The sequence below is a fragment of the Cydia splendana genome, chromosome 17, assembly GCF_910591565.1.
Source record: "Cydia splendana chromosome 17, ilCydSple1.2, whole genome shotgun sequence".
Classification (NCBI taxonomy): domain Eukaryota; kingdom Metazoa; phylum Arthropoda; class Insecta; order Lepidoptera; family Tortricidae; genus Cydia; species Cydia splendana.
This window is the reverse complement of record NC_085976.1, coordinates 2,025,572-2,086,519: the sequence shown is the minus strand read 5'-3', so window position 1 is coordinate 2,086,519 and position 60,948 is coordinate 2,025,572. Positions and strand designations below refer to the sequence as shown.

Here is a 60,948-nt window from a genome sequence, read left to right as displayed (position 1 = left end):
TATAAAGTATGTTTTTATCTATATAAGTATGTATATCGTCGCCTAGCACCCATAATGCAAGCTTTGCTTAGTTTGGGGCTAGGTTGATCTGTGTAAGATGTCCCCTAATATTTATGTTTGCCTTTTCTACTTATGTATATTTTAAACGTTTATTATTTAACGCTTTTTTACAAATCGCATCACAAGTAAAGGCGTAAATTATTATAGAATATAAATTCGTTACCTCTAAAATAAATTAATAAAATTATTGAAATTGTATATTTTGTACATAAAACTTCTTAAATCCACAGGCATACTTTAATTAATGCATTCCTAATATTTATTTTAATTAAACTAAAAATACATTTATAAAATCTTAAACATTTTTTCAGTCGCTCTTAGTGGTTGGTTGAAAATCATACCCGCTTGCGACTCTGCTTTGCTCTGAAACAAGGGAAATGCCATTATGGTACGTCACTATACTACTTTAATTCTAGCATTAGAATAAGTTTATGGTAAAAAAATCATTTTTGGTTCTAGCTTTTATCGCTGAGTGTACTTTTCTTTCCACAGGCAACTATTATACTCATAGAGACAATTCTAAAAATCCCAAACACAATTAGGTTGCGTTGTTTTATCAGTGTTCCTATGGCCACCTTCTGTCTCATCAGATCAGCTCGATGGTACCATAATTTGCATTGTCACCCGACTTACTCATGTGTGCAAATTTTCAGCTTCATCGGAAATTGGGAAGTGGGTCAAATCTGGGGGCACGCCAGTGCCCCCGCCAAGTCGAGCAAAACAAAGACGCGCGGCCGTACCATCCTTTTCCCGAATTTAATTTTCAAGATTTGATTACAGGTCCACAATTCCACACACAGACAAGGGGCCAGGTGAAACTAAATAAAAGCTTGTAAAAAGGATAAACAATCTTGTCTTGTATTAAAAACAAATTTTGAAAAATAAGCCACAGGAAATATGTAACAATTATATAGCCTATTACTATGTAGACTCGATTGTCTAGGTAATAAAGCTGGTAGCTAAACCTTACCGTTTCATTCCCTGGTACAGTCCCGTGTAATACCCGCTCTTATACCAGCTCATCAGCATGGATGAGACGGCTTGCTCTTCAGGATCGGGGCGCTCCGTTGGGCTCGAGACCTACAGAACCGAGCTGTAAGAGAAGAGACTCTATTGCCTATTGTCTAGGTTAGGTTGGTAGCTAAGCCTTACCGTTTCATTCCCTGGTACAGCCCCGTGTAATACCCGCTCATGTACCAGCTCATCAGCATGGAAGATACGGCCTGTTCGGTTCGGCCGGTTCGGCTGTACGGTGACACAGCTCAGGTAAGAAAGCACATCAAATTTTATGAAGGCATCGCATAACAATCAGTCAGATTCATATAATATGTATTCTCATTTCTTTTCTCTCTCTAGTCGTCTTCTTCATTGCTGAAGGTCGTGTCCGTCTTGAAATTTTCTGATGACCTCTGTCACCAATCGCTTCCATCCCACCCTACTCTCGGCCTTCTTCATGGCGGTTGCTATTGTGGGGCCTGTAAGGGTAGAGACCTGATCCGACCACCGAGCAGGAGATCTGCCACGTCGCCGCTTGCCATCTACTTTCCCAACAACTACAAGTTTCTCCAAGTTGTCAGGTTCTCAGCGGGCTATGTGTCCAAAATAGCTAAGAATCCTTTTAAAACAGGTGGTGGATAGCCTTGTCTGGATCCCAAGCTGCTGGAGGATAGAGACGTTTGTCTTGTCTGTCCATGGGATACGTAGCATCCGTCTCCAGCACCACATTTCAAAGGCCTCTATTTTCTTGCGTTCTGCTGACCGGATTGTCCATGATTCCGAGACGTAGAGAAAAATGGAGAAGACCAGCGTTCTTATGATTTTCATCTTGGTGTTGTTCGAGATTTTTCGATCCTGCCATATTCGTGTCATCTTACTCATGGCAGATTTGGCCATTTGAGTCCTCCTTCGAATTTCTCTCTCGCTTCCTCCTTCGTTAGTAAGTAGTGACCCCAGGTATACAAATTCACCAACGAACTGTAAGTCAGAGAGTTCTCCTGTATGTTCGTGTGAGTTGTCTCATTTCTTTTATTGACTTTATTTTATTTTCCTTTTGTAAGAATTTGATATGTTTTCTGAAAAAGCTACGTATTTGTATGATGCCATGTACATATGTTTTTGAAGTTAAAACTTCTTTAGCGGCGCTGAGCACTTTTTGAGGTGGGGAAAAAATGATAAACTCGATTCAGCGTAACGCGTAACGTAACGCTGACGTCATGTGTCACGGACAATGTTATTCACTAAAGAACTTTAGTCATAACGTATCATAATCAGGTCAATTATTTAAAACTGGACTTTTATATTAAGCAATAAAGCTCAATGTTCTAGAATCTTGTACGGGCTGAAATACGAGGATCTCACAGTTACATTCTAACTTTATATAACTCCAATATAATTCAATAAATCGCTAATGAAATCGCTAATAAAAGTGAACTCTAGTACTGGTGAATAAAACTCAAAATATCATGACCAAAACTATTTAGATGCGAGGTCTGCAAGGTAACTTTACAATACCTATTCGAATTTTAAACAATTAACGCTAATTTCGGAACTAAAGTTTTTCAATAGAAAGGAGGATGGGTCAATTATACATAGTGCTGCAGACATTTTGGACTAGTCATTGAGTTTTCACTTCTGTCGGCACTCCCGGAGTGCAACCCGTTGTTTTTTTTTTATCAAATTTCTATAAAGTAATATACCTACTGTGTATAATTGCATGAATTATATAATAATTTTTTTTTTTTCCCTAGCCTACTTTGGTGTCCCACTGCTGGGCAAAGGCCTCCCCTCGTTTTTTCCACTCGACCCTGTCATCGGCATAATAATAATTTAAATTGTATTTTTCTTATTTACTCGTAATGCATGTTAATTATAAGATGTAATAATGTTTTGAAAAGATGTGTCCCGCCGAGTTTGTTGCCGGTCCCATATTGGGATACCCTCTTACAATTGAGGGGGGATTTAAATCTTCTCGAGGCAGAGGCGTAGGGTTGGAGCCGGTATAGCTTTATTTGACGTTCATAAGCGCATTGTAATCAGATTGTAATATGCCTACTTGAATGAACTATTTTTTATCTTATCTTTATCTTATCTGTTCTTCATGATCGGGGCGCTGCGTTGGGCTCGAGACCTACAGAACCGAGCTGTAAGAGAAGAGACTCTATTGCCTAGGTAATAAAGCTGGTAGCTAAACCTTACCGTTTCATTCCCTGGTACAGTCCCGTGTAATACCCGCTCTTATACCAGCTCATCAGCATGGAGGAGACGGCTTGCTCTTCAGGATCGGGGCGCTCTGTTGGGATCAAGACCTACAGAACCGGGCTGTAAGAGAAGAGACTCTATTGTCTAGGTAATAAAGCTGGTAGCTAAACCTTACCGTTTCATTCCCTGGTACAGTCCCGTGTAATACCCGCTCTTATACCAGCTCATCAGCATGGAAGATACGGCCCGTTCTTCATGATCGGGGCGCTCCGTTGGGCTCGAGACCTACAGAACCGAGCTGTAAGAGAAGAGACTCTATTGCCTAGGTTAGGTTGGTAACTAAACCTTACCGTTTCATTCCCTGGTACAGTCCCGTGTAATACCCGCTCATATACCAGCTCATCAGCATGGAAGATACCGCTTGCTCCTCTGGGTCGGGGCGCTCCGTTGGGATCGAGATTGGCGGCGGGGGTAACGGCATCTCTAGGGAACCGAGCTGCAAGAGAAAATGCGTATTGATTTGTATATACAAATAAATATTTGACCTGTATAATAATCCAATGTTATTATGGAATAATATTAAGATCAATAAATTGCTCTGATAATTATCATGGTTTCTGCCCGTATCGTTCCACAGTGTCTAACTTGCTATCTTGCCTCTCTGCCTGGAGTAATAGTTTTAACAAGAGAGACCCTACTGATGTCATTTACCTTGACTATGAAAAAGCCTTCGACAAAGTTCCCACAGAAGTGAAGTAGCCTCCTTCACAAATTGGAACATTTGGGAATCCGTGGGAAACTATTATTATGGATAAGGGCCTTCCTAAAGCGTAGAACCTTTAAAGTTCGAGTTGGTGAAACCAAGTCACGGCAACGAGAGATTCACAGTGGAGTGCCACAGGGTTCAGTTTTGGGCCCCGTGCTTTACATATTGTATACAGTTGACCTTCCGCGTCGCCTAAAATGCAGTATTAGTGCATTTACGGATGACACCAAGTTATTTGCTAACCCACTCGTAGATTACAGCCATCTACAAGATGATCTGAATGCATTAACAAGCTGGTCTAAAGAATGGCTAATCAATCTGAATTCTGCCAAATGTACTATACTTCACATAGGAAATCGGAACCCCCGCCTAACTTACAACTTGGATGGCACTCCACTAACGGCTGTAAGAACACAAACTGACCTAGGCGTTAAGATCTCGGAGGATCTAAAGTGGGAAGAGCATATCTCTACAATGGTAAAGAAAGCCAGAAGCTTGATTTACCTTATTAGAAAAGCTTTTAAAACCTTGACACCAGAAATGATGTTAAAAATTTACAAAACGTACGTCAGACCCATACTGGAGTATGCTTTTCAAGCCTGGAGTCCTTACTTTGCCTAGGACATAGATATGCTGGAGAAGGTTCAACGGAGTTTCACGAAACTACCAAGGCAACTTAGGAACAAGCCATATGAGGAGAGACAGAAGGAACTGAAGCTCACTACTCTTAAGCACCGCAGAGAACGTGGAGACCTAATAGAAACATATAAAATACTGTCTGGGCACTATGACCTCAAGGATTTTCATGAGATGTTCAAGCGCAACAACAACACCCGTCTGAGAGGTCATCACTTAAAGTTAGAAAGGCATAGGTCCCACAGTAACCCATACAAACACTTTTTGAGCAACCGAGTAGTGAGGGCTTGGAACAAACTCCCCGAAGATGTGGTTTCTGCACAAAATGTGAATCAATTTAAATATAAATTAGACAAGCACATCTATACATCTACTTGACAACGATAACTATTAATGATTACTGGATACAGGCAATATCAGTTGTCACAACTGCCTGCCTGCTTAAAGAATAATAATAAAAAATAAATTAGATTAAGATAATATGTACCTAATAACTATTCATAAGTGGTTGTTCCTAGGTGAGGTTCCTACATGAATAAAGTATATTACTTACTACTTACTTACTTAGTACTTTGACTTTAAAAAACATAATCTTTTCATTTCGTATAGAACATATTCCTAAATAACAATTTATACAAGAATTTATTACCAAGGTGTGTGAAAGTCCGTACGCAAAGGGTGAAAATAGGACCCTATTACTAAGACTCCGCTGTCCATCTATCTGTGCGTCCGTCTGGCTGTCACCAGGCTGTATTTCATGAATCGTTATAGCTAGACAAATGAAATTTTCACAGATGATGTATTTCTGTTGACACTATAATAACAACAAATACTAAAACCAAAATAAAATAAATATTTAAGTGGGGCTCCCATGTAGATTTTTTTTGTCGTTTTTTGCATAGGGGAGACCGAGGTGAGTTGTAACAGAGGAGAGTTGTGACATCGTTGATTTTTTGGAATCTATTAACTAAAAACAAGGTCGCAATAGCGCGCGTTTGTTAGTTCAAGTTACGAGCTAACAAACGCACACTGTTGTGAGCCTGCTAACAGTCATTAGATTCCAAAAAATCAACAATGTCACAACAGTTGTGTTTACTCTCCTCTGTCAAAACTCACCTCGGTCTCCCCTAATGGTACGGAACCCTTCGTGCGCAAGTCCGACTCGCACTTGGCCGGTTTTTTCTTAAAGTTCACACATCTTATACAATCAAAGCGCAATTTTTATTTAAATAACAAACTACTTAATTTAAATTTAAACATTTGTCTTTCATGAGCATATTGCCCGACTTAAATAAGCGAAACGGCTGAAAAGTTAACACTTTCACTCACATTTGCCATCATGTTTCGCATCTGCATACTCGGCATACTCGGCATTGGGAACGGCATATCAGGAAACTCGAAATTTGGTTTCTGATTTTTCTTCTTTTTAGGCGACTTCTGTTTTCTTCCGTATGAATAGTCTGGAATAGGAAAATTCATTTTTTTATGTGATAGTCAGCATCGAGCAGACGAGCCGCTTGATGTGAAGCGGTCATCGTCGCCCATGGACATAAGCAACATCACAGGAGCCACTTAAGCGTTGCCGACCCTTGAGAACCCTGAATACCCGCTTCTTGAAGAATCCCATGGCGTAGCGCAAAGGAAATACCTCAGGAGGCAACTCATTGCATATTCTGCACATGCGGAACTTAAATTAGATTTAGGGTCGGTTGCACCGAACTGTTCGTATCGTTAAAGAGTTCGCTAAGTTTTTATGTATGGAAACTTTCATAGTAAAGTGCCGGGGCGCAACGGCTGACGTTGATCAGTCTGTCAAATGTGGTTGGTGCAACTGGCCCTTAAACGTTAAAATTTTCCTAAGTATATCTCGGCGTTTTTGCCACGGCGCGCTTATGGAGCCTAAGGTCCGCTAGGTAACATAATACCAGTCATTGGCAAAGGCACTAGTTTTATTACTGCTATCTGAGTCTAGATTCCTCATGATGTTTTCCAAGAAGCTCATTGGTACAATCCAAGGCAACGCAAAGGAACGTCATGTTGTGTCAACCCTAATATTTGCTCAGAGCAATGCAAAGCCGAACAGAGCAGAGTTTGCCCGAAGGGAGAAGTTTCGCACCCCTGCTTTTACTCTATGAAAATAGTTTTAACGGTGTGATGTGTATTACCTGTACTTCCAGGGCTCATAGCTCTATCACTCTCGCATTCCCTCCATTCCAAGTTTGGCTGATCATTCGCCTGTTCCTTTTGCTTCTTACCCATAGTTCTATCACTCTCACACTCTCTCCACTCGAAATTGGAATAATCTTCCTTCTCAAGCGCAGCTTGTTCTATTTGCTTTTGACGCTCTTTCTTGCCAAGGCTGGGTGTTAGGCTCTCTATTGGCACCATTTCGCAATTTTCGTATCCTGTAATAATTAATGTAATCAACTAATCAACCCTATGGAAGGTACTAGACTATTATGGGTATTAGAATATCATCATCATCGTCATCATAATTTTTATAGCTGATAATTTTTATTTTTTTTATTTTTATAGCTGTTGGTTTTCCATGTATGGGGTTGTGCACAAATCACGCGAGGTGTTTTCGGCTTCTTTTGGACCCCCCTCCCTCTTGGTGATATTTGATGAGGTTTTAGGCTACCCCCCTCCCCCCACACAACCTCACGTGTATTTTTTTGAAATTTTTTCATTCGACCTAATTTTAAGAGAAATAGTATTTTATATAGAAAATCTTGTTTATTTTTCTATTTCGTTAAATAGACTCGCTATTTTGAAGTGGAGACTGAAGATTTATGTTTAACGCAACCGAAAAAAAGTATGTACTCATGTGGTAGGATTTTTTCTTAGTTTCGTTCACTGTAGAAAAATACACGTGAGGTTTCCTTATACCCCCTCCCCCAACGTGATCTATCGTGATTTTTTTCGTGACCCCCCCCTCCCCCTGTAGAACCTCGCGTGATTTGTGCACAAGCCCTATGTAATAAAAATAAATAAATATAAAATTTACTAGGTTTGGGCTAGTTTTAACAACTTCCATGAGATACAGACTTGTCTGTATCTGCTGCCAAATCAACATGTTGGGCTAAATGAGTGAAATAAAATTTACTTGGTACTCTAAAGCAGCGGTCGGCAACAAGCGGCCCGCGGGCCGCATGCGGCCCGCGAGCCTCCCTGGCTATTTTGTATGTAATATTGACAAACGACAATGTCTGCTAAAATCACAAATATTACCAAAGTGCGGCCCGCGTCAACTTCGTTAACTACTATGTGGCCCTTGGCTGCTAAAAGGTTGCCGACCGCTGCTCTAAAGTACCATCATTGGACCAGTTTCTTTTATTCATCGCTGCTTTTGAATAGTGTGAGAAGGGCCAATTATTGGATGGAGTCCAAAATAACATAATTTACCAAACAAAAGCTTTTCAAAATAAAAAGAAATACCGTAAAATCAGGCAACTATAGTCCTTAGGTACAATGGAACAAATTATGGTCTAGTTTTTAAATGATTTGTACTTGTTACATTTATTTTGGAGCTTAAATACACTTATGCTCTTTCTATATAATATACTCAAGATAATTTGTAAAATACTTATACATATTTTACTGGAACTTGACTTTGGACCATAGTTGTAAGTTGTGGAGTGGTGAAGTTACAGTACTGGAAAATATTTCTCACCTAAGAATCTAACTACGCAATGGTGATCATCAACTACTCGGAGCACGAACGCCTCATACTCAAGCCCGTCGTCATCATAAACCGCTCTGCATGCCATGCCTGCTTTCCATTCTTTCTTGGTCTTTGATGAGCTGGCCACTGGCTGTTTAGCTTTTGCAGCCTTTTTGGATTGTTTTGAGTCTATAAAGAAGCAACAGAAGGGTTTATTAAAACATTTTGGAAAGTACCATCACCATCACGCTCTGCGATTGTTGCGCCATTTAGGGTCCTAGCTAAATTGGTTGTTTAATACTTACGCTATAGAATTTCCAATTTAGCAAGAACCCTAAATGGCATAACAATCCCGTGTGGTGACTGTACAGTCAGCTGCAGAGAAAAGGTGCATACAACGTGTATGTAACAAAAACCATTAATGTGTCAAGAGTAACAAGTGTATCTGTGTGTGTGTGTGTGTGTGACTGTGTGTGAGACTGTGTGTGTGTGTGTGTGACTGAGTGTGTGTGTGTGTGTGTGTGTGTGACTTGTGACAGATGACAAGACAAGATGTCATCATCCACCTTATTTGCACAGTACTAAATTAAAAAGAAATGGGTAACGTATCTTGAATAAAACTAGCTACTTCTATCAAATTTAGCTATGTATGTATTTATGTATTATATGTACATAACTACATATAATCTCAACCTGGATAAGGTCTCAAGGTCTGGATAAGGGAGACTAACAACCGCTCAAAATGGAGAGAGATTGGAGAGGCGTATGCCCAATGGTGGGCGAACACACGCTGAAGAAGGAGAGAACTACATATAATACAAAGGATATCAAAGTAGTAGTAGTATCAAAAAGCACTCTTACCCATGTTGGGAGTACAATAAATGTGTAAAGAAATAGTTATGGGAGGTCCAATGTATGTTAACCTCAAGTTAACAAACACGCCTTAACCAGTAGTGAAATTATTCCAAGTAAAACTTTACCATCGCGGTCCTCTGGTTGTGTGTTTGTAGACATAGCCACTCGTTTCGCGACCTCAGCCTTAGCTATTTTCATCGCTGAGTCGTACGCGGAGTTGAGCGAGGTATCGTCCCAGTCGTTGCCTTCCACCCCTTCATATTGTTCAGATTGAGACTGAAAAGTAAATGTAATAAGTTATTAAGAAAAATGTGATTATAAATGGACACTAGGAGAAATGTTTAGACACTCACAGCATTACGTACACCTCTCTCAAACAAAATTTTGTTTGCAGACATATTACTGCAATTTAAAAAGGATTGTTTTATACAGTTTTGTTTAAATTATGTTTATTTTTTTATATTTTCAACACGCTCAATAAGAAGCGGTTATATTTTTTTTCTTTGTTTTGACTGACATTGACAGCATGACAGCTGGCTTAAGGCGTTTCTAGACGTTCAAGTCTGTTCACTAACTTTTAAACTTGGCTGTACGCTACGCTACACACACTCAGCTTTTGTATTTGTGCAATAATTACTACGTTTCTTTCTTTTATGATATTAATAAACAAGATGCAAGACAAATAAGGCGAAATATGTTGTGGAGTGGAGACATGAACATTTATCGTTTTAGTTTTTAGTAAATGTAGCATCACTATTATTTGTTCCATATATTTTTTTGCTGTTTACAATACAATACAAAAACCCCACATTTATTTTTATAAAATCTTGTTCGTTAAAGAACGAAACGCACACAACGTACGTCAACATTGTCAACAACGAAAATGGTAGCGTCTTGGCGTCTTGTGTAAAATTAGACATTCTTGCATTCTGTTATTTCTGTTGATAATAAGACATAATCCATATTTGTAGCTTTATTTACCTCTATTACATATTATATTGTAATAATGTAACTAGTTTTCAGCATGACAAGGAACTCTACTGTAGTATTTTAGTTCTCAATCATGTTTTGTATTGAGAGAGTTCTAATATTTTATAACTCTATCATACCGCGAACTACAAAGTATTTGTAAATGATGTTTTGATTATTTTATGAATAAAATATATTATTCACCGCGATGGAAGACGTGAAAGTTTGCCGAATATGCCTTGTTATGGGAGTAAAGATGTACAACTTGCATACGTACCCATTATATGGTTACTTTGAATCACTTATTGGGATTAATGTAAGTACAAGTTTTATACACTATTTCTATTATTTTTATATAGTTTGAGAAATCTCAAATTTGGTCTTAGAAAATACTATTTATATATACTCAAAGTTTTCCAACTTTTGAACAAAAAAAGTTTCACAAATATTATTTTTCTTGTAACTTTATTTACTCAAAAATAAATCCCTTAATATTCAAGATCTGAGAAAAAACTGTGAAATATTTTTTAAATAAGAAACTGTATAAAATTATTATGACTGGATTAAACTATTAAGTTAAGCATAATAAAAACTTCTAAATCTATAAGGGCCACTTGCACCATCCCACTAACCCGGAGTTAAGCAGTTAAGCCGTTAACCCAGTGTCAAATTGTACTGGTAACCATGGTAACTCCAGGTTTAACTGGTAAATCCCGGGTTAGTGGAATGGTGCAAGTGGCGCTAAATGTGTCTGTGGTACAATCAGAGAATTTAATTTCCATACCATTTCATACCTAGTAATAGTGATATTCAATATGAAAGTTGCAAGGGAACTCATACTAATTGTCACTGTGATAAATGGTACCTACTTGAAGAAGCAGGAGCGACTTCTACTTACGGGCGGTGGACTTAGGTGGAGAAATAATGCAGGAGTTTCCAAATTTTTACTTTTAATGACAAAAAAGAACTACAGAGTAGATAAGTACTAGATGAACGTATGTGTCACTGGTTAGTTGAAGAGTGGGGCACCCGCGCCCACGCTTCTGTTGCTGTGGCTGTGTGAGTATGTGTCTCATGCATGGCACACATACACTAGGCGTTAACAGTACCGAAATTAAATTCCTTGACCATACCAAAGATACTAGCATCATTTGTTTGCTAGATTATTACATAGTTGGAAAGTAAGTCAGTACACTGTAGCTTAACCTTTTAACAAGATTTAAAAAATGCATTGCCTCCTTTAAGTCCAAAAAAATCTGCATAAGAAAAAATACAAAAAGATAATGTAGATGCAGAAGATTTAATTTCAAGTGACATTATTTAATTCTAATGTAATTTAGTTATAAGTTTTATGGATTTTACTGTCCAAAATAAATGATATTAATTTGATTTTATTTTTTAATGTTTTTGGGTGCTCATTTTTGCCATACAATATCTAAAGTAACCCTATTAAGGGTTATAGTTTTCAAAATATTTAAAAATAAATACTTTTCCAGCCTCTAAGCATGATGGAGCTCCCTCCGTACGGGTGTTTTGAATGCGCTGCGCTGATGAAGAAGCTGTATAACTTTAAGGAGCGATGTCTCATCGGTCAGGCTGAGCTGTACGCTGTGTTGCAGGCAACTGGCAAGGTATTGCCCTAGAATTAACTTCTTAAATATTTTTTCTTTGAAAAATCCGTTCAAGTATGTACAAACAGCAATACTCTTAACTGTCCATCGTTGGACCTTATGCCTTTTATAATAAGGTTTACAATCTGTCAGTTAACAGTGTGGGCGATGGTACTTACTAGGTTTTAATTCTTTTTTATCTGCTTCTCTATAATTTAAATTAAATTAGAGAGGCAGATAATAAAATTTGTATTTTCGTTGTATCAATAGAAATAGAAATAGAAAATATTTATTGGCGTAAAAAAAAACATACATTTGGTAAGTACAACATAAAGTTAAATAGAGAAACATACACCAAATAGGATGCCGCTCAGCATAAGCAATAGTAAGTAAAGGACCATCTTTTATTCAACTAACTTCTATTAACTTTAATGAGTACCAATTAAAAAAGTTCGGAGTGTTCCCCTCCACGGAAATCTTTAGTAAAAAGCGCTGGAAGGTTTTAGAGGAGGCCTATGTCAGTGGACAAGCTAGAAATAATTAAAAAATAGAGGAAATAACATAAAACCTGTAACTATACATAATATCTAGCAATAAAGGCTATCTTTATCTTTTTATCTTTAATTAAAAAAGTGGTATTTTGTGACAATTCCAAGAAGACCTCTCTCCTTTGATCTGCAAACCGCAGCTCGTGAGAGCCGCATGCGGCTCTTTGAAGGCACAATTGCGGCTCTTTAAACCACAGAAAAAAATAACACAGACAGCTGAAAACAACACTTCTGGCTCTTTTGGCTACTTATTCTTGCTACTTTTGGACGAGTTTCCCTCTTTTCCTAAAAAGTTTGCCGACCCCTGCGTTAACATAACACATTCAATGTGATAGTGGGTCGAAGACACTACCTATCCACAAAGAAGGTGATAACTGGACACATTCACATCTTACGAAAATATCTTCCATATTTTTGCTTTCAGATTACAGCCGAAGCGTTAAACAGTATAGACCGCCGGCAACTCAAATTGATCTCCAATCTATCCATCACCCATGAAAATAATATAATATCCTATGAACATGACGATAATGTTCAAGTGAAAATAGAATCTCCCAAACCGAGTGATGATTATCTCATTGAAATAGATACAATTAAGCAAGAAGATTATGATGATTTCCTAATGACTAATGTGTCAAGTGACGATGAGCCTCTTTCGTTACAAAAGAGTGTGAAAGAGAAAAAGAAGGTTAAGAAAAAAGATAAGAGGGGACGGAAGAAAAAAGAAAAAGTTGGTTTAGAATGTAATGGAGAGTTACAGGATATTGAGGTAATTGAGCATATATTCTTATTCATGTGTGTAGTTTGTAACTTTTACTACTCCAGCACTTCTATTTGTCAATTAAATGACTACCAGTCATACTGAATCAACTTCATTAGAAGCACGGCATGTTGTGGGGTGAGCCAGCGCGTGTCTATATAGTCCTGTAGCGCTGGCTATATTTTGAGCCCTAACTTAAAGTAATATTAAAGTCAATTATTTTTTCGCTTACGAATAGTGTTTTAAGATGTTAATCTTACATTTTGTTTTGTGTCACAGATATTATTTGCTTTTTAAGTAATTTAACAATTTGTGGTAATTATTTTTATTTTGAATTATTTTGAAGAAAAGAATATTCTAGAGAAAACATGTAACTGTATCGCATTTAGGATAGTTTTTTTAATGTGAAAACATAGTTTGTGTCAATTACGTCCATTGCAATCGGATACTATGCCATACTATCCAAAATTACTCAAAAAATAATTAAAGTATAAAAAAATTGCTGACATCGCATTTAATCGTGTCAAAATGTACATTACATGTTTTTGTGTCTTATTAAGGCATAGCTTCATAAGATTTTTGATAATTTTGTTCTAACAGGCTATTACCATAACAAAAGAATATTAAAGTTACTAGAGTTCACATCTTATTAATTTAAAAGGCGGGATAAATAAGAAATATGAATTCGTGTCAGTTTCATCCATTGCATAAACAAATAATACAAAAATAATGTTTGCGTTCATACGACGCTAGCGGGTGGCTCTAAACGGGCAACGCGGGCCGTGCAGGGGGGGGGGCGGGCGCGGCGGACGCGGCGCGACCTTGGCGTGGCGGCGGGTAAGGGCCTCTCTCTAAAAACCACACGTTGCGTACGCAGCGCATGTTTACTTCGCCTGTGCGCCAAATGAATATTACTTCTTGAACTTAATTTATATTAATGTTATTAATATTTTTATTTCTATATCTAATATCTAATCAAGTCTAACTTCAATTTGTCTTAATTATATGGACTAATAAATTTTAATATAAACATGTATTTTTTTTTTCCTTATAAATAGCATAAACCAGTCTTTCCATACTTAACGTAAATTATGCACATTATTTTTATATATTTTTTTTTGTTCTTAGCATTTTTTTATAATAGGTATTATTAATTTCACGTATTGAGGTTATTTAATGCCTGTTTATTCTGATGTTTTGAATACATTTACCTTAAATAATAATTACCAACACTTTTGATAGTTCAAGCTTCTTGGATAATAATTTACCTTTGGGTTCAATTGGCGTAAAGGACGTTTTGGCGAAAATGAGTTATATCCACTACCGTAGGCTCAAAGGGCTTAACTGATAAAACGCAATTTTTCAGGAGAGTCAACAAACAGTTTTGTTTTGAGAAACGAAATCAGACCTTTTTTGTTTGCTTGAATTAACTGATGCCTGTATGCGGCTTATTCCTAACTTTTTGAGGTCTTTTAAACTGATTTCTTGAACTTATAATACAATGCTTATTTACGAAAATAGCATGTTTGTTTATCTTATTAGAAAAAGGGCGTAATGTACTAAAAATTAAACTGTTTTAGTACCATTTGGCGTAAATCCAACAATTATGTTGCAATATTGACCACTTGCATTTAGTGAACACTATACTTCTATTCTAAGTACACACAACAAGTACACACTTCTAAGTATTCACATTTTTTTCCGAAAAATTATAGAGATGTATTCACTGTTAAGTTTTTTCCCATTTTTGTTATTTTGGATACTTAAACATCGAAAAGGTCGTTTTCTTAGCCACAAAAACAATGGTTTTTTTTCATTTGTTTATATTATTTCATGGGCGAGGGGCCTCTCGCGCATGAGAGGAGGCCTGTGCTCAGCAGTGGGACGTATATAGGCCGAAATGATGATGATGATGATGATGATATTATTTCAACAGAATCACTGCTGTCCCGCCATTTATGTATACTGATATACTTACAACAATTTGTAACAAATTAATTTTACTATAGAAAGTATTACGCGTTATTTCTGTTTGTAATGTTAATTGGATTATAAATTTTACTTTTACATACTAAAATATTATTAGGTACAATAGTAGTTTTGAAATTTCGTATATCTATTCAGTAAAACTTAATGAATATGATCGCATATTTATGACATAAATGACATTACATTAGAGTAGAAAAAGGCATACGGCCAGGCTTACGTACTTCTATGGATTTAAAAGCAAACGTTATACCTAGACAGTAACTTTCATAAGGTTAATCCTGTAAATTAGTGTTTAAACAAAAAAGTATTAATATTATAATCAATATTACCAATAACCCAGTCACAAACAAAACTAATAGTATTAGCCATAATTATCATTTGAATATAGTCATGTCTAATCATTTTCCTAAAACTGATGAAAAAGTACCCACTAGTTCAGTTTAAATTATCAAAATTTAGTAACCCTATAAATAAAGCAATGAGCACATGAGCAGGTAATGCAAGTACCTACTTAATGAAAAAATTGACAAGGTCATCCCACTTAAACACAAAAAAGGAACAATTATAAACCCGAAATTATACATAGTATGGAGCCGTATCTCTTACATTGAATTATCTAACACTCGTATAAATATCCATTAGTTGTGGGCGTAACGTACATTTAGCACTCAAAAAGCTACTGCAAAGAGGCGTAACGTACAAAAAATTACCACATATTTAATCAAATTTCCGATGCAAAAGGGCGTATCGCACATAAAGTTGGGAGTTACGCAGTTGAATTCGCAGATCCGGCCAAATGCGTTGGAAAATTGTGTTCAAGCATTGATTTTTCATAGGGCTTAAAATATTTTTTTCAAGTTATCGAGATTTTAAATATATTATTCGATAGAGAAAAAAATACTGAGTATAACTGCATTTTCGCAATTTTGTCCCTTACGCCCTTTGAGCCTACGGTAGTCGTTATATACAGTTTTGTTCAGAATTCCAAGCGCTTTCGTTCTGTATTTTGAAAATTTCGATATCTCTTAAAAAGTTGCCTTTATGACCCAATTTTTGCACTATGAGCTTGCAACAACAGCTTATCACAAGGGGCGTAAATGACCAGGTATAAATTAGAAATTCATAGATATTATCGTAAAGGTTACCGCTAAATATAAATATTGTTGTAAATGACTTACATGTCTTTTGTCGTCCGACTACGGCAACGCAAAAGGAGGGTTATGATTTTGACCGGTATGTATGTGGGTATATAATTATGTATGTTCATCTGTTCGCTCATAACTTCTAAAGTACTCATTATAATTTGATAAACGATATGTCATTCGAATCGTCTTAATCGTCCGCTGGTTATAGGCTATATGACGTCACAAAAAATGAACACTGCGCCCTCTAGAGGTCATAAAGTCACGAACCAAAAAAATAAATAAAAACTTTTTACAAAAAAAGCAAACCGACTTCAAAAAGGATGAAATAAAATATTATCCTTTTTGAAGTCTATGCGTTACCAACTGATATGTTTGAAGTCGGTGCCAAGCCAATTTTTAAGCATACCATGACTTTGGTGCAATTCGATAAGGATTTACCTACGTTGGATTGCCTTACACGACGACAATGAACGTACTTTCTGTAGGTACAGTCGACGTTAAAAATATGTTTACACTTTTCGCCTTATTACAAAGGAGTAAGGTGCAAAAGTGTAAACATATCATTGACGTCGACTGGACCTAAGAACACACCTCAGAACACACGATCAAACCTTCTTGGCGCAGTCTGTACCATGTTTGTCGGCACATTAGTGTAAATATAAATGCATTTTTTTGCCGTCGTATTTTTTAAAGAGCATTTCTTACTAATGCTCGAACAGTCTATAGCACGCAAGTGTGGGATTGGGACTGAGTTATTTCCCGTCCCTTATCCAGAGGACTACATTTGAAACAATAAAAAAATTCAAGGAATTTACCTTCTTGCCAAATTTCACCTAAGGCGGTTCAGTTATTTAGCCACGAAAAGGCGACAAAGAGGCAGTCAGAATTCTTTACACATTTATAATAGTTATTAGTACAGTTCTAATGGGATTTATAGCCATAAAGCTGATTATTTTTGTCTGGTATTGTTACTACTTGGCTTGGCACCGACTTCAAACATATCAGTTGGTAACGCATAGACTTCAAAAAGGATAATATTTTATTTCATCCTTTTTGAAGTCGGTTTGCTTTTTTTGTAAAAAGTTTTTATTTTTCCATTTTTAGTTTTAACGCATTGTTAAGAGCGCGACGCATGAATGAAAAACAAGATCATGTTTAACACTAAATTCGTGTAAGTACCTATTACTTTAGTAAATAGAAATCAGGAATTTTCTCGAGTCCGTCTGGGAAATTATAATTCCTGTCAACTAAATCCATCCGCCCGCCCCGCCACTGACCCAATCTCTCAGCCCCCCGATCACTCAACCTCACAGCACATCAACCCCTGATCCAGGAATCCCTCGATCCTGAACTATCAACCCTTCAACCGCCATTCCCCGACCCCTTAATCCCTGACCCCTTAACTCCTAACCCCCGATCAGTAGCCTTACCAGCTTACCACGAGTTTGACATTGATATATTCGCTAGCATGTGTGTAACTTACTTCCTATGCATCTCGCTTGTACTAACCTTAATGTGAGCGAGATGCATAAAAAGTTACATTTAGATGCATAAGACTTTAGCGAATATGTCAATGTCAAACTCGTGGTAAGGCTACAGTTGCAGTACATCAAATTGGTGGTTTTCGGAAGAAAATGCTCGAGTTACTTTAGAAAACCCCGAAATTACTTAACACGTGCCTTTAAAAATTGAGGAGTTCCCTCAATTCCTCATGGATTCCATCATCAGACCAGAACCAAAAATAATACGGAAACACCTTGGAGGTAACTTCTTCCAAACAAAAAAAAGAATTACTCAAATCGGATCACAGGTGCCGGAGTAATCGCTTAACATACTTACATTTAAAGAAATCATCATCATTATCATCAAAATAATCATCATCATCAGGTCTACTTCATCAAATTGGTAGTTTACGGGAGAAAATGCTCGAGTTGCTTAAGAAAACGCCCAAAACACCATGCATGTGCCTTTTAAAATTGAGGAGTTCCCTCAATTCCTAATGGATCCCATCATCAGAACAGAACCAAATTAAAATGGGACCAACTCGGAGGTAGCTCCTTTCAAACAAAAAAAGAATTACTCAAATCGGACTACGGATGTCGGAGTAATCGGTGAACGTACATAGAAAAAAAAAAAAAAAAAAGATAGCCACAACCGAATACAGAACCTCCTCCTTCTATGAAATTGAAGTCGGTTAAAAATAAGTAATGATGACGTGTTGTATATCGTTTGAAAGAGCTCAATTAGCACATTTCAAATATATAAATATTGTTAGCTTTTGCTTTCAAAGCATTTACGCTAAAAGTTTTTTCGGCAGTTATCTTTGTTCATGGGCGTAAAGGTCTAGAATGCCTAATAAATAAATAGTTTAATGGGTCCTTTATTACTAAAATGTAATGTTTGGTCTTCAAATTAAAAACCTCAGCTCGGTGTTTTTCAACAACTATCATCGTTTTACTCGCAGTGGAATTTCTTATAGTATATTATACATATAATTTCTTATATTCTATAATATCGTTGTTTATCGACTAAGTGCCAGTTGCACCAACCACATTTGACAGACTGATCAACATCAGCCGGCGCGCCCCGGCGCTTTATTATGAAACTTTCCATCGTATGGCCAAGGCAAGCTGCTGGTGAATAATTCTGGCTACGAGATTATGTCTGTGCAAGTACTCGCCGTTAGCAAGATGAAAACAACCGGAAATAATATGCCTGTGTTTTTTTTATTATCACTATATTATCAAAAATATAACCTAGATATACCTGGCATAATCAACTACCGTTTGATACATTTTTAAGCTTCGTAACAGTAAATTATGCTGAGAAGAGTTAACATGTGTACCGTGACTGGTAACTAATACACCCCGAATGTGGTATAAAATAGTCTGATAACGTAACTTACGACCCCCTAATAAACAAGATTCACTAAATTATCAATAATTTCATGGGCGTAAAGAGGCGAAAACAGGTTAACGAGACTAACATTTTGAGTACTATTCCAATACACATCAAAAACATTGCTCGATAAACAACAAAAATATATTATAAACATTTAAAAAAAAAAACAGTTTTTCGCGTCTCCTGAAAAGTAGCATTTTGTCCTTTACGCCAATGGAACCAAAAGGTATCGTATAATCGTAATAATATATATTACTAAAATTAATAAAATCAGTCTTTGTATTGTGTATCAACAAGGTACATATTATAGTTGCACATGTAAGTGCAAATATTTTCATTGCATTCAATTCATGCTATGTTGTGGGGGGCGTGGCTAACGATAATCGCAAGCCAACATTCTTTCTCATGATTATACCAACCCGGTGGAGGCCGTATCACCAAAATAATTAAAACAATTATTCTGCTCCTCAAACGAACATTTTTTTTTTCAATAACTTTTTTTATTTATGAAGTCTTGTACCTATTCAATGTACACCATCATCATTGTAATTGACGTTGCTTGCCACGCTTTATACATCACAAAATTAGCAATACATTGCATCTTAAAATAATCTTAAAAAGTGTACTAAATATCGAATATAAGTTATTTTTAAAAGTCGCTGATGTGACATTCTCATTCAAAAGGTAGGGACCACTTTGTCGTTTACCATAAAGACGAAATTTTATTGTATCTTTATACAAATAGCCTGTCAGAGAGTCCTTATGGCAAGGATAAAGTGCTACATTTTGATTGCGAACGTCACGAATGTTGGTCAGTATGAGGAGCCTACATTATATTTTTAAATATACTTACAACATACTTACTCCCACACTATGAAAAGATTGAATGTAATTATGCCTCCGAATGAAATAAATACACTGTAATGGCTCATCTATACGATAGGCCAACGCCGGCCACTCCAAGGGACGCATTTATGCGTTAGAGGGAGCAAGTGATATTGCTATCTCATTCTACCGCATGGTTGCGTCCTTTGGAGTGGCCGGCGTTGGCCCATCGTGTAAAGGGGCCATAATGTTCATCTAACAAGCACCTTACCCGCGTAGGTAGCCTTCCCCGCGTACGCCGTTCATGCAAAGTTTTATTTAGCCAAATAGTAAAAAACCGTTGTTGAAAATGACCCAAATTATGAATGTTGTCTTGATGTGGCATTATAATAATGTAGACGTAAACTTAATAACATGATTTTTTTTTGTGGCAGATACATGATGTTTATAAGAAAAAAAAATATTAAAAATAAAACCGGTGGATGAATTTGACACACATTTGATGGAATAACATATTATAATATCCTGTGAAGTACAACACTTCACTTACCGACTATAATTTTATTTTAGGCATTTTAGGGTCACTATTAGGTATTTATTAAATGTCATTATACCCGTGGATACGTGTGTACGTCGGAAGCCACTTTGCTTTTACAGGGAAACAAAGAATTTCATCTCGAATATTTTTTTTTACCAAATGCTGTTTAAAAAAAGAAATACCTAAATTTCTACCTAAGCAAATACCTAGGATGACACAAATTATTATTATTAGGTTTGGTATGTGGTCTGGAAACTATATGTAAAAAACAAGCAACATTAATAATCTTATAACTTCAAAAGTTATTGCTACCGGACTAATAGGATCATAACAGCAGTATTATTATGAATATTCATACAGTATAGTACAACTCTGTACTTAGGTACTTTATGACAAAGTTCTACAAACCTATCACAAATATCTGAACACGCTACTATTGTGAAGGCGATAGAGTGCGTGTTCAGATATTTTGAGCACCTCGGCCGCTCGATATATCTGATGGCGACGGTACTTATAGGTATTCACTATGATTTTAGGTGTTTGCTGCTGTCTTAGAAAAAATATTTATTTTATTTTATTTTATTTTATTTTATTTATTTAAGGATCACCAACGGATAATACATCTACACAATTACATAGAAACAAGGACATTTAACAATAACAGATGCTTAGCCACTTATAGGTGACCACAGCTCACAATAACAGATGCTTAGCCAGCCATATTGAACATCAAACAGTATGTATAGTGTGTAGCTTTCAAATAGAGCTCGACGGCTAATCATATTGTCTATTGTTAAGTAAAACCGCTCGTGCCACGTGCCAAAACCATCTGCATAAAAAATACGTACTTACCGAAGTACTTACTGAGTGCCGGCGAGTCGAATGCTACAGAACCAGTCCAAAATGTGTCATCGAGATGCGTAACAAAGGCGCGTTATCGGAGAGCGCGCCTACACTGGTTTTTTGAGCGTTGGACTAGCCCGCGCTCAGGTGCCAAATAGAATAATTAAGACCCTTTTTTGCAGGTAAGTAGCACGTGCGGGTTTACTTAACAATAGACAATAGGATTAGCCATCGAGCTCTATTTGAAAGCTACACACTATACATAATTAGGTCTTGAAATTCTCTAATTTTTTAACTTCGAAACTTTGTAAATTTTGTTATCATAGTAACAACAGTACATTTGATGCTCCATTACGACACCCTGTGCTACAATTTAGCACATTACGTAACTACGTTGAAAATTTAAAGGGCCCTATGTACTTCCTGTAAAACGTTGTACGATACACGTGCGAATAGGTAACTCGCAACTCGTGTCGATTTAAAATTCGCCACTCTTTGCGAATATCCTATTTTTCGCACTTGTATCGTAAATTACTATTACTACTACTATTACTTATTTAAGTATTGCATTGCATACCCGAAATGGGTAATTGTTGAAACTAATTGTATCATGATTACCATCCACAAATGTACACAGTACTGCAATAAATCATTCTTATTCTTATTCTTACTTTTGGACCAGACTTTTAGTTGTACAAGAAACGAAAAATAAAATGTCATTATAAAAATGCTTACTATCTATTACAGGCAAAAACCGACATACAAATGACCCTGGATTCCGAAGCCCCAGAGGCCGCAGATGCCTCAGAAGCCCAAGAGGCCTCAGAGCTCCCAGAGGCCCCTAAAAAGAAACGAGGCCGGCCTCGGCTGTCGGAGGCCAAGAAAGAAGCGAAGCCAAAATCCCGACGGACTCGCAATACTGGTGGTGTGGGCGTGGATGATATAGATCTTGAGGAGTATGTCACGGTTGTTAAGTTGACTGTAAGTATATGGTTAATATGTACACAAAATCTACGTTCCGCCGAAACGAATTGCAGGCCTATAATGCTCGTTGATATCTTTTGTTCTATTTTTTTGTTTTGTCTTGCGATGACGTGACTGGTCTAATTCATTATTAGTCTACTGAAATGTTGTATAATGAACTCATTATAGTTGAGTTAAAAGCTTCATTGAAAAATGCGATTATAGTTTAGTTCAGACTACAGATTCTTAATTCAAACATTATAATATTTATCGGAGCGACCAAGGAGTTCACAATGGGGTTGGCAACTGTCAAAGGTTTGCATAGATGGCGCCATCATAGCTTGCCCCTTTTTCTATGAGATTTGGCTTAAAGGACTGGCATCCAGGGTATTAAAAAAACAAAAATTTTACACAATTCTAGGGATTGACAGGGCAAGCTATGATGGCGCCATCTGCTAAAAACTTCCACCGGCCAACCCCATTAACTGAACAAAACAAAGCCTCTACTGTTAAAACATTAAAGTGCACGTTCAGATATTTTTGACCATTTTGGCCCTCCGATATATCTGATGGCGACTGTACATGCTCAATCCAGGCGGGTTTCCCTCTTCGGACCATGTTTTACTAATTATTTACTTTCTTGACAGCCGGAAGAGCAACTAGAGGAGATAACCAAACGCCAGCAGTCCTCAAACTATCTTAATGCTCCGTTCCAGTGCAATCTCTGTTATAAAGGCTTTATAGACGCGTTGGCTTGGAAACATCACGTGGGAAAACATGATCCAGTTAGTATTTAACATAAAAAGCGGCCAAGTGCGAGTCGGGCTCGCGCACGAAGGGTTCCGTACCATTATGCAAAAAACGGCAAAAATGACGTTTGTTGTATGGGAGCCCCACTTAAATATTTATTTGTTTGTTATAGCGGTAACAGAAATACATCATCTGTGAAAATTTCAACTGTCTAGGTTCATGAGTTACAGCCTGGTGACAGACAGACGGACGGACGGACAGACGGACAGCGGAGTCTTAGTAATAGTGTCCCGTTTTTAGGGTTCCGTACCCAAAGGGTAAAACGGGACCCTATTACTAAGACTTCGCTGTCCGTCCGTCCGTCCGTCCGTCCGTCCGTCCGTCCGTCCGTCCGTCTGTCACCAGGCTGTATCTCACGAACCGTGATAGCTAGACAGTTGAAATTTTCACAGATGATGTATTTCTGTTGCCGCTATAACAACCAATACTAAAAACAGAATAAAATAAAGATTTAAATGGGGCTCCCATACAACAAACGTGATTTTTGACCAAAGTTAAGCAACGTCGGGAGTGGTCAGTACTTGGATGGGTGACCGTTTCTTTTTTGCTTTTTTTTTGTTTTTTTTTTTTGCATTATGGTACGGAACCCTTCGTGCGCGAGTCCGACTCGCACTTGCCCGGTTTTTTTTTTATTTAGGGTCCCGTAAAAAGTCCCAAATGAGAATTACCTACTTAGAAATTTAGAACTTGGTTAACCTTTTCGACGCCGTGTCAAACACTAAAGCTGTCACTCGGACGCCACGCCACCGAAGTGTCAAAATTGAAATTGAACTTTATGCGCATATGCACGTAGGTCTATGTTGCTCTGTGGTCTGTGACCGATTAATCGGTCTTTGGCGTTGAACCTGCGGTGCGGATATATCGGTCATTGGCGTCCAAAAGGTTAAAAGGATTCCCTATTATTGAAGTCAATTAATTACTAACAGCATTTTTTTTTGCATCTACAGAGCGCAGGGGAAGTGGAGTGCAAAATTTGCAAGTTCCGTTTCCGGTCCCGGCGCGCGCTGCAGAAGCACGCCGCCAACCACGAGAAGAAATACGCCTGCCGCTCCTGCCCATATATCTCCAAAACCACGTGCGTATCTTAATTTCTATCTCTATCTCTCTCTCTTTAGCCCTTATCTACCCTTCGGGTGTAGGCCTCCTTCATTTTACGCCATTCGTCAAGGTTCTGTGCGACCAGGAGCCACTTCTTCCCCGTAGTCCATTTGATGTCGTCGTCCCAACCCCAAAGCATTTTGGGTCTACTTTGGGGACGCTCCTTCCCCCATGGTCGCCACTCGAGTAGTGGTTTACTCCACGATTCGGTCTTTCGTGCTATATCGTACGTACCTTACTTATAAACAAAGATATATGTGACTCCGTATAAGATAAGTAAAGTCTAAATAAAAAAACCGGACAAGTGCGAGTCGGATTCTCCCACTTCCGTACTTTTTAGTATTTGTTGTTATAGCGGCAACAGAAATACATCATCTGTGAAAATTTCCACTGTCTAGCTATCATAGTTCATGAGATACAGCCTGGTGACAGACAGACAGACGGATAGACAGACAGACAGACGGACGGACAGTGGAGTCTTAATAAATAGGGTCCCGTTTTTATCCTTTGGGTAGGGAACCCTAAAATACGTGCCTGGGATCAAGAAAAAGTTATTCTCGATTAGATGGCGCTACACTAGCCTAGCATATACAGTGAAACCTGGTTAAGTGGGACCTGGATAAGTGAGAAACCTCTATAGCTGGGACTCATTGTGCGGTCCCGACACTTTAGCATTGAATTACCTCTGTTAGTGAGATAAAACGAACCTCTATAACTGGTATTAGTTGTTGTGATTTTATAGTCACATTTACCTCTATAATTGAGACAGAGAGTGTATTTTACCTCTTTTACTGAGACTATATTTATAAGATTACATTTTCCTAATTGTTTTTTAGAATTTTATAGGAATTGCCTCTGTATCTGAAATAACGTCAATCTATGACCTCTCTAACTTGGACTTTATTGATCAATTTCCGTATTCTCACTAACTCTTAGTCTATCCACAAATTCCGCATTAGCTTAATTATGTCTAAACGACTTCCAAGTTTGATTTAGTTACTTTATGTAGTTAAGACTATCGAAACGAAAGCTGAAATCTTGATAAGTAACACGAATAAACAAATTTTCATTTAATAAATTTCTAAGACGCAATTAAGTCCATATCAAATTTAATTTTATTTTAAAATGTCTATTCTTTGGAGAATCATTCAAAATAAATTCAAATAAATATTTAAACGGACTTAAAATATATTTAGGGAAAAGGATTATTTTACTTTATTTATTTTTAAAGATAATTACAAAATACCTTATTAACCACCTCTATAACTGAAATATACTCTATTCTCACCTCTATTAATAGAACCCTCTGTAAATGAGACAGAAATTTATTTGTACCTGGCTAACTGAGAGACAAATCTGCTCGTCCCTTGAAGTCTCACTTATCCAGGTTTCACTGTACTCGGGTAGATGGCGTTGGCGACACCGTTTGATATTTAACAATTTTAACACATATCAGTGAAAGAACATGGGTCAAAGTCATATATTCTAAAAGTTCTAAAAAAAAAATCATTTCTCCATTAAATATTTCTTTTTATGTTTTCATAATTTTGCGGCCTTCGAAGAGTAACATATTATTGCAGGTGACTGTACTAGATGTTTTGTGTTGCAGAACGCAAGCGAAGCAACATCAGCGATGGCATAAAGGAGTTACATACAAGTGCCAGTACTGCGACGAGATATCGACGTAAGTCTTTTAATTACCTACTGAATTTGAAAAAGCGCTGATAATTTCATCTGTCTCTCTCTACACTGTTATCGGGGCGCTTCTTGCATCTCTTTCCTCAATATGTCAAACGAAAGTGACGCAGCGACGCAACACAATAACAGACCACGAAGTGGCTGTATAATAGTGTGTGGATAAGGGTGGTATTCCACCTGTCCGCGACGCAAATACACATTATTGGACAGATGGAATACCATCCTAACCATGGTATGATATGAATGTGTTAGTTGGTGAATGTGGTTCTTTAATGTGCGTTAAAAACCGACAGAATTTTAAAAAACACTTCGTCAGACTTATATCTACCGGGATACGGACTGTGATTACCTTTTGTATTGTTTTCTAGCTCCAGATATTTCGACGCAGTTACATGCATGGGGCTATTCATAAATTACGTCTTTTAAATTAGGGGGGGGGGGGGGGGTTGGACATCGGATGACGGTAGCATGAAGTAGGAGGAAATTTGAAGCATGATTTTTGGATGATTATAGGGGGGGGGGGGGGGTCAAAAATCGATGACGTAAATTATGGACAGCTCTTTCCTTCCCCTTATATAGCAAACAAAATGTCACACTATACTCTTTAATTCTCAACAATCATGGTCATTACAGGACCTAATTAATAAACATAAAACCTCTTTAACCGTAATGGCATTTTGATTACGAAGAAAATAAACTGTCAAACTCACTGAAATATGAAACCTATGGAAGTGAAACGTCAACGAATAATGCGTGCCACTGTGACGTCATCTTAGGACTAAACATGGCGGTTTTAGTGCTGCCCAGAAGATTTTTACTGTTACTAGGTTTTATCGATACATCGATACCTTTTTAACGTTCTCGGCTCATTTTATTTAAAATACTAAGTATGTATTATTTGTGCAGTTTATGTTTTAATAGGAAGTAAGTAAATAAATAAAAATTCTTTATTAGTATATTGTTATGTGAAAAGATACTTTGATTGAGTAAGATGTGTGGAGTCTAGGACAATTTCGTGCTTCAAATTTGACAGGTAAACGAGATGACGCTGTACTACTCAATACATATTGCGATTTTTGCGGTAACACTGATTTTCAAAAGTTGACGTTTGACAACTTAGTGACCGCAAAACACATGGCGCAGTACAGCGCCATCTGTTTTGGATGTCAGAATAAGTGAACGTGTTTTTCTTGGACTTTACCTCTCTATTACAATCAATTTTGTTGTGTTGCTAACCCTGAAGTCTGTAACACACTACCGCACTGCACCTCGACCTTGGTGCGCCGTATCTATAGCTGGTCAAGCAAATCTTGTCAGTAAAAAAAGGCGCGAAATTCAAATTTTTTTATGGGACGATATCCCGTCGCGCCTACATTTTTTAAATTTGCCGCCTTTTTCTACTGACAAGATCTGCTTGACCAAGTATATAAGTGAGAGCGATACAAAATTCAAGCTTATTAAGCGACGGGTGAAAAAAAAACAAAACACCTTCAGAACATTTTTTTATTACAAAAATAAGGAATGACTTCCGCTCTTCAACTTCTTCTACATTTATTCAGCAAATAGGCCACAAGGGCATTTTTATACGTCAACATTGAACTTACATACAAGCAAAAATAATAACAATACATTAACCATTTTATAAATTACAACTATATGTATATGGTCTCTTAATGTCGAATTATATAAAAAAACTTTAATAATGATAAAAAAGGCCCGCAGGGCAGCTTGTGGAGTAACGACCCCACGGACCCGAGTGCTCCCGAGAGTCGGTCAGGGTCTCCATCTCCAGCTCTTTCTTTTTATGTTCATTTCTTGGTAAGCTATAAAAATGATTTAATTATTAAATTAAGATAATTTAGTTGGTTTGAAGCGGGGTAGCATGATAAAATAAGAAAATATAAATAGGCAATCATAATATATCGATATCAAAGTCGATAAATAAAGTACAACCCTAGCTGAAATGTTTACATTATTTAAGCGTAAAAATATAGTTAAATAAATCCAATCACTTCATGATCTATAACTGCACAGAAGAACCTTGCTATTTATAATGTGAAACATCCTTAAATTTCCCAGGAACATTAACAATAACCAATATTTTTCATGTAAATTATAGCGTACCTGTGTATGGTTAAAGATGGCTGATTTGGTGGTTTTCTTATGCCGCACCCTAATACACTACACACTGGCATATTCGCGACGTAATTATTCACATTTGGCTTCAATTATTTTCAATCACAAGCAAAATATTGAAAGATAATTAATAATTTTAATTTTCACCACGACTTTTTGACAGGACAAGTACCGGCTGAACTGACAGACAATGACATTTGGGTGACTAAACATGGCGGATTTTCGGCCGCATTAGGTATTTACGTATTTTCATGGAACACTTTATGTCCGTACTGAAATACTGTCACCTTTTTTTGCTATGGGTTACAGTACTGAGTACATGATGACATTCAATTTGACACAGAATATCGGTAGTTTAGTATTCTAATTTTAGGGTGACCATGCATGTCGTGAAAAAATTAATAACTTTTTTTTTCAACACGACTAGAAAATTAACGTTAACCTCACTAATACTGATACGAAACAGTTGCTTATAATTAACGATATGCGCAGTGTTAGTCCTGCTCACGTCTCCTGAATCAACCTGTATAACGCTATGTGTATTTCCAGTAAATGGACGTCGTACCTAAGCCACGTGCGAATCAAGCACCCCTCAGAGTTCATATGCGGCGTGTGTGGATACTCTTACGTCAGCAAGCTCGGGCTCGCCATGCATAAGACCATGATGCATAAGGACTATGTTGTAAGTACTTTCATTTAAGTAGCAGCATGGATGAATAAAAAAAAACGACACTGACTTCACAAAATCTCGTTCCTCCAGTATTCAGGTTATTGTAATATTGGCAGATGGCGTAACTGGGCCATTTTATTTAAAGTCGTTCCCTACACTTTTTTTTCAAAATTGGGACATTTATGTTATTTCTACTCAGAATCATGATCTCTTTTGATCCTAATAAGAGAAAAAAAGTGTTCCAAGATTTCCATACATTTTTCGATCTTTCCATTCCGAAACCGCCATACAAAGTCTATGAAAAAATGGTAACGGAATGGGGAAAAAACCTTGGGACACTTTTTTTCTCCTATTAGGATAGAAAGAGCTCGTGATTCTGAGTAGAAATAACATAAAAAATCCCAATTTTGAAAGAAAAGTGTAGGAAACAACTTTAAATAAAATGGCCCAACTAACGCAGCAGGTCTGAGTTCCAACTATTTTAAATAAATAAAACCTTTATTCAGAAAAACATAGTCATACATTTAACATTAGGTTAATAATATCTTATAAAGTAAGACTTTTTAATGACTTCCACCTGAACTAGGAAAATCCTGTATCTCAGGTAGAAAAAATAATAATAAATGAATTCCATAAAGGCTAACTTAGCGCCACTTGCACCATTCCACTAACCCGGGGTTAACCGGTTAAACCTGGAGTAACCATGGTTACCAGTACAATTTGACGCTGGGTTAACGGTTTAACCGCTTAACCCCGGGTTAGTGGGATGGTGCAAGTGGCCCTTATGAGTTAAATTTGTGTTCATTTAGGTAGGTATCAGTTTGATATGTTTACATTCTAGAATTATGGCTAAATAATGATTATGTGCTTACTATAAAAACAAACCATATAATTATATAATTAAGTACATTTTGTTCATGTTCAGCGCTTAGACCTCTGGTTTGGGGTTCGAATTGCGCAGCGTGTAGACACTGTCAGTCTTGATTTTGATAATCTGTGATGTTTTCGGCTTACTTAGGCCCACTTGCACCATCTCACTAACCCGGGGTTAAGCCGTTAAACCGTTAACCTAGTGTCAAATTGTACTGGTAACCATGGCAACTTCAGGTTTAACCGGTTAAACCCGGGTTAGTAGAATGGTGTAAGTGGGCCTTACTGAATTGCTTTTTATCCCAGGAAAAGACTGAACCGGATGCCGATGCAGAGCCGGGCCCGTATTGCCAGGAGTGCGACGTACAGTTCGTCACAGAGGAGGCGTGGAAGCGACACATGGTCACCTCCGCCAAGCATGCACCCTCTAACGACTTCAAGTTAGTATACTAGACATTATTGCAAACACATAAGGTACTTTGTGGTATAGTATAGGGAGACAGATTGTTGAGTTAGTAGTTTAGTAGTAAACGGACCATTAGATAGAGCGCATGTGTTTAATTTAATAACCCCTCTACTCCTCTCGTCACCTCATGGCGACCGTGACACGTTTTGCTTACTAAGACTTTTTACTACTCGCGGACAATGGCTAGTCACCTTCGGAAACCGCTCGTGCCCACGCGCAGTCACGTTACGGACAGCAAAATTAAATATCGTAAACATGGGGAAACAATGTTCCAAGTGTGTTTGTGAGCAGAAGAACGAGGAGGCCGTAATAAATCAACACGGCGACGGCGGCCGCGCGGATTTAGACGCCGAGACCCACCATTACAACATAAATATTATGGTGGCCACGCTACTGGCCATCTGCGTCGCGACCGTCGTCATCCTCGGGATTCGACAATACTTCAAGTACCACCGTGGGATGGTACAGCGGGAGCTGCCCAGGTTCAATCGCATGCGACAACGAGCATCGTTGGTCCGACGTCTCCGGGGCCAGCAGCCAGCCGATGAGCAGCAGGAGCAGCCGGCGGAGCCAGCACCCATCTGAAGGCCATGTCGTAAGAAGACATCGATTTTAATTTAGATTAACATAAAAAGGTCCGTATATTTTACGTTTTTATTATACCAGATAATTACAGATAATTAAGTAATTTTCTTTTGTACGAATGAATTTTATAGATGTCAACTGACCTTCAGTCCATATATGAGCGATTGGAAAATATAAGAATTTCACTAAGAAAATTAGGTAAGCGAAGGGAAAAGTACCAAGAAAATGTTCACGTAAAGTTTCAACGCGCTACTGAATTATATGAATGTTACAAATCGATTATATTAAATGAAAATGAATGTTCTGAAGAATATTGTTTAGGTTATATATTAGATATTTTAGTATATAGGATCGAAGAATCCTATGAGAAAATTAAGACTTATTGTAAGTTAGATACGAACATATCGGGCAAAAAGCCCACTATTTCTGAAACTACTTGTAAACAAACTAGAACAATGGAGAAATTTGACTTAAAAACGGCGGCAAATTTGGTTCCTGTTATGGACGGAAAAGAAGAGACAGTAGAAAAAATTATAGATAGTGTCGAATTATATAAGGATTGTCTCAAGGACTCGGCATGTAAAAAATTATTGGTTAGTTTTGTTCTTAAGACTAGGTTGACTAAATCAGCGAAACAAGTTAAAACAGGAGTATAGCTCGTGTGATGATTTAATTAAGGACATGAAAGTGTTTTTGCTAACAAAAAAGTCGCCAAATGCGTTACTCACGCAAATAAACAACATTTCCCAAAGTGATATGTCCATTGCGCAATATGGCGCTAAGCTAGAGTCACTCTTTGTTGACCTTACAATTTCGCAGGCCGACGCAAACGATAAAGCTTACGAAATTTTAAGGCCACTTAATGAAAATATGGCTATCAAAAAATTTGCAGACGGGCTAAGGAATAGGCGTTTCAGCACTATCATATCAGCACGTAATTACACAGAGCTTAAGGACGCTATTCGAGCAGCAGAGGACGAAGAGACGTCCCAACCCCAACCATCGACTTCTAACTCGTCTCGTGATGCACATGCGAGGTAAGTCGTATCGACAACCGGCTCGAGGGCGTGCAAGTTACTCGAATAGGGGTTTCAGGGGTAACCAACATTACAATTATAAACCTTTTGCGCATTATAACAAGACGTACAATAATTACCGCGGCAACCAAAATTATCGTGGTACCCAATTTCGAGGCACTTACACACAATCGAGTCGCGGGCGAGCTGCCCATGGTAGGGGATATTATCATAGCAATAATATTCACATGGCTCAACAGGGAGAGGCACCCGTAGTGCCACCCACAGACAACAATACATCCAGCCGAAATAAGTTTTTTCGAGACTAAAGGATACATTTTAACGGTTGATTTAAATAAAGCTAATTATACCTTCTTATATATAGGCAATAACAAGTGTTCCCATCTCTTAGATACCGGTGCATCGTTGTCAGCAATTTGTACACGTGCACTTCCGAGAAATACACCCGTATATACGGATCGGATTGTTATAAATGGAATAGGTGGTAAAATATATTCTGAGGGATATGTTTACATTACATTAGAGGCTCCAAATGGGTTTCAACTCAATCATAAATTTTATATCTTCGATTCTTTACCTTGTAAATCTGATGGAATTCTGGGACAAGATTTCTTTTATAAATTCAAAACTGTGACTTTTGACTTAGAAAATTCGATTTTGATTTTGAAAAATGACTTAATTTCATACCAACTCAGTATGATACATACACCTTCTGTAAGTGAGGATTTCTTGAAAATACCAGCACGTAGCGAATCTATACATTATATTAAATACGAAAATTTAACCGAAGATAGTGTTATTTTCCCGCAGGAAATTCAGGAAAATATATTTTTAGGCAGTACTATAGTATCGCCAAGGGAAAACATCATACCAATTAGAATACTTAATACTAGCGAAAACGATGTAGGCATTCCAATTTTTAAACCTAAATTAGAATCATTAAATAATTATACAGCTTGTACATTTAATAAATGCGACTCAACTTCTAGTCGAGCTGATGTGTTGTTATCGCAACTGAAATTGGATCACTTGCATTCTGAGGAACGCCGGACGATAGAGTCTATATGCACTAAATATGCTGACATCTTTCATTTGCCTGGGGACATGTTGACAACAACAAAGATATATGAACAGTCTATTAATTTAAAACAGAATGCTAAGCCTGTATACACTAAGCCGTATCGTATTCCACATTGTCATAAAACAGAGGTAGAAAAACAAATTAAGGATATGTTAAAAAATGATATCATAGAAGAGGCTCAAAGTGAGTGGTCGAGCCCTATTTTGCTAGTACCAAAAAAATCTGATGAGTCTGGAAATAAATCGTGGAGATTAGTTATCGATTATAGAAAGGTCAACGACACAATACAGATGATAAATTTCCTTTGCCTAATATAAATAAAATTTTAGACTCGTTATCAGGAGCTATTTATTATACACATTTAGATCTTAGCCAATCATACTATCAAGTAAAATTAGCTCCGGAAAGCCGAAAACTAACTGCTTTTACGACTAGCACTGGGCAATGGCAAATGAAACGCCTCCCTCAAGGGATGAAAATTTCACCTAGTGCGTTTTCACGTGTTATGACTGTGGCAATGTCAGGACTCAATTATGAGAAATGCTTCATTGATTTAGATGACCTCGTTATATTTGGAAGAAATTTAGATACTCACAACAAAAATGTACTATCCGTATTTGATAGATTGCGAAAAGTTAACTTAAAATTAAACCCGAGTAAATGCCAATTTTTGAAAAAAGAACTTTTGTATTTAGGTCATATTGTTACCAAAGACGGGATAGCCCCCGACCCAAATAAAATAAAAGCTATTCAAAATTACCCGACCCCCACTGATGCTGATGCCGTTCGCAGATTTGTAGCGTTTTGCAACTATTATAGAAAATTTATTAAGAATTTTGCTAGCATAACATGTCCATTAAATAAACTTTGTAGAAAAAATGAACCTTTTGAATGGACTACGGAGTGTGATCAATCATTTAATTTATTAAAATCAAAATTAATGTCACCCCCAATCTTGCAATAACCAGATTTTTCAGAAAACAATAAATTCGTTCTACAATGTGACGCTTCCGGTTTAGCCGTAGGCGCGGTTTTGTGTAATTCAGATTTAAGACCCGTTGCTTACGCCAGCAGACCTTTAAATAAGGCAGAAAAACAATATCCGACTATTCAGAAAGAATTGACAGCTATGGAGTGACAGTATGGAGTGTAAAATACTTTAGACCGTATTTATTCGGGAAGACATTCACTATAATGACTGATCACAAACCACTGATTTATTTGTTTGGTTATATATATATTATTATATATTATTATTAAAATTTCGGTTGACTCTTGAAGAATACAATTTTGATATAACATACGTAAAGGGTTCAGAAAATGTCATCGCGGATGCATTATCTAGAGTAACAATAACATCAGAGGAATTGAAAGAGATGAATGAAAAGCTTTTCACGGTGATGACAAGAGCGAAGAGAAGGAAGGAAGAGGAGAGTAAGGTAAAGACTGACAGTATCCCTAATAGTGCCAAAGATAAGCGGCTTGATCAACCGCGAATCGTGGAAATATTAAGGATACCGAATGATTCCGTGGAGATGGTTTTGTCAGATGAGTATAAAATTAACCAATTACGAAATAAAAGAGAGATAGATGCAGAATGGGAGTGTTTTGCATTTACGAATAATAAAAAAATATTATATATAAATCTCAGTTATTCAACACAATTCACGCGAGCCGTATTTGTGGAAAAATTGAGTAAATTTAGTAAAACAATTAATGTCGACAAAATATGTATGATAATTAAAAGAAGTGATAATGAAGAATTCATGAAACAATTGTTAAATGAAATAGAATGTAAAAATAAATATGAAGGGCCCAAGATTTTAGTGTTGAGAGGAGTTACGAGAGTAGAGAGTGAAAGAGATATTAAACATATACTAAATGACTATCATCTTTTGCCTACCAGCGGCCATGCTGGGGTGCGAAGAATAGGGTATTATACTGTATTTGAAATAAATTATTTTACACCATGCATGAAATTAAGCACCAGATAATTATTAGAAAAACACAGATAGGAGTTATTTTAAAACACAAGTTCTATTTAATAAATCGGATAGAAATGTAATAAGTAGGTGAGTTGACCGTGACGTCACGATGTAATGTTTCATATAAATTCCATATTAGCAAATCGTTTTGACAGTTCTAAAAAAGTAACTGATTTGACTAGTAGGAAAATACCCTATGACAAATAATATTAAACGGAAATTTTACTGGCCAGGAATAGATAGAGACGTAACAGAGTTTGTTCGAACATGTGAAAAATGTCAAAAAATGAAACATTCAAGGCACACAAAAGAGCCTATGGTGGTGACGACCACCGCAACTTATGCCTTAGAGAAAATATTTTTAGATATAGTTGGTCCTGTCGATAGGGACGATAGCGGTAATAACTATATACTTACATTACAATGTGAGTTAAGTAAATTCGTGGAAGCGTATCCATTAGCGAATAAGGAGACTAAAACAGTAGCTAGAGCATTAGTTAATAATTTTATTTTAAGGTTTGGAATTCCAAAATGCATAACAACAGATAGGGGTTCAGAATTTATTTCATCGACCATGACAGAAGTATGTAAATTACTAGAAATTGAAAAATTAAATTCCACAGAATACCATCACGAAACAATAGGAGCATTAGAAAATTCACATAAAAATTTAGGTTCATTTTTACGCATACAATGCGACCAACATCCTGAGACATGGAGTCATTGGCTTCCTTTTTGGTGTTTTTGTTACAACAATACAGTTCACACAGCAACCAAATATGCCCCTTACGAACTAGTGTTCGGAAAACCTTGTGAAATTCCAAGTGGATTAAGTAATTTTGTAGAACCATTGTATAATGTTGATAACTATAGTTTAGAATTAAAGTACCGTTTACAAGTGGCGCATAAAGATGCGCGCGAAAACCTGTTAAAAGTGAAAATGGACCGTAAAAGTGCATACGACTAAAAACTTAATCCAGTGACATATAAGTGTGGTGATAAAGTGTTAGTGCGTAACGAAACCGGTGGAAAACTTAACTGTTTGTACGACGGCCCTTACTTTGTTTTAGAAGATAAGGAACCTAATGTCATCATACAAAAATGTAACAAACATGAAACTGTTCACAAAAATAGAACTAAACTTTTTGTACCTAGCATTTAAGGTGTTAATTTTACTTAATTGTAATTGTACTGTAATTGTACGTAACTTCAAAGAAAAATGTTATTGTCAAACATTTTTCTTTGCCAACTACCCCTGTAATGTGGTATAGTATAGGGAGACAGATTGTTGAGTTAGTAGTTTAGTAGTAAACGGACCATTAGATAGATAGCGCATGTGTTTAATTTAATAACCCCTCTACTCCTCTCGTCACCTCAACTTAATGCTTTGCGTAGATGTGCTAATTACAATGATAATATCTGGGAGACCGAGCTTTGCTCGGAAAACATATAAAAACTCAAAAAACCGGGCAAGTGCGAGTCGGACTCGCGCACGAAGGGTTCCGTACCATAATGCAAAAAAACAAAAACAAAAAAAAAGCAAAAAAAAAAACGGTCACCCATCCAAATACTGACCACTCCCGACGTTGCTTAACTTTGGTCAAAAATCACGTTTGTTGTATGGGAGCCCCATTTAAATCTTTATTTTATTCTGTTTTTAGTATTTGCTGTTATAGCGGCAACAAAAATACATCATCTGTGAAAATTTCAACTGTCTAGCTATCACGGTTCGTGAGATACAGCCTGGTGACAGACGGACGGACGGACGGACGGACGGACGGACGGACAGCGAAGTCTTAGTAATAGGGTCCCGTTTTACCCTTTGGGTACGGAACCCTAAAAATGCGCGTTTTCCTAGAGATAAGACCTAGCTAGATCGATTTATCGCCCCCGAAAACCCTCATATAGCAAATTTCATCGAAACCCTCGGTGGGCGAGTCCGACTCACACTTGTCCGGTTTTTTTTATATGTGTTTATTTATTTGTTTATAAATGTATGTATGTGTAGGAACGGGTGCCGGTCGTGCGGCAGCGTGTTCTCGAGCGGCGAGGAGCTGCGCGTGCACCACCGCGCCGCGCACGCGCGCCGCCGCCCCAAGAACTACGGCAAGAAGCGCGACCACGCCTGGCCCGCGCCCTGCGAACACGTTAGTACCGCAGTGACGGCCATTCTATCCTCCAAGCTCCGGTCCGTGGTGACCCTATCTTACTACTTACTTACTAGTGGTCTTTATTCGTACCGCTAGCAAGTTGAACAGCCAACTGTAAGATAGACCTCATATACCAAAAAGTTTCTTCAAGGTCTTTATTTTTGAAGTGAAAACTTCTTTAGCGGCGCTGTGCACTTTTTGTGATTGGGAAAAAATGTTAAACTCGCGACAGGTAAGATTCGTAAGACGTGACGTCACGTGTCCGTCACACGTGACCTGATCGAAAAACTGTTACAATGTCATTGAGTTTTTCTTTATTCATTTAAATGCCATCTAGTGAATTTCCCTCTAACTGGTACTAATATAACTCGAGTACTAACAGTGATGTGCTTAGGGGTTTCAAGTAATGCGACGAAATAACGCTAGATGGCGTTAACCTCGATTATACATAGTGCTGCAGACATTTTGCACTAGATGGCGCTGTTATTAATATTTTGACGTAAAACGTAAGACGCTTCGTAAGACGGACACGTGACCTGATCGAAAAACTGTTAAAATGTCATTTGAGTTTTCACTTCTGCCGGCACTCCCGGAGTGCAACCCGTTGTTTTTTTTTAGCTTAATATCGTGCGCTCAACTCACATTCACTCACTTGCGAATAGTACTCTGTGTAGCTGTGTGTGTAATCATTACCCTCAACTCTTCTGCCGATACCTATATTGTCTTACATTTCCACAGTGTTCGGAAGAGATCCCGAACGCGCGGGAGTACTGGACTCACTTCCGTCGCGCGCACCCGGACAAACCGTATCCCATACAGAAGAACTACATCTGTGATATTTGCGGCAAGAGCTTTAGGGTGAGTCGTAGTTGAACCTTGTCTCTTTACAATAAGGTTTAATGTCGGTTGACGATGGTCTCAGTGTTAGGAAGATATCCCGAACGCGCGGGAGTACTGGACGCACTTCCGTCGCGCGCACCCGGACAAACCGTACCCCATACAGAAGAACTACATCTGCGATATTTGCGGCAAGAGCTTTAGGGTGAGTAGTAGTTGAACCTTGTCTCTTTACAATAAGGTTTAATGTCGGTTGACAATGGTCTCAGTGTTAGGAAGAGATCCCGAACGCGCGGGAGTACTGGACGCACTTCCGTCGCGCGCACCCGGACAAACCGTACCCCATACAGAAGAACTACATCTGTGATATTTGCGGCAAGAGCTTTAGGGTGAGTCGTAGTTAAACCTTGTCTCTTTACAATAAGGTTTAATGTTAGTTGACGATGATCTCAGTGTTAGGAAGAGATCCCGAACGCGCGGGAGTACTGGACGCACTTCCGTCGCGCGCAACCGGACAAACCGTACCCCATACAGAAGAACTACATCTGCGATATTTGCGGCAAGAGCTTTTGGGTGAGTCGTAGTTGAACTTTATGTCTTTGCAATTAGGTTTAATGTCGGTTGACGATGATCCCAGTGTTAGGAAGAGATCCCGAACGCGCGGGAGTACTGGACGCACTTCCGTCGCGCGCACCCGGACAAGCCTTATCCTATACAGAAGAACTACATCTGTGATATTTGTGGCGAGAGTTTCAGGGTGAGTAGAACACACTGTATAAATAATTACTAGAGTTAGACCAAGGAAAGTCTGCAACGATTTTGATAGCACACGCAGTGCCCGTGTTAATTGAAACGTCAAACTTGAAATTATGATGTATAAATAACACGTGTGCTAGTATCAAAATCGTTGCAAATTTATCTTGGTCTAACAGCAAAACTCTGAACATAGTTGGAAAGAGACAAGGATAGTTGAACGCATCACGCTTTATCGCCATCGTATGGTTGTTCTCTGTTTATAAGATTCTCTGTGAAGACGGTTATTTCACTTTGTAAGTTTCTTTGCGAAAATTCAGAAGACTTGTAATGGTTGTAAATTATTAAATTGCAGAAAGATCTTATAAATTAACACATTCACTGCCACGAACGCGTATGTGTGTTCATTTTGTATTGGAAACGGGGCGCCTGGCACTGAAAGTGTTAACGCGTATTATTTTTATACAGGGCAACGCGTTCCTCGTCTACCACAAACGCACCCATTTCGAAGAGCGCGCGTACAAATGCGCCGTCTGCCCCAAAGCGTTCCACAACCGAACCAACCTGCAGATGCACGAGAAGACGCATTCAGACGCGCGGCCCTACCCGTGCTCTGTCTGCTTTAAGGCTTTCAAGTGTAAGGGGGCACTCGACAGGCACTTCAGGGTATGTCTATCTCTACTTTTACTCATAATTTAGACAGAGAAGAAACTTGTAGAAGAAGAGCGTACAAATGCGCCGTCTGCCCCAAAGCGTTCCACAACCGAACCAACCTGCAGATGCACGAGAAGACGCATTCAGACGCGCGGCCCTACCCGTGCTCTGTCTGCTTTAAGGCTTTCAAGTGTAAGGGGGCACTCGACAGGCACTTCAGGGTATGTCTATCTCTACTTTTACTCATAATTTAGACAGAGAAGAAACTTGTAGAAGAAGAGCGTACAAATGCGCCGTCTGCCCCAAAGCGTTCCACAACCGAACCAACCTGCAGATGCACGAGAAGACGCATTCAGACGCGCGGCCCTACCCGTGCTCTGTCTGCTTTAAGGCTTTCAAGTGTAAGGGGGCACTCGACAGGCACTTCAGGGTATGTCTATCTCTATTTTTACTCATAATTTAGACAGAGAAGAAACTTGTAGAAGAAGAGCGTACAAATGCGCCGTCTCCCCCAAAGCGTTCCACAACCGAACCAACCTACAAATGCACGAGAAGACTCATTCAGACGCGCGGCCCTACCCGTGCTGTCTGCTTCAAGGCTTTCAAGTGTAAGGGGGCACTCGACAGGCACTTCAGGGTATGTCTATCTATATTTGTTTATTTTAGGTATACCAGATGTAGTGCTTAATTGTTTTCCATCGTATTTTCTCGGAAACGTTCGTTTTTGTCATGCTACTTCAGTCAACCTCAGTACTTTTTGTACCGTGACTGACTGAAATATCAAGACACGTTCGTACGTTTCCGTGAAAATATGATGGAAAATAATATTACCTATGCTCTACATCTGTACGTGATTTAGACAGAGTACTAAGAAGAGATTTGTGTTGTATTGTATTTTTTTTTTTGTAAAATTTTGATTTTCGCGGTGGGCTCCATTAGAGGAACCCTTACCTGTATTTGTGTCTTAAAAAATATTTAATTTCAGAGTCACACTGGCGTAAAACCATACGAGTGCGAAGTATGCGGCAAGGCGTTCGGGCAGTCCAACAGCCGTAAGCTTCACGTGCGCACCGTGCACTTACGTCAGCCGGCGCCCTACGTCAGTCGCGCGAGGAAACGACGCCCGCTGCTCGAGGCGCCAGCGCTTTGCAACTAGAAGTGAAAAAACCATACACATGCGATATATGTTGGGGATTAGGGTGCCTCACGCGCTTTGCAACTAGGAATGTGAAAACCTTTCTCGTGCTAAATGTGTTCCGGCGAACGTGCAGTTGCGCCAACCCGCGCTGGAGGTGAGCCGAGAGAAGAAACGCTGCTCAAGACACTCGCGCTATGCAACTAAGGGGCTGTCCATAAATTACGTCATCGATGTCATCGGGTACCTCACCCGGGCTTTGCTAACGTGAAAATCATGCTCGGTCGAAATGTGTTGGCGAATATGGGATTACGTTGTGTGTCATTTTATAAATATTTTCGAACATACTATACAGTGAAATTAACATTTTATAATATGACTTACAAGTTATACACTTACTTTATACGAATATCATTCTGTACCCTACAACAACCCAAGCATTTCCGCAGAGCAGCCGGAATGTGGTATTTCAAAGTTAAATACGGGCTTAAATAAATGTTGTCAAACTATGCCCACCTTATAAGGCAAGCATTATATTATGAATAACAGTTTTGAATGATCCACGGTTAGTGTCACTAGACTTATATCGACCGGGCAAACAATACAAAAGGTAATCGCGGTCCTTATCCCGGGCTAGATATCCGGGATAAGGACCGCGATTATGAATGTTGGGACCATAAGGAAACCTATCTATAAGCTGTATGAAATCTTAATGATCTCTGAATCTCATCTTATGACATAATTAATACTATGTGCTTATTTTTCAACAAATAAAATAATAAAACCTTCTTTGAGGCGCAAAATCATGTTTGAATTTGATTTTTTTTTCATTAATAATTTAAGCATGATGATATATTGTATTGAACTATATTTTTATGGAACATAATAAACATCTGTGATAAGGTATCACAATCATAATAATTCTCATCAGTATTTTAGCTAGGTATTATAATTAAAATTATTGTATTCTACAAGGTAGTATTATTATTTAGATTAATTTATTTACACCACATAATAAAATAAGACAATATCTGTAAATATAGCAATAATTTAGGTTTTAAAATAAAAAAAAACATAATATGTAGGTAATGTATTTTTTAATATCACACCTGGTTAATCCAATCCTTTGAGATGGGTCAGTAAGATGAGTAGACCGTGGTGTTGCGGGTGCGACGGTAAATGGGTTATAGTCGTTCGATTTGTAGCTGGCCCCGAACGGCTAATCCTTTGTCTATTAAGTAAAACCGCACGTGCTACTTATGTACCTGCAAAAAGAGCCGTATAATTCTAATTGGCACCTGAGCGCGGGATAGTCCAACGCTCTAAAGTAAAAACCAGTGTAGGCGCGCTCACCGATAACGCGCCTTTGTTATCTCTCGATGACACATTTTAGACTGTATCTTTAGCGTTTGACTAGCCGGCACTCAGTAACCGTAGAGATACACAGCACATAGCCTAGCAAAATATTTATCCATTAGTTAATTTTGAATCTTATTGCGATTTCCATAAGAGTTGTTATTCAATAACCGGTTTAAGTGATCGTACCATTTTTTATGCAGGTAGTACGTGTGGTTTTACTTAACAATAGACAAAGGATTAGCCGTTCGGGGCCAGCTACAAATCGAAGGTATTGTCTTGGGTCGTCCCATTCGTATTTCGTCAAGTTCTTAAATTAGTCCTATTCTGCTTTCGTCACTCATTCTACATTGAAAGCCACCGACGATTGTGACGAATGTATAGTAGAATAGGACTAATTTAAGAACTTGACGAAAAACTAATGGGACGACACAAGACGATACCAAATCGAACGACTATACCATCAGACGATTCGTGTACTCGTTTGCCTCCTAAATCATAAATAAAGCTTTCTCTGTTTTGAAGAGTGTTTTTCAATTGAAATTAATGATAAGCTAAAATTACCTTTATGATAATTATGATCCTTTTATACGCGGTATCCATTTCAAATTACACTTCTTAACAACTCCAAAATAATTATGAAATGGGTAAAGTTATTTCTGAAGTCTAATAATGAGTTTAATCTTTAGATTGAACTTTTTAATTAATGGATTTTGAGTTCAGAGTTTCGATTAATAACTTATTATTAGTAATTAGCGGAAAACCTCGTTAAGATGGTTAGGGTTGGGTGCATATTTGATGTGTTTTGTGTTGTTAGCAATCAAAACGGTCCTTAGTGCTAAATAATGACAAGGCTCCAGGTAACGTAACCATTAACATAATATCTATCAAGGACGGGTCTTACGGGCACTAAGAATGGTGCTAGTTCAGCGGTGTCACTCACGAATTCGAGCCAATCGTGCAGTCTAACGCAACTAGTTGCGACCAATCGCGCGCGTGCTGTGAACTCATCAACCAATCGTGTTGTGGCGTTAGACTGCATGATTGGCTCGCATTCGTGTGCGTGACACCGCTGTACTGGCCCCATTAATTATTATTGCCCGTAAGGCCCGTCCTTGATATACGTGCAAACAAAAACGGGACTAGGTACAGTCGCCATCTGATATATCGGAGCGGCCGGCGGTTTGAGTTAATCGTATCTTCAGTGATCGCTTTCAATTGTTCACAGTCCAGTACAAAGTGGTTTCACTTAGATCCCAATCATTAGATCTAAACAGTAAGCCTAATGACTACCCAGATTTATAATGGAGCCTATCTAACACCCTGTCAGACCCTAACATTAACCGCAGGAGTTCTAATTGTTTATTGAGCATGGCATGGGCGTGTCTAACCGTAACCAGTGTCTAGCGCACTGTAAAAAAGACGTAGTATAAGGCAGCTGTCCCAAAATCATTTATTTCCTCCGCCTATCCCGCCGCGCCTGTCTGTTTGAGTGTTTGTGTGTTTATATGTTCGCGATAAACTCAAAAACTACTGAACGGATTATCATACGGGTTTCACCTATCGTTAGAGTGATTATTGATGAAGGTTTATGTATAATGTGTTAACCCGTGCGAAGCCGGGACGAGTGGCTAGTATAAAAAAAAACCTTAAGGCGTTTTTATTAACACTTAGGTACAAGCGCCTTAAACGATGATTTTCTGGATCGATAAACAACTTTACATATTTTTAGAAGAATTAAAATCGCAACTATAAATGACCTAATGAACTAGGTGCGCTGAGATTGGTTGAGTGTCAACCAATCAGTGAATGGAAAGTAAAAGAGGTAGTATAGGTACAATAACCTAGTACCTACACTAAAACATTGTTGGACTGTTAGTTCAGGTCTACAACTATAAGCGCTACTTTCTAGTCAAAATTTAGACCATTATTGCCACATTTCCGAGCAGTGGCGTGAAAATAAGTATGGTTATAATGTGGTTAAGTATATAAAATAAAACTGCACAACCCTGTGTTATCCAGTATGAATGTTCTACCACACGTTCGTAATAAAGATCTCATTACGTTTTACTGCCTCTGAGACCATTAACTGATGCCCTGAATATGTTTCCAAGATGGCTTGCTAAATGTTCGACAGGAAACATAAAGTGATAATGTTAGCTCGTAAAAGTAAGCCATACTGGGTTGTTTGCTAACTGGTTTATCGACTTTAAATGGTTTGATATTGCATTTTGGCCGAACAATGGTTTTTATGGTGGGTCACAAGCCACCTAATAGTAAAGATCTAAAGGTTTTGTAATACATATAATTATAATTCGTGGTAGGATAATTCGCCAGTAACTGGCCACCGGCCAATAACTAGCCACCCTAAACTACAAATGAATTATATTCACCTATAAACAGAATTCATTTTAGTTTAAGGTTTCAATAACGGCTAGCCTTCAATAAACTAGCCACCTTATACTAAAATGAATTGTTTATAGGTGAATAGAATTAATTTTTAGTTTAGGGTGGCCAGTTACTAACAGGTGGCCAGTTACTGGCGAATTACCCTAGTTAAAAAAAACACTAGTTTCTAGCACTTATTGCGGTAACTGTAGTTTTACATGTGGGATCCTGACCGAAGTTTTAGTCATCTTTTTAAATGCATAATTTTCGAGAATGTTTTTTCTGCTCTATATGTACAGCACAACCGAGGTATGAACCCACGATTTTTGACCACACAGGTAGGTTACCTATGAGTTTAATAAACAAACATCAAGATCATTGATAAGGTAAATCGACTTGGTGAGACTTGAACCTCGGTCTTTATTCTCGGTCCCAATTAGTTCGGATGAGGTTCTAATGTAGCTGTAGACAGACGATTTAGGTACTTTAGGAGATAAAATTTGGTAGGTGAAAAGAGATCTCTGCTAAGAACAATTGAAGACAGAAGGGGAAACATGTTGGGGCACCTGATTTTGACGTCACGATACTTACATAAAGTCTATAATTGAAGGCATCAGAATAGAAAAACAGAGAGGCAGAAGGAAAACCGAGACGTGCATAATGACCAGGCCAAAGAGAAAATTAACGTAGTAACGTATCAGGAGCTCAAAACAGTGGCAGAGAGAAGAACGGAATGGCGATTACTCCACCGACAAGAGCTAGGCTCTTAAGAATAATGATGATGATGATGAGGAGATAAAATACTTTGGGGCAAGGATGTCTAAGAAGAGATCTTGATCGTAGACATCGTAGTGTTTATTTATACATGTAGCCGACGTGTCCGTCCACTACATAATATAGCATTAGAATATATATATGTATAGAATAATGCTACATAATATGTAGTACCTATTACCAAAACCACCAAAACGGACAATATTAATTCTCCGACTCCTCCTTCAATCACGATCGAGATAAATTGAGTCACGATTTATGACAAATCTTTCATTTAACAAATTGCTGAATAGTGATTTGCAAGAAAAATAAGACACAGTGAAACCTCGGTAACACGAATTAAGGGAAATGCCAAAACGTTTTCATTAGGTATTGACTTTTCGTGTTAATTCAGAAATTTAATTCCTAAATCGTCTACACCCTTTACGATTTAGGACCCACCCACGGCGTTTCTGTCTGCACTAACTTTTGGTAGTAAGAATACCAGTTAGGACGACTGAATTAGGGTGTGTGAAGCGTTTTAGATTTATCCTACAGAATTTCAACTTGAAAATATGAAATTCCGGATTTGTCTTATAACCTGTGAACACATAATTCAACGAGAGGTTCATAGCATTTTTTTATTTCGTGTTTACAAGGATTTTGCTTTATCGAGGTTCTACTTCTACTGTATATTCAGGATTCAGGTAAGTACCGTCTAAAACGAAAAGTAGGTATATTTATCCAGTAACTTTGTCGAATTTTGTATCCTGGCTCTTTTGCGTCAAATCCGGTAGTTCTGATTTTTTGCAGACTTGTTTATGATGTTGGCCCAATGAATAATCCAAGTTTGTGACTTCGAGCGCCGAACGCAACTTTGTCAACCCTGTTTTGGGGGAGGGGGGCGGTACGATCTTGTGGCTACCGGGCCAAATCAGCTTTGATTGACCTTAGAAACAATTGTGCCAACCGGCATCGCCTGAGACAAAAGTGTATACTCACTGCACTTACTTATAGCCTACGAATACAAGTTCGAAAAAATTATACATTTTGAAAGGCTTTATCTCAGAAAATATTAGATGTACACATGATGTACAGAGACAATTCTAGTGTCTTATTGTAGCAAATTTAGTCTACTTTAAAAACGCCCTAGGAAGTTACTATCAAAAACTAGTACTTTAGGGTTATAATCGCCCAAATCTAAAAAAAAATTGCGGTTTATTAGATTTTTGATAGAGTTGCGTTCGGCGCTCGAGGTCACAAACTTGGATTATTCATTGGGCCAACATCATAAACAAGTCTGCAAAAAATCAGAACTACCGGATTTGACGCAAACGCAAAATGTATAATTTTACTGTATTATATGTCACTATAGGTATATTTGCATCATAAGGAGAGGCCAGGAGGGAGGCCACACTGGCACCACAACTGAAACCATATGAAAGTAGGTAAAAGGCCAGTCCAGACAGGAAAAGTTTTTCGCATAATCTGATTAAATTGTCAATATAATTGTGTGATGCGGACGCGAAAATAAAATTCTACAGACATTCAAAGCTTCCAGGCCATAAAATTAGGTCGCCGATCTCACTATTAAAAGCCTTTCATTATTTGTTATGTGGCCTTTCTAAACGTCACCGATGATGAAATTGCCAATTTGATCATAAATTAAATTAGATAGATAGATAGATAGACAGATAGATAGATAAATCATTTATTGCCACAACAAAGGTTATATATAAATTACAATTGGTTTTACACTCTTAAGCTACACTTAACCTAGACAATATAATTATGTATAAATAAGCTCAATTACATCTACGTGAGTTATGTGACAATAGGACAGTCTCAGCTAATGTGCTGGATGCCCCGCCATTAGCAATTTCATTGTCCCGTCTGGAATGCCCTTAAGAGCGATAAAAATACTAGAGATGCACCGGATATACGGTTACTATCTGGTATCCGGCCGGATACCGGATAGTGCCCTATTATCCGGCCGGATACCGGATAGTAACTTTGCTTGATTTCGGAGTAAACAAAATGGTTTTAAGAAACAGGTCAAACGACGCGATTCGGGAAATGAATTAGACATTCACTAGATATGGAATAGTAACGATATGTGATGTTCCACGGCAAAAGGTACCCTATGGCGGTTGGCGCTTACGCTATTATTAACGCCGCTCCAATATTATTGTGGCCATAAGGTACCTTTTGCCGTGGGACGTGACATGTCGTTACTATTTCATATCTAGATAGTGAATGTCTAATTCATTTCCCGAATCGCGCCGAAAACCTGCACAATGCGCACCTGAAAAACCGAATTGTAGGTATAGTTCCGCCGGCCGAATATTCGGCGGCCGGATACAGAATATTCGGCCGAGGGTCAGGCCGAATATCCGGTATCCGGCCAAACAACTATCCGTTGCAACTCTAAAAAATACGCCTCTGAAACTTCAACGTCAATTGGCTTAAAAGACTCGCATCCAGCCCATTTTTGTAAAAAAAAAAACTTAAACGTCAAAATGAAAACGTCAAACGTCGGCGTAGCGTGTAAAGGATAAAATAATACCGGGGTTGAATTAAGAATTTAGCCAATTTTAATAAGTGAAATCCTTTTTTTTGTAGAACTACATCTTACTTTCTTGATAATCTATAAAGCTCAAGTCTGTTTACTAAGAATTAACTTGTAAAACATGAGTAAAAACAATGGTCAAAATGCAAGTACAAAATCGAATACGAAATGTGACAAAAAGATTAAAACCGAGAAAAAACTGGATAGTATCACTTCAGAGGGATCCAATTTAGATTCAGAAGATCAAGAGGTGGAAAAATTTAATTCGGGAAAGAGAAAGCACGAGATTCTTCCTCTGTTAGTATCAAATTTCCCAGAAAATTATGGTTTGGTAAAGATGACTGATTTCTTGGTGAAAAAGGTAAGTGCTATAATCCTATTACAATTTACAACTACAAATTTAACTGTATGTGAGTTTTAGTTACAATCAAATCCCATTATAAATTTTACAGTTCATTGATACAAGCCATACCTACCCCGCAGGTAGATGTATCCATATTGACTTTACATTCAATCAATCAATTTTTTTTAAATATGGCTCCATCAATACTGTTGATGATTTCGCCAACGTCAAACTGGATCCCACGTGGGATCGAATTTATATTATTTAATATTTTAAACTTTCGTGTTTTGAACACATATTAACTCACATCATATTAATCAAGGTAGTTGAATAAAATTCGCGATAGACCCGTCTATAAATGTGAATTAATATTATTTGTAATAAATAAACTTCAGCCAGTGTACGGTTGATAAAATTATGGCCTCTAGGGCTCTAGCCAGCCACGGTTAGAGGTAGAAATACCAAATGCTCGTAGAGCACGACGTTGTTCAGTAGTTGGGTTTTGAGGCTCTTGTAAGGCGATAGCTGGACGTTACAAGGACCCATGTGGGCTACCCGGCGGTGACGCCAGAATGGTGATTAAACGCGTTTCATGATTAATTTTTCATTATCTGCACACATCCACATCAATTTACTGCATAATACGCTATCAATATTACACTTTAAACAACATGAATGAGCAAAAACAAAGAAATGAATAACATTTACATTTTCTCATTTCATTAATTCTAAGGTTACATTCTCTTCAACTAATTGTTGAGGAAATGTATTTTTTGTAATTTCTTTAACAGTGCGGACCATGTGAAGTCAGCTTATCGGAGAATGGTGACAAGAAGGTAGTCGAGGCAATTTTTGGAAGTGTAGCACTAAGAGAGAAAGCTAAGAAGATCCTGGGTTCGCAGTCTATTGATAAACTCAAAATAAGGGTGGAATCACCAGTAGTACAAGGTAAACCTTAAGTTTTGATTTGCTAAAATTATTCTTATTATATAAGCTCAATGTGGGGAAAAGCCTGTCTAGAAGGAAAGACCGCCTACAAGTTTTATCATTGCGTTTGAATAGATACTCCACTTACTGAGCAGAAGGAGTGAAGTTCTTCCTTTCTGATTGTGTCTGAGCACAGTACCGTCTTTACCATAAGGGCACATGGGGACCAATGCCCCCATCAGCCCCCTGAAGGACAGACAGAAACAGTATATTTGATTGCTTACCCATAATAAATAGAAGATCATAGTAGAAAAATGTTAGTTTAATTCGCGTTTTTACTTTCCAAAAGGGCCCCAAATTTTTATGTGGCCAAGGGCCCCTGCATAGTTTAAGACGGCCCTGTCTAAGCGTGAGCAACATACATATACGACCTACGAGCATGAAGTACGAGAGTGCGTACCTTATGACGGTCTACCCTGCAGTAAATTTTATATGCTGGTGTTCTCCATATTGATCTTGCTTTGTTTTTTTTTTATTCAAACTTGCCTGACATTTCTTTGTTGTGTCATCCATCTCAGAGAATTTGTTATATAAGTTCACATATTCTTGAAATAAAACTATTGAAATGGATTATATTGCATATATTGAATACTTACTACATCCCGATATAATCTGTTTCAATCGTTTTATTTCATGAGTAACTATTGCGGTAACCGAAGACAATATTATTCACATATTCTTATTTATATTGATATACTAATCATTGTTATTTTGATTTAGTTTATGACTCAGACCTGGAAGAAAATGATGAACCACAAGCAAAAAGGTTAGTTTATTTTTTTTAACAGCTTCCATAAAAGAAGTAAGAATTATTTTGGATTAGGCACAGTTGTCTGCTAATGAGAGGCATCTGTTATTTCTAGATAAGATAGCCTAGAGGTAAAAGTTCCAAGTGTTTATACCTGCCTAAGGGGGCCCACAGATTACCACTTCACCGGACGATATCAGCCTGTCAGTTGTTTGAAGCTGTCAAATTTTGCTTTTAATTGACAGGGCGACATATCGTCCGGAAGACTGGTAATCAGTGGGCCCCTTTTGACGTCAACTGACGCGCGCGATTACAGCCCAGGTCGATATTGACCTTCGTGCATTCTAACAAGGTTCACATTGACGCGCCGCGCACGATAGCCCTGGCGTTCAAACCGTTAATCATAGTTTTACTTTTTTTTTATGTGTTTCATTCTGAAGACAGATAATTATTTTCATTGTAACTTTTCAATAGTCATCAAGTTTATAAATAAATAAAATTTTGTACAGGAAAAAAGAAGCAGATGAAAAACCATGGGGTCTTGATATGGATGTGTGGAGGCCGGACCCTAAAGGCTATTACGGGGTCAGACCCCAGTACTTATCTTCTTTAGGTATTGAAGGCTCACTTCAAAACTGGGTTTTGGTGAAAAATGTAAGTACCTTTGTTAGTTATTTTAGGCTTTTTCTTTTTTGAAATTTAGCATCTTTGTGGTTATGTGCTCAAAGTTGTTCATTATGACCGTTCACGGCATGAAATTTGGCAATGATGTTTTTTTTTGTTATTGATGTGTACACATTCCATTTGCTTCAGTTCCGGTGCTCCAAAGAAGACCTAAAGGAGGTCTTGACCCTGGCCGGCGAAGTAGTAGTGTGCGTGGTTACCTTTGCTAACCCCAACTCGTACGCTCGAGTCATGTACCGGCACCCGCTTGAAGCCTTACAGGTACATATTTTTTTTATTGCTAAGTATATAGTAACAAACAAGCGTACGGCCCGATTAATGGACAAACATTGTAGCCATTGTTGGTATCAATCGACTGACGAAAGTTATCAGACCGAATCATTTCAATTTTAATGCAATCGTCAATCGTGATAATTAAAGATGGCGGACTTTGAGATTTTCTGGGATGCGGCCGTGCACTCTTTTGTGAAAGTCGTTAAGGCAGTCGATTTCAAAGTTTTCAGGGGTGCTGAATTACAAAATATCTGCTCCATCATGTTCATTGTTCTACTTGTAAATAACTCAAGTTTTACTATATGTCAACTATTATTATATTTTTGGTTTCAGGCTGTTTCCATGTTAAATAATCAAAAGCTCCATGGAGTCCCTCTAATAGTCCGAGTAATAAAAACTAGTTGCACCGGCATCTTACCAAAAGGCCTCAACAGCATCGGCCCAGGCTTGGCTAAAAACGGAACACCGTTAAGAGACATTGTCAGACATTACGAAAGATTTGTCAAAGGCCAAGACACTGAATTAAATAGCAGCTTATTTAGAACCCCAAAAGAACAATGCCTTCACGATGAAGGCACTTATTCAAAGATTGAAGATGATAAGAGAAAAGCGAAAGAAGCTTTAGAAACACTTGTCTCTTTGGTCACTCAAGGAATGAAAGTAGACGATTTAATGACGGTACTGAAATCAATTAAAGGCAACCAAAACGTTAGTTCTATACTTGAGAGTCTGAAAGAAATTGACACGACACCGTCCACACCTGATTCTCAAACTAGTAAAAAGGATGATAAACCAAATTCGTCTTTAGAAAAGAAAAGGAATGCCCGGCCCAGTCCTGTGAGCTCCAGTGAAAGCGGTTCAAGGTCGCCAAGTCCAGACGCTAAAACTACTAAAAAACCGACAGAAAACGCTAAAAACTCCCAGCAAATTTCTACGATCACGAATCGATCTACAAATGCTGTTCGACCACCTGCTCCTAAACCACCTGCTCCTAAACCCACGCCTGTTAAACCTTGGTCGAAACCTGCACAGCCTCCTGCCCCAGGAACAACTTCTTTTAAAGGGGTACAGAATAAGCCGGGGCCTCGGGGTCCTATGTCGGGGCCGGTGCGTCCACAGGGTCCGATGTTTAATGCGAGAATGCCGGGCCCGGTAGGCCCAATGTCCGGCCCCATGTCTGGTCCGATGCCTGGTCCAATGGGTCCAATGATGGGGCCAATGTCTGCCCCGATGGCCGGTCCCATGTCTGGCCCAATGCCAGGGCCTATGTCTGGGCCCATGTCTGGGCCAATGTCTGGGCCCATGTCTGGGCCAATGTCTGGGCCAATGTCTGGTCCAATGTCCGGTCCAATGTCTGGTCCCATGATTGGCCCTAATTTCTCCATGCCCGGACCCACCCAGAATTCATTTGGACCGAATGGACCGATGGGTTCTAATGGACCATCAACGGGATCAGAAGCGAAATTACAGTTTAGTAACGTAAGTATTAGACATTTGCTTAGTTTCGCTTTGCATTTATTAATTTGCTAGACTTATATCGACCGGGATATGGACCCGTGAACAAGATGCATGTAACTGCGTCGAAATTTTGGGAGCTCGAAAACAATACAAAAGGTCAGTGGCGTGCACTTCATAAAGGCAAAAAGGCACTGCCTACCCTACTATAATTCTGATGTCTATCCTCTTAAACTACTTAATTTAATGTATACTTGATCGTACTATCAGTAATCGATATAACTTAAAACATTCTAAAAATTAATAAGCGCTCCATCTACCGGTTAAGCTTTGTCATCAAGTCATCATTATATAATTCTACGCGACGAAGTTTACACCACGCGGCACTAGCGCCGCTACGTGCCTTGCACGGCAAAGACAGAAAACATTTCCGTCTAAATCTTTCTATGTGTGCCTCTCCGTGAGTCGTCGTTACGCGGTTACAGTGTAGTGGGCCTTCCTATAAGTACGAGCACACAATTATACAAGTAACGCACACATTTAGACGCAATAGGCAGTGTCTTTCGTACCAAACCTAAACGAATGACGCCCGAAAGTTTCCGAATAGTTCCGATGTTTACGTGACTATTTTAAAAAGTAGCATTTGCTATGGTAATTTAGTGCAAATACGAGACTATTTTTTTATTCGTTTACAGTATTTGGTTAAGTTTATTTACATTTTTTATTCGGTCGCCATTGTTTGTTTGTTTTGGTGAGTTTATGAGATAACAGTTAACAGTTGCCGGAAATTATAAAGTGCGATTAGTGAAAAAATGGATAATTTTAACTGAGTTGTACGGTGGGTGTGTGTGTGCAAACTATTAAAAATGATGCGTTTTCAAAGCGTTCGTTTAGCCAAAAAAAAGAAGTAATTGAAAAGACTTGACAACAAAATGAAAACCATCACGCAATTTTTTTGGTGAGTTAGTAGCTCTCATTTTTTTAGGGTTCCGTACCCAAAGGGTAAAACGGGACTCTATTACTAAGACTCTGCTGTCCGTCCGTGCGTCCGTCCGTCCGTCTGTCATCAGGCTGTATCTCACGAACCGTGATAGTTGACAGTTGAAATTTTCACAGATGTATTTCTGTTGCCGCTATAACAACAAACACTAAAAACAGAATAAAACAAAGATTTAAGTGGGGCTCCCATACAACAAACGTGATTTTTGACCAAAGTTAAGCAACGTCGGGCGGGGTCAGTACTTGGATGGGTGACCGTTTTTTTTTTGCCTTTTTTTGCATTATGGTACGGAACCCTTCGTGCGCGAGTCCGACTCGCACTTGCCCGGTTTTCTGATATAATTTTGCCTACCTAGTCTCAAATCTCTGTGCACGCCACTGCAAAAGGTAATCACGGTCCATATCCCGGTCGAGATAAGTCTAGTGAAACTAATCGGGAATCATTCAAAACTCTTATTGTATGAATTTGATTCAAATCTAAAATAACCTAAGACCTAAAGTGATAAGATAGTAATCTAAAAATAATATAGTAATTCTGATGACAATGCATTTATATTCTGACGAGCTGACCTGATGATGCAGTCGGAAGATGGTTAAAGGAACTTCTCGATAGAAAAACACGCATCACATTGAGTAGACTTAAGGCCAGAAAGGTGTCAGGAAATCTACTATCATAAACAAGCAAAGGAGAGGAAGTCTTCTTCTTCTTCTTCTTCTTCCTCGCGTTATCCCGGCATTTTGCCACGGCTCATGGGAGCCTGGGGTCCGCTTCCGCTTGACAACTAATCCCAAGAATTGACGTAGGCACTAGTTTTTACAGAAGCGACTGCCATCTGACCTTCTAACCCAGAGGGGAAACTAGGCCTTATTGGGATTAGGCCGGTTTCCTCACGATGTACTAAATATCAACTGATATTTCGTACATAAGTTTGATAAGTTCCGAAAAACTCATTGGTACGAGCCGGGGTTTGAACCCGCGACCTCCGGAATGAAAGTCGCACGCTCTTATCGCTAGGCCACCAGCGCTTAAGCAAAGGAGAAGAAGTATAGTCAGAAATATAAGAGTACGTTTTGTTTTTCTGAGATAAAGTTGTTTCTTGCTTCAGTTGCCCCCGTCGACCACGTTCGCGCTGCTAAGTGAGAAGCTGTCTCAAGTGGGTCAGCTGTTGTCCATACAGTTCACGACGCCCGGCTGCGTGGTCGCCATGTTCGCTCACAGGGAGCACGCGGAGAGATGTCGACGTATCCTTTATAAAAATATATATACAGGCTGAAATTTTAATCACTAGCCATACTCTGCATAGTGACTTTATAGGTTATACTGAACAACTTTTACTATGGGACCAAAGCCGAAATCGCGAATAAAATTTTGGCTTCATACATACCGGCTAGAGTGGAGGCAGATCTACGTGAGCACGGCGTCGATGAAAGCTGGCGTGATACCGCTCTGGACCGAGCAAAGTGGCGTACTTTTGTGTTGGAGGCCAAGACTCATTTTGGGTCATCGCGCCAGCCAAGTAAGTAAGTATACCGGCTGATGTGATACCGCTAATTTCTATTGGACAGCCAAATTTTTTGACATGACATGTTTTAAATTTCATCAAACTTAACCCGTTGAACGCCACGCGTATCGTGTGCGGTGCGTCATCGCGAACCGTGAAAGGTTGATAGGTATTGGGCTGTTGTGAGTGGGCGTGTGAGTTGACGTCGTTAACCTTTTCGACGTCGTGTCAAACAAAAGCTGTCGCTCGGACGCCACGTCACCGAAGTGTCAAAATTGAAATTGAACTTTATGCATATGCACGTAGGTCTATGATGCTCTGTGGTCTGTGACCGATTAATCCGTCTTTGGCGTTGGACTTGCGGTGCGGATATATCGGTCATTGGCGTCCAAAAGGTTAAAGGGTTAATAAGTAACTATAAGTAGAAAAAAATAGATTAAATGCATATTATTAAATTCCTTAACATATTATCACAGAGCAATTCGACCAATCGCGATTGGAAGGAAACCTGATCGACGTCAGATTCATCTAAAAATGTAAGTATGTTGTTAACGTGACGTTTTCTTTTCGCCTTATACCTCTAAAAACAAACAAATTTCAAAGAAGGACACTGACAATTCGCCGTAAGTTTTTGGATCGATGTACACAACATGAAATAGGAGTCTCTTTTAACGGCAGGACGCCGGAGGTCATGGGCTCAAAACCCGGTAATCGGAATTGTGTTATGGGTATTTTCGTACTTAGTAGGTATGTGTATCGTTGCCTAATACCTACCTTACCTGATGTGGTAACCTAACCCAATAGTAGGCACAAAACAATCTGCTCAGTTTAGGGATAGATCGATTTATGTGTGATTGTTTTCATTATATTAATATAGGAGTGGCAGAGACAGAGATAAATTTTATTTTTTATTTGTCGTAAACTTTCGTCATTTAGACCGCGGGCCAAATATCGATAAAGTTATCGGAAGTGGTGAAGAACGATGTGTTATGATATGAACCTTCGTGGACATCAGCTGCTGCTCCATTGGTGGCTTGAGGAACGTCTGCCACATAAACACGTAACAATAGTCATCGCATCGGTCGGGTTTGGATCCATACACCATTACAAGCTTTTATTTTACTTGTATCATTTTGTTATATGTATATGTATGTGTGGGATGAAACTTGGAGGCTAGATTAGAACTCATATAAACTCACATTTATAGACGGGTGTATCGCGAATTTATTTTATTACCTTTATTTGCCGACCTAGCTAGAATTAGCCGCGACCACGACCAGTGAAACCTGTCGAAACGTCGGTAAATAAAGGTAATAAAATAAATTTGCGATAGACCCGTCTATAAATTTGAGTTAATATAGATTAGAACTGCTTCAGAACTGTCGATAGAGCTGCGACAATGCAATACAGAGCTGATTGATGATGGAGACGGAAACTGGCCATAGGAAATAGGTGATAAAATACCCCAGTATCATTAAGTTTAAGGTTATCATACGTCAAGATTTCCGCTGACATGCATGGCAGGATTTTTGGTCCTCTGTCAGGATTGCGGGGTTAGAAATCTCAACGACTAGAAAGGGAAGGTTATACTGTCGCTAATACCGGTAGCTATGGCAATTATGGTGGCGAGTTAAGGGGCCCACGCCACGTGACAACTGCCAGCGGGCCCAGTTTTATTAGCTTCGTAAATATGCCTAAAAGTTTTATTGGCAAAAACGAGAGCTTAATAAACAACTTCAAGATATGGATATCTAATTAACTAAACTATCTAATGGGGAGGGGTGTATTTTTGGAAACATTACCATCCAGGAAATGTTAGAATTTTTAGGCTGATGTTTGGGGGTTTTATCAATTGCATTTTTTTATATGGCAACCCAACCCGTTTGGGTTTGACTATGAGCTGAGTGAGCGACTGCCATGATGCCAATTTGCAAGTAGTCTTGGCATGGATCCCTAGCCACTCAGGCATAACTGGTAACGAGGTCGTGGACCAATGTGCAAAATCTGCCATACACCAGAGTTTCGCTTCTGACCAAAAATGCTTTACTCGAGACATAAGATCTTCGATAAGATGTCTTCTTTTTGAAAATTTGAATAAATCATGGCAGCTCTCACGTAGAGCCAAGGGTCAACACTACGGTAACTTGCAACCAAATATCCCTCCTAAACCCTGGTTTTTCAAGCACAAAGGCTATTCTAAGGTAACAACTTCGAATATTATCAGATTACGACTTGGTCACATTTGTTCGCCAGTGCGCCTGGCCAAGATGCGAATAAGGGACAGCTCGATCTGTGAGTGTGGACTGGACGAAGGTACTACTAACCATATACTTTTGGAATGCCCCTTAATACGTCATCCAATATATGATTTTCTCCCACGTGAGATAAGCCGTCCAATAAATATTAACTTCCTCCTAACCCTAGTTTATACCACATTTGGTGATATTTTGAATAAATTCCTAACTAAGAATGAGTTCAAACTGTGAAGTATGGTATACTGACAGGTGATGGATCTAGTAAATGTTATAATAACCTTAATAATATATACATACATATATCTATATACATACACAACAAACGTTGTCTGGTTTGTGACGTCTTTAACTATTGGAAGTGGTCGTGTTGTCCGTAGGTTGAATGGCTTGTGTTTGTTTGTAGGGTGGATGGATACTCAACCGAACACCGTATATACATCACCGACGATCTATATCATACTGGCCGTGTGTTATCCAACCTCGACACTGGCGGAATCATCAAGCCCTGATGGAGCCATAATACACAAAAATTGATTGATTGATTGAGCTACTGAGTCGACGCATTAAAAAATTACGGCGAATTGTCAGTGTAAATAGGTTAATGATTTTTCAATGGGGTATTGGCAAGATTTAACTTGATTAGATAAGATTACTTATATACTTATAGATGTTTTGATGTAGAATTTTGCTGCTAATTACTACAGTATTTTTAATAATTAATTTTAATTTTATTTTAATAAGTAAATTACATTGGTTGTTACATAGGAGTGAATAAGTTTTTAAGTTGCATTAAGGTTAGCATATGGTTAAAATACCAACAAATAATATTTTATTATGTCTATTCTAAAATTAAGAGTTTTTGATGATGATGGTACCTGACTGGGTACTTTGAGATTTTTTTTAAACCTTGATAAATATATGCGTTATTAGTTTTTATTTAGTTTTAAGTTGACAATGTTTTAACTTTTATGGTTAACATGTTTGTTTCAAGTAGGTACCTTCACAGTTATTATATTACTTTAAAATATAGTAATGTGAGTAACAATATATTTCACTTGTAATTTAAAAAGTTAGGCAGGCAGCACAGTTTCAAAGGAGATTTCAAAATTTCCAATAATGTTATAGTTATCTTCCAATTTTATACAGTACCTATCTAATGTATGTACCTAGTTATCTTAAGTTTTTAGAGCACCGTACAAAACTTAGTTCACGGTGCTCTTATGGGATCACTTCGGTCTTGCAAATCGGTTAATTTTTTAATGGGAATCACATTACAATCATCATGGATTGTAACTTAACAAATAATTTTCAGATGCAGATGTTTCTGAGTTTATCAACCATGGTGGGAAGCTGAGTTTATTACTTTGAACCTTTGAGGAATAGATATAAAGTCGAAAGTGTATTGTGTTTCTATTATACATAGCGATACATACATATTATGTGTTATCCAGTGCAGTTATTGGTATAACTATCGGAGTTATAAGATTAGAAATTAAGTTTATTATTTATTACCCACATTTAGTAGGTAAAGTACGTTTTACACACTACAATATTTTTTTCCTAAGTTCGTCAATGGTTCGACTATACTTATAATAATATAATACTTATACATTATATATAAGTTTTGCATTAATGTGTATTGTTTTACTTAGTTTTAATTTGTGTGGAATGATGGATGCTTGAAATTAGTCTTTATTTTTGATCTAGGTAATTACTATAGGTATGTATAATTATTAATTACATATTGATTATAAGTTGGTTAGAGCTCTTTTAAACTTCTTATATCCTTACACAAGTGCTTAGTGGTTAGTGTGACTATGAGTTAAATATTTCGTTTTTAGTTTTTAAGGCCTTCTGACACTAACGTTTTTGATCAGCGATTTTATATAGATTTTTTGAGCTGCGAATGCCGAAATCTCGCTGCGATTAGTTGGTCATAAAAATAATTAAAGAATAATCGGTCAATAATTAGAGGAATTACTTAAATAAAGTGAATTAGAATAAATCAAAGTAGTTTCATTAAACATACCCTCAATAACCTACCTGCATCAATAAAAAAAATGATAGTAGGTGACGCTGTAAGACTGCCGTAACACTGATACCACAGAATAAATAATAGTACCACAGAATAAATAATAGTACTAGGTACAGAAGACTCACTCTCTAACAAAACGCGTCTGTTACGATCAGCACAGATATGGCCGCTAGGTGGCGACAGCGCCACGCGCGGCTTATGGCAAACCCCAAAATTGGGGCCGAACGGATGTACTTTTAGCTACCTGTAGCAAAGCGACGAAATCGCGGAGTGAACCACGCCTGATAGTACTAGGTACAGAAGGTTCACTCTAACAAAACGCGTCTATTACGACAGATATGACCGTAAGGTGGCGCAAGCGCGATCAGGCGTCCGTTCCGTAGCGGTGCGTGGCAATACTATGGCTAGACACCAAAATTGGTGTGGGCCGCATGTACTTTCAGCGACGCGCGGAATCGCGGAGAGAGCCACGCCTGCTGAGACGGAGAATAGATGAGCGGAGATGGTTGTAAATCCAGTTACTGTAAAAACACTCTGTATTATTGAGGAGCTACGTTGTAATACTTGTAATGTAAGCTTTCCATTTAAATGGGTTAAAAGGGCTCGATCCGACAGCAAATTAATACAGCGGTAATTCGATTTTAACCCTTACTCTCCTTATATTAAAGTTTACAAGTGTAATTCGCAGTTTCGTGTTTACAAATTTACGGTTTAATGGGGAAAAGGGTTAATCCAGGGATGGAGATATCAGCCAATAGTATCGGGTTTGATATCCCTTCAAATGGAAGGTAAGGTATAAGATAGCGGTTCGAACCCCGGCTCGTACTTACCTATTAATATCTTTTCACCACACCAGCTCGGAAAGGCTTACTTTGCACTTCAAAAACTGATAGCAATGTTGCATTTTATTCACATGTGAGGCAAAGTTAATAAATGCTAATTTTGAGTTATTTTCTTAGTTTGCTGGTAGAATTGACTTTTAAATGATGATTTTGGATGATACATATTTAATAACATTCATTTGGATTTGATTTGGTTTGATTTTGTTTGATATTTTACATTTAATATTTGATTCGGGTTGGTGTGGTGAAAAATTTTGTGTTTCACTCGGGGGCAAATTTTGTTTAACCCTCGTGCTTTGAAACCCTCGCAACGCTCAAGATTCCAATTTTCGGACCACTCGCTACGCTCGTGGTTCAATTTTGTAATCTTTCGCTTGCTCGGGTATCACTATTAGCACGAGCGGTTTAACAACAACTTTGCCCCATTGTAAAACAAATAACTGTTAAAAACTGTTAACTGTCCACCGGTGGACCTTATGCCTTTTCTAATAAGGTCCACGGATGTACAGTTAAGAATGTTGCTTTGGGAGTGTTTGTACGAAGTATCATTTGATATTTACTAATCGCTTTTAAGTAAGTTAAGGTTAAGGAATAATGCTTAGTTTCTCCTCTGGGTTGGAAGACCAGATAACAGTCACTTGTACTCGTATTCATCGCAATGTTCGCAGTCCTGCCTATTATTTATTCCTCTGGACCCGTTTTATTATTTCGCGATAAAACTGTAAAATTGTTTTTAATACAGTTGCTCAAAAAGTGCTACTTTACGTAGCTGTTTAGCGTGCGGAAAGTTGGTTATCTCGAACTAGTGCTTTTTACTTTTCCAATTTTTTTAAATTTATACTTGTTCCAATTCACGACTACTTATTGATGAGTGTTAATATTAGTTTCCTTTAAACGTCGTAATCAGCATAAAAACCTACTGTTAATGTAAGAATATGAAAAATATACATATTTCATATTTTAATACTTACCTCTTCATCATTATAACACGTTTATTTTTTAATATTGAATATTGAAAATTCCGTTCTTAATAAGGTGTCTGAATGGAACGGAATAGCTGTCAAACGCCCATAGATATAATATACTTAAAGACGACGTCTAAGCGAGCTGTCACTGTTACCACTTTTGTTTAGTGTACGATTAACAATGTTTTACTTATTTTTTCGCAACTGTATTAAAAAACGTCGTTCGATACACGTGCGGAAATGTCATTCTTCACTCGTCCCGAGTCTTCCCACTCGCCTGCGGCTCGTGGCAAGATATCTCGGTACTCGTGAAGTAATGACATACCTTCCGCACTAGCATCGAAATGTACTAATCTATGCCTATTTTGTAAAAACATGCCATACGATTAAATAAATAAATAAGTCACTTGTAGAAACTAGTGTCTACGCCAATTCTTGAGTTAGAATAACAAAGCGGCGCATTCCTTGTAATTTATGTCATAGTGATTTTCGCACAATAGGCGCTTTTCATCTCAGCATGTTATTTTCGACTGTTAAGGCTTCATACCTGGTAAATAAA

General features: G+C 38.1%; 3 protein-coding genes across 3 annotated transcripts; 2 read left to right on the top strand and 1 right to left on the bottom strand.

The window, feature by feature from the left end:
* Nucleotides 1-241: 241 nt before the first annotated feature.
* Nucleotides 242-9,688, bottom strand: LOC134798623 (survival motor neuron protein). The gene is made up of 7 exons (XM_063770988.1): nt 9,533-9,688; nt 9,305-9,455; nt 8,334-8,513; nt 6,826-7,065; nt 5,990-6,120; nt 3,609-3,754; nt 242-423 (listed from the first exon to the last, which is right to left on the bottom strand). Exons 1-7 carry the CDS (start codon nt 9,575-9,577, stop codon nt 396-398), a joined length of 921 nt encoding a protein of 306 aa, XP_063627058.1. The 5' UTR covers nt 9,578-9,688; the 3' UTR covers nt 242-395.
* Nucleotides 9,689-9,999: 311 nt separating this feature from the next.
* On the top strand, nt 10,000-40,360 carry LOC134798624 (zinc finger protein 3 homolog). The gene is made up of 13 exons (XM_063770989.1): nt 10,000-10,464; nt 11,645-11,779; nt 12,731-13,075; nt 22,055-22,288; nt 22,918-23,055; nt 24,028-24,155; nt 25,788-25,862; nt 28,562-28,694; nt 29,859-29,992; nt 36,715-36,853; nt 37,595-37,714; nt 38,915-39,112; nt 40,086-40,360. Exons 1-13 carry the CDS (start codon nt 10,357-10,359, stop codon nt 40,254-40,256), a joined length of 2,058 nt encoding a protein of 685 aa, XP_063627059.1. The 5' UTR covers nt 10,000-10,356; the 3' UTR covers nt 40,257-40,360.
* A 6,898-nt stretch (nt 40,361-47,258) lies between these two features.
* LOC134798616 (uncharacterized) lies at nt 47,259-58,138 on the top strand. Its single transcript, XM_063770979.1, has 9 exons — nt 47,259-47,662; nt 48,436-48,592; nt 49,352-49,397; nt 49,889-50,033; nt 50,193-50,324; nt 50,670-51,815; nt 53,897-54,032; nt 54,769-54,828; nt 57,860-58,138. Exons 1-8 carry the CDS (start codon nt 47,423-47,425, stop codon nt 54,822-54,824), a joined length of 2,058 nt encoding a protein of 685 aa, XP_063627049.1. The 5' UTR covers nt 47,259-47,422; the 3' UTR covers nt 54,825-54,828; nt 57,860-58,138.
* Nucleotides 58,139-60,948: the final 2,810 nt, after the last annotated feature.

What these genes read in the sequence shown, in the direction of transcription:
- LOC134798624 (XM_063770989.1), top strand. Translation starts at nt 10,357, where the DNA reads ATGGAAGACGTGAAAGTTTGCCGAATATGCCTTGTTATGGGAGTAAAG. An exon ending in AATCACTTATTGGGATTAAT is followed by an intron (nt 10,465 to 11,644) that starts GTAAGTACAAGT and finishes ATACTTTTCCAG; the next exon opens with CCTCTAAGCATGATGGAGCT. An exon ending in TGTTGCAGGCAACTGGCAAG is followed by an intron (nt 11,780 to 12,730) that starts GTATTGCCCTAG and finishes TTTTGCTTTCAG; the next exon opens with ATTACAGCCGAAGCGTTAAA.
- LOC134798623 (XM_063770988.1), bottom strand. Translation starts at nt 9,577, where the DNA reads ATGTCTGCAAACAAAATTTTGTTTGAGAGAGGTGTACGTAATGCT. An exon ending in AGAGAGGTGTACGTAATGCT is followed by an intron (nt 9,456 to 9,532) that starts GTGAGTGTCTAA and finishes TTTACTTTTCAG; the next exon opens with TCTCAATCTGAACAATATGA. An exon ending in CTGTACCAGGGAATGAAACG is followed by an intron (nt 424 to 3,608) that starts GTAAGGTTTAGT and finishes CCCTTGTTTCAG; the next exon opens with AGCAAAGCAGAGTCGCAAGC.
- LOC134798616 (XM_063770979.1), top strand. Translation starts at nt 47,423, where the DNA reads ATGAGTAAAAACAATGGTCAAAATGCAAGTACAAAATCGAATACGAAA. An exon ending in CTGATTTCTTGGTGAAAAAG is followed by an intron (nt 47,663 to 48,435) that starts GTAAGTGCTATA and finishes TTTCTTTAACAG; the next exon opens with TGCGGACCATGTGAAGTCAG. An exon ending in GGAATCACCAGTAGTACAAG is followed by an intron (nt 48,593 to 49,351) that starts GTAAACCTTAAG and finishes ATTTTGATTTAG; the next exon opens with TTTATGACTCAGACCTGGAA.